This window comes from Scardinius erythrophthalmus (genome assembly GCF_964197995.2).
Source record: "Scardinius erythrophthalmus genome assembly, chromosome: 6".
NCBI classification, from domain to species: domain Eukaryota; kingdom Metazoa; phylum Chordata; class Actinopteri; order Cypriniformes; family Leuciscidae; genus Scardinius; species Scardinius erythrophthalmus.
The window spans coordinates 48,586,824-48,658,912 of record NC_138226.1 but is presented as its reverse complement, the minus strand read 5'-3'; the positions used below and the strand labels follow the sequence as shown (position 1 = coordinate 48,658,912).

Below are 72,089 nucleotides of genomic sequence, written 5' to 3'. Positions count from 1 at the left end.
TCCAAAACAAACCAGAAAAGAGACTCAAAGTGCTAAATACTGGAATTATCCCTTAACCCTCTGGAGTCTGGGCTGTTTTTGGGGCCCTTGAGATGTTCTGACATGCCCTGACATTTGTGCTTTTTTCAGTTGCTTATAAACATATTAATGGCAAAGGTGTAAATTCACTCTATAAAGCACAAACAGGGCTACAATAATATGTGAGCCACGCAAATGTACATGTTTTCATTTTTGAGAGAATAATGTTTATGCATGGATATTGAAAAAACTAAAAACTAAAATTTCTGAAATAAGGCCTCAAAACACATAGTAAATATGTGTCAATAAGACTTTTGACTAATTGATGTCCTCGCCTAGAATTTTTTCTTCAAAATTATGTGAAAATAGTCTTGCTTTATTGTTCACATAAAACCATACATTGATTTAAATTGATGTAAAACAGGTTTTGCTTGGAAAGCCATTATGCGAGGGGGGCATGAACGAGGAGTGGTTTACACCTGAATTACCACCCACTCTGCATAATGAGCCATTCACACAGGTGTGAAACTGGCTGAGCCACAATGCAAGGACAAAGGATATTTAGAAGAAGACTTATATTGACCATTTAAGATTTTGCTTACATCTATCTTGTAAATATGTTTTGCTATTTTATTAAAAAGGTTACAATTAACAATAATTACAATTTCAACAATATTTCAAGTGTACTCTTTCTTTGTAAAAAAAAAAAAAAAAAAGATTATAGGCCTACATTTTATCTATGTATTCATTACAGCTAACATCTTAGTTGATGACTTTATTTTTGACAAAAATAGTAGGCTATTTTATATATATAAATTGCTAAACAAAAGCTTATTTGACAAAGCAGTATATTCTACAGTAAAAACTGTACCCAAATATAGAATAGAAGAATAGAATAGAATGAGGCATTTATATAGCGCTTTCATATGTACTACTGTACACCCAAAGCGCTTTACAATCATATCAGGGGTCTCTCCTCAACCACCACCAGTGTGTAGCATCCACTTGGATGATGCGACGGCAGCCACAGAACAACGGCGCCAGTGCGCTCACCACACACCAGCTATAGGTGGAGAGAGGAGAGAGAGTGATGGAGCCAATTCAATGTAAGGGGATTATTAGGAGGCCATGATTGGTAAGGGCCAATGTGTGGAATGTGGCCAGGACACCGGGGTTACACCCCTACTCTTTACGAGAAATGCCATGGGATTTTTAATGACCACAGAGAGTCAGGACCTCGGTTTTACGTCTCATCCGAAGGACGGTGCTCTTTGACAGTATAGTGTCCCCGTCACTACACTGGGGCGTTAGGACCCACACAGACCACAGGGTGAGCACCCCCTGCTGGCCTCACTAACACCTCTTCCAGCAGCAACCTGGTTTTTCTCAGGAGGTCTCCCATCCAGGTACTAACCAGGCTCAGCCCTGCTTAGCTTCAGTGGGCAACCAGTCTTGGGCTACAGGGTGATATGGCTGCTGGCAATATACAAAACAAAATGTTGTCTTTCATATTTCGCCTGACTGTAACGTTGTTTTCATGAAATATTAGGGCATATAAATGTTAATTTGCAGTTTTGTTGCTTATACAAATAGCCTACATTTTATTTCAACATATTTCAGTTGATTTTTACCCATCTCAGTATAGCAATACGGTTTGCTAAAAAAATCATCATTCGTTGACGATAGGCTTTTGACTCTCGATCTTTGCAGTAGGCTAGTGAACGCACCGGATAAATGCACATTTATTAGGCTATAGTTTTTTTGTTTTGGATGGTTTTGTTTAGAAACAGCTTTCTGTAAATATATTTCACATTTTTTAGACATGTGAGGCGAGTAGGCTCATGATTCATGATGATCTCCAGTTCAAGCACCTTATGTTGCTAGCCCATATTTACTTTAAATCCAGGAAAGTTGTTAATGAAAAAATGATTAAAATTAAGATACAATTGATACAAAACGAAATTCGTTTTAAAGAAAGAATTTGTACTTTCTGTTTTGAGGTCTCTGTGAAAGTTTTAGAGCGCTCGCGTCCATAATGGAGAACTGTCACGTAATATTGTTTTTTTGCCAGCTGTGGTAAACAGCGCGCATCTATGCCATTCATTCATTCATAAACAGAAACCCAAGAAGGAAAAACTTACTAGTATTCCTCAGCTCGTATTCCTCGTATTCCTCATTATTCCTCACAGCGCTGTGTTGTAAACAAGTAATGTTCTGAATAAACTTGTGTTTTGGTTGTCTCGTGCTGATACAGGGGGCGTTCACAGGATTGCGCGGATTACCTCAGCCATTTGCGTTTGAATAGCACGCGCTCTCCGTGGGCGGAGTCACATTACATTTGAATTAGCTCTAATGAGGTCGACTGGAATCGCTCTCTTTTAATACAGATTTCACAAGATGAGAATATTTTTTATATATATACATTACTTCATTAAAAAGAAGAGAATTCAAGGTTCATGCCTGTGTGTCTGAATGCCTGTTTGACTGAGTATTCGCTGAGTTATTTTTCATTTTCGGACGCGTTTCAGAATGGACTACACTGGCAGATAGAAGGCAGAACTCGCATCACGTGTATTTTTCTTTATTTGGCAAAAAGCACAACACTTTGTTTTTATTGTGAGTATACACAAAAATAATACACATTTAACAGAATCGATTGATGTATGAAACTTGCTTGTAATATCAAAGTCCACAGAGCAAAATTAATTTCTTTTGAACTGAACTGAAAAAAAGCGAGCTGGTATCGCCGGCGATACCGCCGACCTCAGGGGGTTAAAGGGATAGCTCACTTTGAAACTAAATTTTGGTATGTTTTAGCTTACCTCAAGGCCATCCAAGATGTAGGTGTCTTTTTTTCCGCAGTAGTTTAAATTTTTATATTTTTAGGTCAAACCATTCTTGTCTGATAGTCCTATAAATGCAGGTCTGTGGTCACTGTCTCAAAGAGCATGCACAGAGTCCAAATTAAACAATTTCCCATCGTCCAAATTAAACAATTTCCCATCGTTCAAATTAAACAATTCCCCATCGTCCAAATGAAACAATTCCCCATCATAAGTACACATTGATGGCCTAAGACACGAAACGAGCGGTTTGTGTGAGAAAACGAACAGTATTTCTATCGTTTTTAACTCTTGTACACAGCCACGTCCAAGTGATCTGATGGCATAGATATATATATATATATACTAGAATATATGTCGCCTTGCCTACGGCATTCGTTCCAATGAACTGCCGTAGCCAAGGCGACATCTAGTGTATATATCTATGCACCAGTCTGCGCACACGTCACACACCAGGATGCGCTCCTGCCCTCAGATCACTTGGACATGGCTGTGTATAAGAGGTAAAAAACGATATAAATACTGGTCGTTTTCTCACACAAACCGCTCGTTTCGTGTCTTAGGCCATCAATGTGTACTTACGATGGGGAATTGTTTAATTTGGACGATGTTTTAATTTGGACTCTGTGCTTGTGTTTTGAGACAGTGACCATAGACCTGCATGATATGACTGACAGACAAGAACGGTTTGACCTAAAAATATCAAAATTGAAACTACTGCGGAAACAAAGACACCTACATCTTGGATGCCCTTGAGGTAAGCTAAAACATACCAAAATTTAATCTTAGTCAAGACATTGTTAAAATAGTCCAAGTGACTGGCTCAACCTTAAGTTCATCAAGCGACAACAATCAATTTTGTGTGCAAAAATAACAACTTTATTCAACTATTAATTTTTTTATGTGTGGGCCTCTGAGTGAGTTCACAAAAGTGCCGCACTACATCGAGACCCATCTGCGTCATCTTCTCAGTTCTCGCTGCTCTTGTGAACTCTAGGGCTGGGACGATACAACTATCTCCCGATTCGATACTATCACGATACTTGGGTGCTGATACTACTGGTATTATGATTTTGTCTTTTCGTAGTGATTTTTTACTGCACGAATCGTAACTACCACAATGTTAACAGAAAATAAACAAATTTAATAAAAGGCTGATTTGACGTTTACTTGACTGACAGGACAGCGGTTTCTGTGTTTGCCTAGCAACAAAAAACGCAGTTCACTGCTCGCTCTGTGTGATTGGGGCAGTGCTGTGCGCCTCGCGTTTTCGAACCGGAAAAACGCGTTAGGTGTGATTGGGGCTTTACTCTATTTTGATCGCTATCATAAACATCAGTGTTTATATTTGAAATTTTAACTTTTATCCTAGTACTTCTATGATAATTTTAACTATTGTATCACAGAAATAAGGATACTATGAGGTTGAAAAGACTGTTTGTGAAGCTGTTTCATGACGACTCTGAGTCAGCACAGCTTTAAATGTTGCGATTTGATTTTGTCAAAGGTTTAATAGACAGACAAAATGGAAGCAGATTGCGTGGGTGTTTGAATCGAGATCACATTTTTTTTAAAGATGAATCGTGCAGCTCTATTGTCTTATCTCTCTCCCAGTATATGAGTAGCGCGAGGGCTTTTCAATGCATTCAATCTCACGTCGCTTTTACGCATCCACTTGAAAAAGGGATATTACGTTACTCGACACTCAAAATTTAACAACACATTTCATCCTTTGTTGGAACGAAAGTGACTTACTTCGGTCAACCTCATCTATAAGCAAGGACAAAAATAAAGCAATTTAATTTGAATTAATATCGATTCTGTAATAAAAAAAAATTTTTAAGATCGTTTAAAAAAAAAAAAAACAACGCGATACCTAGGTGAATCGATTTTTTTCTCCCAGCACTAGTGAAGTCACTCAGAGGCCCATACGGAAGAAAATTAATAGTTGAATAAAGTCTTTATTTTGTTTGTTTTTTGTGTACAAAAATTGTTGTCGTCGCTTGATAAACTCGCCAGAATAAAATTGCCTAGAAGCCTATGGAGGAGTAGCCAGCTCTCATATTTCATCAAAAATATCTTAATTTGTGTTCTGAAGATGAACGGGAGCCTTACGTGGTTGGAATAACATGAGGGTGAGTAATTACAGACAGATTTTTTTGGTGAACTAACCCTTAAACACCGTTTTCATTTCATTTAAATGTTTATATGAAAATATTTGTTGTTTTTTTAAGCTATAATGTAGCGTTTAAAATGTATGATAATCATATGAAATTTTCTGCTTTGTGATGTGCTGTAAAAGTGTGCACTTATAATTCACATGGTTGTGTTAATAAAAAAATAAAGTTGGACGAATAGTGCAGAATTTTTTTTCTAACCTTAAAATAACATTTTAACTTGAAAGAAAGTGGACATTTTATCGTTCTTTGAATGTTGTATTGATAATAACATTTTGGGGGAAAGAACGTTGCAGGAACGTTATGCTTACCTTAAGATGATGTTCCAGCAACGTTATGCCAATGTTCCAGCAATGTTATGCTAACCTTAAGATAACGTTGCATGAACGTAATGCTAACCTTAAGATGATGTTCCAGCAACGTTATGCCAATGTTCCAGCAATGTTATGCTAACCTTAAGATAACGTTGCATGAACGTAATGCTAACCTTAAGATAATGTTCCATGAACGTTATGCTAACATTAAGAATGTTCCAGCAATGTTGTGATAACGTTCCGGCAACGTTATGCTAACCTTAAGATAACGTTCCAGCAACGTTATGCAAACCTTAAGATAATGTTCCTGCAATGTTGTGCTAACGTTCCAGCAATGTTATGCTAACCTTAAGATAATGTTCCAGAAACATTTTGCAAACCTTAAGACAATGTTCCAGCAACGTTATGCTAACGTTCCGGCAACGTTATGCTAACCTTAAAATAACGTTCCAGCAACATTATGCTAACGTTCCAGCAATGTTTTTTCTAACATTAAAATACCATTCCAGCAACGTTTCGCAAACTGGACATTTCAACATTTTTAGAACGTTTCAAGTCAACGTTCCCACAACGTTCTTAGCAAACCTTAAGACAATGTTCCAGCAACGTTATGCTAACGTTCTGGCAACGTTATGCTAACCTTAAGATAACGTTCCAGCAACATTATGATAACATTCCGGCAATGTTTTTTCTAACATTAAGATACCATTCCAGCAACGTTTCGCAAACTGGACATTTCAACATTTTTAGACCGTTTCAAGTCAACGTTCCCACAACGTTCTTAGGACATATTTTTGTTAGCTGGGTAGGTACTCAAGATTAACATGACATTAGGTGAAACTGTGCATGTTATGTACCCTTTAAGGGCGTTCAAGTTTTCCCTGGTGTCTGCGCAAGCAATACTTGGGCGAACAATATGCTAATGTTTCGTCTTGACGTCACAACGAAACGGCTTATGACTCATTTGAAAAACAATTCATTTCTTTGACTCAGAGTCGATTCTTACATTTGAAAGACAATAACTTTTTATATGGTGCACTTTCAGATGTAAAACTTTGCAGGATGTTTTCATAGAGCTATGTTACACACTACATATGAAAGGTCATTTTCAAAAATGCATAATAGGGGCCCTTTAAAATTGGGCAATTCCAGCGTTATGGATGTGTCATTTGCAGTAAAAACTTAAATTATAAATTCTCAGAAAACGCATTTAATACCAATATATTGAAACGTCTGTTGATATCTCCATAGGCTACTCCCTTAATAAAGGGGTCCAGACATTAAAAAAATATCAGTCTACACATGTATTTTTATATTTAAAATGAGGGAAATAGACATGCATGCATGGGTGACACAAAAAATCTTTAACTTTTGTGTGGCAAAATATTCTGTGAATTACACTGTGCAAACCAAAAGTAGGCTAATACTACCCACCAGATGAAGAAGTGTCAGCTCTCCACAGAACATAAAATATTTATTTTATTTTATTTTTCGTGTTCGCATTTATGAGGAAAAAACAATGTTACGCACGTGTCAGTTCTCCGTTACGGATGTGAGTGCTCTGAAAGCGGCATTAAAAGACTGCTTTAAAACTTTCACAGAGACCTCAAACAGAAAGCACAAAGCCTTTCTTTAAAGTGAATTTCGTTTTGTATTAATTATATCTTAATTTTAACAAATGTTTCATTTCCAATCCAATTGCCTGAATTTAATAAATAAGAAGTATATATAGCAGACAATATAATCACAACAGAGGAGCCAGCGTGTGAACTGGAACTCATCTCATAAATGAACCTAAACTCAGCGTATAAGGTACTTGCCTCAAAGACATGTCTACTTTAAACAGAACAATTCAAAACGAAAGAAAACAGACTACTCTCTGCTTATGTAATCCGTATGAAATGTGCATTTCTCTCTGGCGCGCTCACCACTGCGAAGATCGCGGGTCAGCATCGTCAACTTCATCTTTGCAGCTGACACTGACACAGAAAACACTTGTTTATTAATAAACAATTAAAATATCTCCTTGCTATATTTGACATATTCATAATCATTACTTTTGCCGGTTCTTTTAGGTGCTTTATTGGCAGCGCCACCCTTACATGTTACATGAACGTGTTATCACCACACCGCAATCTGCATTCCAACACTTATAAAATGCACTTATATTCACTTATATTCAACACACTTATATTTATATTCCTACACTTATATTCAATGTGGAAGTAATCCAAGTATTCAGAATACGTTACTCAGATTGAGTAATGTAACGGAATATGTTACAAATGACATTTTGGGGCATGCATTCTGTAACAAAATACGTTTTGAAAGTATCCTTCCCAACACTTGATGTCATGGCGCGAATAAAAAGTCAAGGATTCAATAGCAAGTGAATACTGGTGTTTATTAACACAATAGAAGATGAAGTGCAGGTAGAGATATAAGGCAACGTAGAAACTCAGGCTCGGCAACGCAGGACTCAGTGGGCAGACAGCAACGGACGAACCGCAGACAATACTCAGAACAGGTAGACGAATCTTGGAACAGGAATACAGGAACTAGATCCTCGGAACAGGCAGACGAATCTCAGAACAGAAACTGGAGCAAGGAAGAGAAGACTGTGAGCTGAGCCTGAGAACCTCCACAACCATCTGACAAAGACAAGACGAGGTGACAAACAATATATAGGACATTCTCATTCAAAACAGCTGGCGCTGATCAGCTCATCAGCGATAACGAGCCAAGCTGATGAGCCGCGCCCATTCATACAACACGCACACACATAGCAAGGCGAGTCAATGAATCCGTGAACCGTGACAGTACCCCCCCTCCTAGGAACGCCGCCTGGCGTTCCCAGACACCCTTACCTGTCGATTGTAATCATCGATAAGGGAGTGATCCAGGATGTCCCTAGCCGGAACCCAACTTCTCTCCTCCGGACCGTAACCTTCCCAGTCCACCAAGTACTGGAATCCGCGTCCCCTCCACCTTGAGTCCAGTATACGATTGACCGAATAAGTAGGTTCCCCATCTACGAGACGCGGCGGGGGAGGAACCGGAACTGGCGGGTTAATCGCTGATCGAAACACAGGCTTAATCTTGGATACATGGAAAACGGGATGAATTCTCCTGTACGCTGGAGGAAGGTTGAGGCGGACTGCCACCGGACTAATGATCTTGGTGACAGTGAACGGGCCAATGAATTTGGGAGCAAGCTTATTAGAAACGGAGCGGAGAGGAATGTTCCTGGTTGAAAGCCACACTTTTTGACCAACGACGTATACGGGAGGCTTGGACCGGTGGCGATCGGCTTTAGCCTTGGTGCGCGCCCCCACCTGGAGTAGAGTCTCACGGGCTCTAGTCCATGTGCGGTGACACCTCTGGACGAAGTCGTGAGCGGAGGGGACCGCGACCTCGGATTCCAGACTGGGAAAAATTGGTGGCTGGTAACCTACACTACATTCAAACGGAGATAGGCCCGTGGACGACACTGGTAACGTATTGTGCGCGTACTCCACCATTGAAAGTTGCTGACTCCAGGAGGAAGGATTCTTGGAGACCAAACATCGTAACACCCTTTCCAAATCTTGGTTGGCTCTCTCGGTTTGACCATTGCTCTGGGGGTGAAACCCTGAGGACAGACTGACAGTCGCTCCCAGTAACTTACAAAACTCTCGCCAAAATTTGGACACAAACTGGGGTCCTCTGTCAGAAACCACGTCTATCGGGAGGCCATGTAAGCGAAAGACGTGATCTACAACGGTCAACGCTGTCTCCTTGGCTGAGGGTAATTTGGGCAAGGGAATAAAATGAGCCGCCTTCGAGAACCGGTCCACCACAGTCAAAACGACCGTATTGCCCTGAGAGGGTGGGAGGGCGGTGATAAAATCTAGCGCTATGTGGGACCAGGGTCTCGAAGGGACAGGCAGCGGTTGAAGTAACCCATCTGGGGGTCGATTGGAAGTCTTACCAGTGGCACAAACCGAGCAAGCCAAAACAAAACTGTGAATGTCACGAGCCATCAGTGGCCACCAGAACCGTTGCTTGACTAAAAAACTAGTGCGATTAACTCCTGGGTGGCAAGCTACATTGGAACAATGACCCCACTGAATGACGTCGGACCGTAATCCCTCCGGCACAAACAAACGATTCGGTGGGCAACCGGGCGGAGGCGTTACCCCTTCTAAGGCCAATTTGACCTTCGACTCGACCTCCCATGTGAGTGTGGAGACAAATAGGGTCTCAGGTAAAATGCACTCGGGAGTAGACGGGCGATCGGAATGGTCAAAAATACGCGATAAAGAATCGGGTTTGATGTTTTTGGAACCCGGGCGGTACGAGAGAGAAAAATCAAAACGACCGAAAAAAAGTGCCCACCGAGCCTGCCTGGAGTTCAATCTTTTGGCGGTTCTGATATATTCCAGGTTCTTATGATCGGTCCAGACGATAAAAGGTACCCCCGATCCCTCTAACCAGTGACGCCATTCTTCCAATGCTAACTTAACTGCCAACAACTCTCTGTTACCAATGTCGTAGTTACGTTCGGCAGGCGATAAACGACGGGACAAAAACGCGCAGGGATGCATCTTGTCGTCTGTGGGAGAACGCTGGGATAGCACTGCTCCTACCCCCACCTCTGACGCATCGACCTCCACCACAAACTGACGTGACGGATCAGGGGCTATAAGGATGGGGGCTGAAACGAAGCGGCCTTTCAGTTTAGCAAACACAGCCTCAGCTGTGTCTGACCACCTGAACGCCGTTCTGGGGGAGGTCAAGGCAGTCAGAGGCGCGGCTAGTTGGCTGAAATTGCGAATAAAACGCCGGTAGAAATTGGCAAACCCCAGAAACCTCTGTAGGGCCTTACGGGAATCTGGACTTGGCCACTCTACCACAGCCTTAACCTTCTCAGGATCCATTCGCATTCCCTCAGACGAAATGATGTACCCTAGGAAAGGAACAGACTGTGCATGAAAAGCGCATTTCTCCGCCTTGACAAAAAGCCCATTCTCTAGCAACCTCTGAAGCACTCGTCTGACGTGTTGAACGTGTTCCTGGAGAGACGAAGAAACAATCAATATGTCATCCAGGTAAACATATATGAACTGGTCTACTATGTCTCTCAACACGTCGTTGATGAGTGCTTGGAAGACCGCTGGGGAGTTGGAAAGCCCGAACGGCATAACCAAATATTCAAAGTGCCCCCTGGGGGTGTTGAACGCGGTCTTCCATTCATCCCCCTTCCTGATGCGAACCAAATGATATGCATTACGTAAATCCAATTTTGTGAAGATAGATGCTCCCTGCAACCTCTCGAAAGCTGAAGACATCAACGGCAAAGGATAAGTATTCTTTACCGTGATGTTATTCAACCCCCGGTAATCAATACAAGGTCGCAGTGAACCATCCTTCTTCCCCACAAAAAAGAATCCCGCCCCCGCTGGAGAAGAGGAAGGGCGGATGAATCCAGTTGCTAGAGAATCAGAAATATATTTCTCCATAGCCTCCCTTTCTGGAACAGAAAGCGAATATAACTTGCCCTTAGGCGGAGACGTACCTGGCAGTAGATCTATAGCACAGTCATAGGGACGATGCGGAGGAAGAGAAGCAGCCCGAGACTTACTGAACACCTCCTTCAGGTCGAGATACTCTGGTGGCACGTTAGACAGATTCACTGGCTCCTCCTGCAACACAGAACAAGAAACAGACGGAACAGCAGACGAAAGACATGAGGCATAACACTGATTACTCCAAGTGGACACGGAGTTCTGACCCCACTCTATCCTGGGTCCGTGTTTCACCAACCACGGATGACCCAGGACAATGGGAGCGTGAGGTGACTGAGTGAGGTATAGTGAGGTCTTCTCAGTGTGGTTACCCGAGGTGATAAGTGTGATGGGTCCAGTGGTGTGAGTGATGCCCGGAAGTTCCTGTCCATTTAATGCGTGAATGGTGATACTGTGCTCCAGCGGTGTGATGGGGATGTGAAGTTTCTGTGCCAAGGAAAAGTCCATAAGATTCCCCTCCGCTCCTGAATCCACCAGCGCCTGGCCGTTGAAGGTGTGGTCTGCCCACTGGAGTCTCACCGGGAGGAGGGTGGCGTTCGAGGGTCTGGTCAAGGATATCCCGCCCGACAGTAGCCTCCGTCCTACCGCCGGGCTTGGCCTTTTAAAGGACAGTTGGAGATGAAATGGCCGGCCTCCCCACAGTAGAGACACAGACCTCTCGAGCGGCGATGTTCTCTCTCCTCCCGGGAGAGCCGAGCTCGACCTACCTGCATGGGTTCAGGATCGTTCGAGGGGCTGACCGTGTTCACTCCCCTGAAACTGGGAAACTCAGCGAAATCCTCCACTGGAGTCCGTAAAGACCGATTAGCTCTCTGTTGTAATCGTGCATCGACTCGTAACGCCAGTTCAATCAGTTCATCAAGAGTCTTGGGTAAATCCAACGTGTAGATCTCCTTTTGAACACGATCAGCCAACCCATGCAGGAACAAGTCCCACTGCGCCTCCTCGTTCCATTTGCACTCGGCGGCCAACGTCCGGAACTGGATGGAATAGTCGGAAACCGAGTTGTTGTTCTGTCGGAGATCGGCAAGTTGGCGAGCCGCCTCGCGTCCGGCGACCGCGCGATCGAACACGCGGCTCATCTCTTGCTCGAGTGCTTGGAACGAGGAGCAGCACGGGTGTTGATTCTTCCACACCGCTGTTCCCCACAGAGCCGCGCGTCCAGACAGCAGTGTCATCACTAGTGCCACTTTACTCTCCTCAGAGGAAAACGTCACAGGCTGAAGAGAGAAGTAAATCGAACATTTGGTTAGAAAGGTTCGGCACATATTCGATTCTCCAGAATACCTCTCGGGGGTGGGGATGCGCGGCTCTGGTCGGTTGATGTTGAGATGTTCCGGGGGAACAGGCGGGGGCGGTGCTGGCGCAGCGGGACCTCTCAGACGTTGCAATTGAGAGGTGAGCTCGGACACCTGCGTTACCAGAGCCTGTATCGCCCGACCCGAGGCACCGATCTGTTCATCCTGACGGTCCATGCGGGCGTGATTACCGGCGTACATCTGCTCCAATGTGGCTGCACTCGCTGAATCCATGATCTGGTCAGATGGTTCTGTCATCGCGCGAATAAAAATTCAAGGATTCAATAGCAAGTGAATACTGGTGTTTATTAACACAATAGAAGATGAAGTGCAGGTAGAGATATAAGGCAACGTAGAAACTCAGGCTCGGCAACGCAGGACTCAGTGGGCAGACAGCAACGGACGAACCGCAGACAATACTCAGAACAGGTAGACGAATCTTGGAACAGGAATACAGGAACTAGATCCTCGGAACAGGCAGACGAATCTCAGAACAGAAACTGGAGCAAGGAAGAGAAGACTGTGAGCTGAGCCTGAGAACCTCCACAACCATCTGACAAAGACAAGACGAGGTGACAAACAATATATAGGACATTCTCATTCAAAACAGCTGGCGCTGATCAGCTCATCAGCGATAACGAGCCATGCTGATGAGCCGCGCCCATTCATACAACACGCACACACATAGCAAGGCGAGTCAATGAATCCGTGAACCGTGACACTTGATCATTATAAGCTATCATAATTTCATTTTGGTTTTTGGCCATATAAATATCTGCACAAAATTGCTTTTTCTTCTTTTTTCTCAGTTTGGGCCTCTGAATAAAATAGAGCTGCTTTTTCCTCCTAGACTCTGAGCTCTATGTTCTGCTATGTATGAGCCTTAAAATCCTGATGTCAAATATGATCCTCAACAAAAAATTCTTGTTAATGTACTTTTATCTGGCTGTTGGGCATTTCATATTGTTTTATATTGAGAAATTGTGTGAGTGAGAATGTGTTGAGTTTTTAACAGGAGCAAGAGGGGAGAAATCTCTCCCGTCAGCATGTTGGGACAGCAATGTTCAGGAATGGCATTTCAGTTTTATAATCAAGTCATGTATTATCATGTTTCCACAGACATGGCTCTCAAAAGTGCAGGAGAAACGTTATTTCTAATTCAGCAAAATAAACTAATTTGCCTATATTGTTATTTTTTCACAACAATACAAAATGTAATAAACAAAAGTCTTAAAAGAAATCAAGTGTCTTATTTTATGCGCATAAGATTTGTGTATACGGTTTTATTGAAAATTTTGGAATTCAACATAGCATTTAAAAATACAACAACCGTTCTTGTTTTGTTTTTCTTGCCATGGTTAAAAAAGGAATATGTGGGGATAGGTAATTTATTTACAATTTTAAAACAGTAGTTCTGCACACTGCTTTTACTATGACTAGAGTGAGTTTTATTGAATACCATGTGGTCATCCAACCTTGGAACCTGATGAAGGTTTAATAAAGCTAATAGCAAGACAGGATTAGAGGATAAGACAGACCTCATTAACAATTAAAATAATACAGTTGATTTGTGACTGAAATCAGTTCAAGAAATGTGTCATAAAAACTTGTCATTCAGAGATCTGTAAGTGACGTCGTAAAAACATTCATTTAGAACCCTGTTAAGACGTCACTTGGACGTCAATAGTGAACGTTAAAAAGACGTCTGAAAAAGACGCATCAAAACCTTTCATTCTGGCTCCTTACTGGACTTCTTCTGAACGTTTACTTTTTATGTAAATTGGACGTCCATAGTTAACGTTAAAAAGACGTCTAAAAAAGACATTGCAAAAACTTTCATTCTTGCTCCTCAGTGGACGTCTTATGAACATTCGACAAAGACATTAGAATGACGTCTTTTGGACGTGTCTTTGCTCTTTGCAGCCGACACTGATTTAGAAAATAGTTTATTAATAAAAACAATTAAAATGCCTCATTATTTTTTTCAGACACATTTATTGTCATTAGCCTAAATAATCTCTCTGTTCCAGAGACATGACTCTTCTCATTCAGTACTGCGGGAAAAATATAATTTCCGGGTTCAAATTTTGCCTTAGAAAAACTGTAAAATCAACATTTGTTTACATATTAATTTGTGAATATTTTAATTAAATGTTTAATAAAGGGGCAAAAAGTCATGAACAAAAATCTGAAAATATGTCAATATCATTTTTTTTGGGGGGGGGCAGCTTTTGGTGTGTACAGTTCAAATTAAAATTTTGGTGTTCAATTGTGCGTTTTAAAAATACAACAACCGGTCATTTTCTGTTTTTCAGTTACGAGTTATAAAAGGAAAAACGAATGGACGCAAAAGTACACGGACCCTGTTTAAGCAAATGGAAACAAGCTTATAATGCCAAGGTCTGATATTCGTATTGCCCTCTGCAACGTATGACCAATAATGATAAAATATTTTATTAAATACATTTTCTTGTAAAGCACTGGAAGTCACTTCTTGAAAGTGCTGGAAAACTGCTTACATTTCACTCTTAAAAATATGTAGTGTGAACTTTGCATAGGCCTATAGTAGGGCTGGGCGATATGGAGCAAAAAATATATCTCGATATACGATATATATCTCGATATCTTTACAGGAAAAATAACCCCCCAAAAACTACTGCAAAAACAAATATGCCAAATACCACAGTCTTTTTTTATTGAAGTGCAAATTGGTAGGCTGTTCATGTAGGAACAAAGTGCTTCTGCAACATAAAAAAAAAAAGAAAAAAATCCCTGTATACAAAAATAATAATTTAACTGTAAAATAAAGGAAGAAATAATACATATTGCACTATTTTTAATAAACCTGTATAGAAATATCATTACTAATTTTGGCAAATAAATAAAAAAAATGCCATATATCCCCCAAAAACTGCACAACTGTAGAGTAAAACATTAATTAAAAAAAAGTGATAAAAATGCATCTAAAAATTGACATGATTGTTACAAAATCACACTGTCTGGGGCCTCTGGGGAACTCAGAACAACTGCTAGCATAAAGTTTAAGGTAAAAATAACTGCCATTAAATTATAGTATCTGACTACTATGCAATTAGATAAACTGTTCATTCATTACATCACTTTACCTCTGTCTTTATCCACCTTTATCTTCTTCTCTTCTTTTCGGCAATGTATATAGCAGAATAGGTAACTTAGGCTAATGCTAATTTATAATGTGTCATGTAAATTCGGCCATCCGTCACAATCAGGAAACTTTGAACGTGTCTAGAGCTGGCGCGAGCTGCCAGGCCCGTTTCTAGGGGAGCATGTTAAGTGTGAGTGTTTTAAGCGCCCTCAAACAAAAGCAATGCGGCGAGAGGCGACGCTACACAAAAAAATACCAACAACAACTGATCGCGCGCGCGCGCTGTTTCTGACGCACTTCAAGCACTCGCTGGGCGGGGAAAGATTGATGTGCCTGACCGAACTCGGGGGACTTGAATGAGACAACACGCGAGGGCGGGGGCGAGCACAGCACAGAGAAGGCAAACAAGCAAATTGGCGATATCAGAATTAAATATAAACAATATATCGATATATACGATATGTCAAAGTCCATATCGAGTTTAAAAAATATCTCGATATATCGTAAATATCGAGATATCGCCCAACCCTAGCCTATAGCAGAGAAATTTGCATATAGAGAAAACAGGAACAGAGCCAAATACCTTTCACATGAATGAAGCATTGCACTGATGGGTCTGTTGAGGCTTGTGTGTGTTTGTCCAGCCCTCTGAAGAGCTTTATATAAGACAGAAATCTGTCAGAGACATCATCTCTCAGACTCGATCCAGGAGAAGCTGCTCTTCTGACTCCGGCTACAGTCCAACAGGTTAGTTTGTTTCTAATACTGAGCACTTGTGGACTCGTAGTTCATTTGAACACCTGTATTCTGGAGCCAATGTTATTATACATTACAGACACATCAGAAAGTTTCTATAGAAAGTTCTTTAGAATTTTCCCTAAAGAAAGAGTGATTGGGGATTACAAATACAATCTAAAAGTGAGGGGGACTGAATGTCAAGCATGTTTTTTTTTTTTTGTTTTTTTTTTTTAGACCTTTGTTGACAGGTTTTTGCTTAATTGGCTTATGTGTTATTTATTTAAAGGAGACATATCATGCTTTTAAATCGTTCCTTTTTACATGATCTGATCGTCTCTGTTCGATTGCTCCTGTCTGCCTCGCTGCCTGCTGTGAGTGTGTTTGTTTGATTCGGTGCGATAAGCTCCGTCTTAGCCATATATTTCTTTGTTTTGAACCATCATTTTACTACCATTTCTAGTTGTTTATACTACTACATTTTACCCAACATCTCAGATTGACCTGACATCGCTAGCTTTTGTTATTAGTACTACTAGCACAAAACGCTAGTAATTCGCTGGCCTGTTAACGCGCCACCCGTGCGCTCAGCTATTTTATTTATTTATTTTTCTCTCGCGCGTCCGCGCCTTTGAGTTCATAAAAAGCTCAGGTGAGTAAGAATCACTCAACAAACACGGTGAGTAATGTCTTGTCCTGTTATTGTCACTTGCACTTCATGTCACATGTTTAGTATAGGCTTCTCTGTCGACAATATAGGATTTATATGTGATAAATGTAAGGAGACAGTTAGGTTGACAGAGAAGATTTCAGAATTAGAAACACGCATCCAAACTTTAATTGAGGATAGTAAGAGTGCTAGTGCTTTAGATGTTTTGGATGCGCATAGAATAGTGCACACTTTACATGAGTCGGTTCTGGCTGAAGTAGAGCCTGTGCAGCCGGGCAAATGGGTGACAGTGAGGGATCGCTCTAGTCGCGGATCAAAAAACCACTCTTCCGTTCCGATTACCATAACAAATCGATTTGCCCCGCTCAGTGAAACACCCACTGAGAATGATTGTGCCCTAGTTATTGGCGATTCTATTACACGGAACGTGAAAATAGAGACACCAACCACCATAGTCACATGTTTGCCGGGAGCCAGAGCGCCTGACATCAAAGCAAATTTAAAAGTGCTGGCTATTGCTAATCGTAAATTCTCTAAGATCATTATTCATGTCGGCACTAATGATGTTCGACTCCGCCAGTCGGAGATCACCAAAATTAATATTAAAGAGGTGTGTGAACTTGCAAGTACGATGTCAAGGACTGTAATTTGCTCTGGCCCCCTTCCTGTTCGCAGGAGTGATGAGATAGTTAGTAGATTGTGTTCGCTTAACGGTTGGCTGTCTAAGTGGTGTCCGCTTAATAATATAGAATTCATAGACAATTGGAAAAGTTTTTGGGGCAAACCTGACCTGTTGAAAAGAGATGGTATTCATCCCTCCTGGGATGGTGTCGCTCTTCTCTCTAGTAATATGGCTCATAGTCTTAGAGCTCAAACATGACAATCTGGGGCTCAGGTCAGGAAGCAGACAGACTGGCTTAACCGACCGTCTGCTAGCGGCATCGCGTCACCAAGGTCAGATAAATCCCATCACATAGAGCCTCTTTCACCTAGCTATCATCATATAGAGACTGTGTCTGTTCCCCGAATTTGGAAATCCAAAAAACGTTTAAACCCAACTAAGGTTAAAAATTTAATTGATGTTCAACAAATAAAAATACATCTACAGTGGAACGGGTCCAAGATGGTGTATCGTGTAAGGCGTGTATTCAGTCCGTCTTGTTTTTAGTCTTTGTCTTAATGTTTCTGTTCTGATTTTAAAGTTTTGAAAGTTTTATTAGTATACTATCACATTCCAGACGCAAAACTCTCATCAATTGTTTTTACTCTGGGACTAATATTATAGGCTATTATATAACGTTAGCCCTGTTTGCGTCTTACTTTTTCGCTGGGTCGTGGAGGGGATTCAGCTCCTGGACACCTGTTGTTGCCGACATCTAAAAAGGAACAACTGCATCGCTGACGTGTTCTTCAGATGTGCCCTGACTATGGCGGGATTTCCAGCATGATGAGCTTGTCGTGAGTAATCTTCCTGATTCCGTTGGACCTGCTTGCTATAGCCCCTGACATCGGCTCCAGCATGGGCAGCTGATTTAGCGGATCTGCGGCTGTATAGAGGTAAACATTGGCAGGCTGGCTTTGGTGGCTAACCCTGCCCCCAAACGCTTTCGGATCCTCGCTGTTTTTCTGGAATTTCTGCAATTTGGACCACATATACTTAGCGGGACTCTTGGATTACTTACTGGATTACACATTGTTTCGCCAAAACAGTACTGTGTCAGGAGAAACACGCTTGCATTGTGTTGGTGTTGACGCGGGACCCTGTGCGCATGCGCGTCGCTTGGCCGGTGATCGCGCTGGTTCGGTTGACTGTTTTCTGCTGCCTACAATACCAGCATGTCTCGTTCATTATTGCTTTGGATCTTTACCATTGCACTATTTCATTGTAAATCTTCCATTCATTATGAACCAAGATCATCTGTTTTTTCAATTCCCCTCTTCTCTTTAACCTCATCTGATTTAACTGGTTCTTCTAGAGATACAATTACCTTTATTGTTACACAATGCTTAAGTTCACCTCCTTCTCATACCCAGACATTGATATCATTGTTCGTTCCCAAATCTCTGTATTCATTGTATTATGTTCATAATCCTATTCCTTTATTTTATTTTCCTAAGTGCACTAAACGGCCTGTTTTCATAGCCATCAGCCGGGCTCTTATTCTCCTCCTTCTATTTTCCTCAGGTGACGTCCAGTTAAATCCTGGCCCTGTAACCTCTGTTGAAAACTTAACGCCCCATACACTTTCATTTGATGACTTCTGTAATCGTAAAAGCTTTGGTTTCATGCATATTAATATTAGAAGCCTCCTCCCTAAAATTGACTTAGTCACTGCACTAACACACTCAGCTAACCCTGACATTTTAGCTGTGTCTGAATCTTGGCTTAAGAAATCCATAAAAAATTCTGAAATATCTATCCCAAACTACAATATCTTCCGTCAAGACAGAACTGCAAAAGGGGGCGGAGTTGGATTCTATTGCAGAGATAATCTACAATGCTCCATTGTTCTATCTAGGTCTGCCCCCAAAATGTTTGAGATCTTAATTTTAAAAATCCACTTTTCCAAAGATAAGTCACTTACAGTAGCTGTTTGTTATAGACCTCCCTCAGCTCCCAGTTGCGCCATAGATACATTATGTGAATTGATTGCCCCATACTTATCTTCTGAGTTCTTACTACTAGGAGATTTAAATTTGGACATGTTAAACATCTCAAAAAATATACAGTCTAAGCTGGATGCACTCAACCTTACACAATTGATTAATGAACCCACTAGATACAATCTAAAATCTGTAAATAAAAGTACTTTAATTGATATAGCTCTGACTAATATGCCTTCAAAATATACTCCAGCGGTCTTCAGCCAGGATCTAAGTGATCACTGTCTTATCGCATGTGTTCGTAATGGGTCCGCAGTTAAAAGACCTCCCCTCATCACTATCAAACGCTCTCTAAAGCACTTCAGCGAACAAGCCTTTTTAATAGATCTTGCCCAGGTATCCTGGAAGGACATTGACCTGATACCATACGTGGAAGATGCCTGGTTCTTTTTTAAGGATGCTTTTATTTCTATCCTGAATAAGCATGCTCCATTTAAAAAGTTCAGAACTAAAAACAGATATAGTCCTTGGTTTACTCCAGAATTGACCGCCCTTAGTAAGCACAAAAACATCCTATGGCGGACTGCACTTGCCTCAACTAATCCTTATGATATGCAGCTTTTTAAGGAAACAAGAAATCGGTACACTCAGGCAGTGAGGGAAGCTAAGGCTAGCTTCTATAAACATAAATTTGCTTCTTGCAGTACCAATTCTAAAAAGTTTTGGGACACAGTTAAATCAATGGAGAACAAGAACACCTCTGCCCAATTGCCCACGGCTTTAAAGCTAGGAGACATCATCACCACAAACAAGTCGACTATAATAGAGGGATTCAATAAGCACTTCACTACGATTGGCCATGCATTCCATCTGGCTGCATCCACCCGGCCCAACTACACAGCACCTACATTAGCACCTAGCTCTAACCTCCCACAATTCTCTTTTGCTGAAATTCAAACTGAAGACGTCTTGAGAGAGCTACAAAACCTCAACCCATATAAATCAGCTGGACTTGACAATCTGGACCCCTTCTTTTTGAAGATGTCAGCTGCAATCATTGCCTCACCCATAACCAGCCTTTTTAATCTCTCATGTGCTTCTTCAGAAATACCTAAAGACTGGAAAGTTGCTGCAGTTGTCCCCCTATTCAAAGGGGGTGACACTACAGACCCAAACTGTTACCGACCCATCTCCATCCTGCCCTGCCTTTCAAAAGTCTTTGAAAGTCAAGTCAACAAACAGATAATAGGTCATCTTGAGTCACATCATTTCCTCTCTGATATGCAATCTGGCTTCAGAGCTGGTCATGGGTGCACTTCAGCAACACTAAAGGTCCTAAACGATGTTATAACAGCTCTTGACCAAAAACAACATTGTGCTGCTGTTTTTATTGACTTGGCCAAAGCTTTTGATTCTGTCAACCACAGTATTCTTATTGGAAAACTTAAGGCCTTGGGTCTCTCAAACAAGTGCCTTTCCTGGTTTTCTAATTATTTCATTGACAGATTTCAGTGTGTTAAGTCTGAGGGCCTGCTGTCTGAGCCTTTGGCTGTATCTATGGGGGTGCCCCAAGGCTCGATTCTTGGCCCGTTGTTATTCTCTGTTTACATTAATGATGTCGCTCGTGCTGCGGGCAACTCTTTTATTCATCTCTACGCAGACGACACCGTTCTGTACACTTCAGGCTCAACATTGGAAAACGTTTTAGAAAAACTTCAAAAGAGTTTTGAAGACATTCAACTAGCCTTCTGTGATCTTCAATTGTCTCTAAACTCTAGTAAAACAAAATGCATGATTTTTAATCGGACACATTCTGTATCTTCGTGCCCAATAAACATCACTACCCTGAATGGGTCTAAGCTGGAATATGTGGAGAAATACAAATACCTAGGGGTCTGGCTAGATCCCTCGCTTTCCTTTCAAAACCACATAAACCATCTCCAGTCAAAGATCAAGTCCAGGATCGGGTTTCTATTTCGAAACAAAGCTTCATTTACTCTTCCTGCAAAACAGGCCCTTGTGAAAATGACCATCATCCCAATGCTTGATTTTAGTGATGTCATCTACAGAACTGCTCCTAATTCTTTACTTAAGAAATTAGACGTTGTTTACCACAGTGCTATTCGCTTTATTACTAAAGCCCCATACAACACCCACCATTGCACTCTTTACTCACTAGTTGGATGGCCTTCGTTACACAACCGGCGCTTATATCACTGGTATCAGTTCATTTACAAGTCTATACTAGGCAAGACACCGTCTTACCTAAGTACTTTAATAACAATATCAGTGCCTGTACTTAATCTGCGTTCGAGTAAATATATTTCTCTAGACCCTGCAAAAGCCCGCACCTCTTTTGGCCGCTCTTCTTTTAAATTTTCTGCTGCTAATGACTGGAACACTTTACAAAAGTCTCTCAAATTAGAATCTATTGTTTCGATCACTACTTTTAAAGTTTTACTCTTAAATTTACTGACGGACCATTGTACATGCTGATGCTCTTTGCGAACAAATTTTTATGTATTTTTGCACATAATCAACTAAATGGCTGTTATTGCATCTATTTGCACATTATCAATTTATCCTTGTTAGACTATATTATTATCCTACTGCCATTTCTCTTGCATTGATATTCTATATTTTTTTTTAAACTATCAAGTTTTTCAATTTTTATTTTTATATAATATCCAGTACTTTTTAACTGAATTCGATTGTCTTCTATATTTATGCCTGTGTATTTGAATGTTGGTATGTCATGTGTAATTTTATGTCGCCTTGTTCCCTGCGCCTTATCTTGGCCAGGTCGCGGTTGCAAATGAGAACCTGTTCTCAACCGATTAACCTGGTTAAATAAAGGTAAAATAAATAAATAAAAAAAATAAAAAAAAAACAGCTATAATACAGATGAGCAAATGCTAAAGCTTGGGTTGCTGAATATTCGATCGCTTACTTCAAAAGCACTCATTGTTAATGATATGATTTCAGATAATTACCTAGATGTGCTGTGTTTGACAGAAACCTGGCTAAAACCAAACGATTACATTACTTTAAATGAATCAACCCCGCAAGATTACTGTTATAAACATGAGCCTCGTCTGAAACGCAAAGGGGGTGGTGTTGCTGTAATCTATAGTAATAGTTTCAAAACCACTAAGAAATCAAGTTTTAAATATAATTCTTTCGAAGCATTGGTGCTTAATGTAAAAATATATAGTGTAAACGATAAATCACGTTTGAGATTTGTGCTGGCTACTGTATACAGGCCACCAGGGCACCATACAGACTTTATCAAAGAATTTGCGGACTTTCTATCAGAATTAATATTGACTGCAGATAAAGTACTAATTGTTGGTGATTTTAATATACACATCGATAATGAAAAAGATGCATTGGGATTGGCATTTAAAGACATTGTAAATTCAATTGGAGTTAGACAACACGTGTCAGGACCTACTCATCGTCGTAATCATACTCTAGATCTAATATTATCACACGGAATAGATGTTGATGCCGTTGAAATTCTGCAGCAGAGCGATGACATCTCAGATCATTATCTAGTCTCGTGTAATTTGCATTTAGCCAAGGCTGCAAAGCCGACTCCGTGTTACAAATATGTGAGACCTATCACTTCTGCTACTAAAGATTGCTTTATTAATAATCTTCCTAATCAGTTTCATCATCTCAGCATCTCAGATAGCTTAGAACAGTGGTTCCCAAACCTGTCCTGGAGTACCCCCAACACTGCACGTTTTCAATGTCTCCCAAATCAAACACACCTGATTCAACTTATCAGCTCATTAACCCATGTGATAATGAGCTGATGAGTTGAATCAGGTGTGTTTGATTAGGGAGACAAAGAAAACTTGCAGTGTTGGGGGTACTCCAGGACAGGTTTGGGAACCACTGGCTTAGAAGAACTAGATATTACAACAGAAACGTTTAACTCTCTCTTTTCCAGCACTTTAGACAGAGTTGCTCCGTTGCGCTTAAAGAAGATTAAAGAAAATAGTCCAACGCCGTGGTACAACGAGCACACTCGGGCCCTTAAGAGAGCAGCCAGAAAAATGGAGCGCAACTGGAAGAAAACAAAACTAGAGGTATTTCGCATTTCATGGAAAGAGAGCTCAATTACTTACAGAGAGGCTTTAAAAGCTGCTAGATCTGCTTATTTTTCAACCCTATTAGAAGAAAATAAACATAATCCTAGGTATTTATTTGAAACGGTGGCTAAACTAACAAAAAATAAAGCTTCAAGCACCGAAGTTTCCAAGCAACACAGCAGTAATGACTTTATGAACTTCTTCACTGATAAGATTGATAATATCAGGGACAAAATTATAACTATGCAACCGTCTACTACAGTATCGCATCAGGCAGTGCATTGTAGTCTCCCTGAGGAAAAATTTGATTCATTCGTTGCTATAGGAGAGGAAGAATTTACTAAACTCATTAAATCATCTAAATCTACAACATGTATGTTAGACCCTATACCGACTAAGCTACTGAAAGAAATACTTCCAGAGGTCCTAGATCCTCTTCTTAATATCATTAATTCATCTTTGTCTCTAGGATACGTACCAAAAAACTTTAAGCTGGCTTTGATTAAACCGCTTGTTAAAAAAACGCAACTTGATCCTTCAGAATTAGTCAATTACAGGCCGATCTCGAATCTACCCTTTCTGTCAAAGATATTAGAAAAGGCAGTATCCTCACAACTGTGTTCCTTTCTTGAAAGAAATGATATCTGCGAGGATTTCCAGTCCGGATTTAGACCGTACCATAGTACCGAAACAGCTCTCGTTAGAGTCACAAATGATTTGCTCTTATCATCCGATCGTGGTTGTATCTCTCTATTAGTGTTACTCGATCTTAGTGCTGCATTTGACACCATCGACCACAACGTTCTTTTAAATAGATTAGAACATTATGTTGGCATTACAGGAAATGCACTAGCATGGTTTAAATCATACTTATCTGACCGTTATCAGTTTGTAGCAGTAAATGATGAGATGTCTCATCGATCACAGGTTAAGTATGGCGTACCACAAGGCTCAGTATTAGGACCGCTGCTGTTCACTCTGTACATGCTACCATTAGGAGATATCATTAGGAAACATGGAATTAGCTTTCACTGTTATGCTGACGATACTCAGCTCTATATTTCTTCAAAACCTAACGAAACTTATCAATTCACAAAATTAACGGAATGCATAGCGGATATAAAAAATTGGATGACTTGTAATTTCCTACTTCTAAATTCTGAAAAAACAGAGTTTCTAATTATTGGACAAAAAACTTCCTCACGTAATAATCTAGAATACTGTCTAACACTTGATGGCTGCTCTGTTAAGTCTTCGTCGTTGGTTAGGAACCTGGGTGTGCTCTTTGATACCAATCTTTCATTTGAAAGTCACGTGTCTAGTATCTGTAAAACTGCATTTTTCCATCTTAAAAATATATCTAAATTACGTCATATGCTCTCATTGACAAATGCGGAACAATTAGTTCATGCGTTTATGACCTCAAGGCTAGATTATTGTAATGCCCTACTGGGTGGTTGCCCTGCACGCTTAATAAACAAACTACAGCTGGTTCAAAACGCAGCAGCTCGAGTTCTTACCAGAACCAGGAAGTATGACCATATTAGCCCAGTTCTGTCAAAACTGCACTGGCTCCCTGTTAAACATCGCATAAATTTTAAAATATTGCTGATTACTTACAAAGCACTGAATGGTTTAGCTCCGCAGTACTTGAGCGAGCTCTTAACGCATTATAGTCCGTCACGTCTATTACGATCTCAAAATTCCGGCCAGTTGATTATACCTAGAATATCAAAATCGACTGCTGGCGGTAGATCCTTTTCCTATTTAGCACCAAAACTCTGGAACAGTCTTCCTACCATTGTCCGGGAAGCAGACACACTCTGTCAGTTCAAAGCTAGATTAAAGACACATCTCTTTGACCTAGCTTTCACATAATACATTATAGACTTCTATAATTTAATGTTATGCTGCATAGATTAGGTCAGCCGGAACCGGGAACACTTCCCAAAAATCCTGATGTACTCGTTACATCATGAGAAGAATGGCATCTACGCTAATTTTAGTGTCTGTGTTTATCCCAAGGTTTTTCCTGCAGCCTGCCGGATCCAGGCCGTATCCAGATCTGACGAAGGACCTTCACCTGGACCGATGACAACGCAGTGCTGAAGTGCCAACTAGTCTCTCCCTATGGAGGATCCCACTACCACTATACAGATAAGGCGTTGTCGGGAAAATTCGTCTTGCGGTCCTACCCCAAAGCAACAAATAAAATAAAATTCCTTATCAAAATTTATAAGGAAAGACAAGTATTTTGTTTAGGCTTGGCTTGTAGGGAATTCCAAACCTGCGTATATTCTAACGCACATAACTATAGAACCCATTCTAAATGCGCATGTGACTGCCATCAGCGTTTCTCACAGGTTCGCGTTTAAAGTCTGTGTAGAGAGAATGGTGTCGTCTTAGCGGCCCCTAATTTAATAACAAATGATCATTGCGACGGAACCAAATCAATTAAAACTAACTTTAGATGGAAATAACTTAACTCTGCTGTAAAGCCGAAACAATCTCTGTTACCTTAAATTATACGCTTATCTCTGTAAAGCTGCTTTGAGACAATCTACATTGTTAAAAGCGCTATATAAATGAAGATGACTTGACTTGACATATAAATCATACATTTGTAGTCTATATAAAGCGGAACTGCAATGCTTGGGTCTGAATTCCTCATTATTATAGCTCCACAGGCCCCTTTTCTACCCCTTTTCTGACGTGCGTCTGAGATCAACTCGTTTTGGTGCGGTCTCTTTAAATACAATTGAAACACTTCATACCCCGCCTCCTCTCCAGAATGCAGAGGTGACACTCGGTTCAACTCCACCCCGTTCGGCCATTTTTGTAGTTTGATAGCAGAGATACGATTATCTAGTGGCACAGAAACTTTTTATTCACACGTTATTAACAAAATGTCAACAACGGAAGACTTGTCCAGCCAGCCTTACATGTTCGAGCCAGAGTCGGAGCCGGAGCGAGATGAAAATGAAGACGACGAGCCTGCAGAACAACGTCTTCATATGGATGTATCGCAATGGTGTGTTACTGTATTTACACATGAAACTTTGGTCTTCCGACCTTTTACCACCGTGTCGATTTATTTTGATTAATATGTGCGAGGGAGAGAAAGCAAGACAGCGTCTAGTTTGGAGATGGTGTCTTGTTTACACTTTCGCCTGGCTCCGAAGAGAGAGATCGCGCGACCGGGGCTCTCTCTCTCTGCTCGTTCTTTCAGTTAAAGCCCATGTTGCAGGTTAACCACCACTGTCGATTAATGGGTACATAAATCACTCAAGATATGTATATCATTTTTAAAATGTCCCAAAAATGGCCTTAAAGACCTGTTTTTTACGTTTTTGATATTAACGTTTTTTTTACGCAATTCGGTGATGACGTCACGTTGGGGAGAGCTAGCCTCAGCCTAGTATTATGGTGCGTTCAAGCCATCTCGTATAGATCGTATTTACGAGTTGAACGCTCTTGAATGCCACCACATTGTGAAGCGTGTAGCAAGCGATTTGCAAAGATTAATATAAATATTAATTATAGGCTAAAGGTTAATAAAACGTTACACTCACTTCTTCTTCTGGAGGTGCAGCAGGAACACGAATAGTTGGTACAGATAAATTTTTTTCAGGAGCAGCTTCTTAGCAAAACCAGCTTTACTGACCCTCGTTTGTAAAGCAGTCTGGTGTGAAATGATTCGCGCAAACATTGACGTTGATCGTGGGGAATATTCTCTTCGAAAACAAACTCAGCCACTGCGTCTTCAGTGGTTCGGATTTAGGAATGCCGCAAATACTTAATAATTAAATGCATGGTCCGAGGAGAATGAGTGGAGAGTTGGTGAAGTGTCCTGGTGAGTTGCTATCATTTAGCAACGCAGCAATGAGCACTGGAGCTAGTCTACGAGCAGCAATGCACAATAACGACACGTTTTTTTTTTTTTACTGTCCTTGAATAGCACAGAGTGAAAAATCAACGTTTTCTTTATATCTAGTGGCAGTGATCATGACGTTAGTTCAGATAAGTAGCGGTAATCTTTGTCGTAGTAACTTACTGGTAAACTTTGTCCTTGTCATCTAGAAATAAAAGGCATCATGCTAGCTATATGGGTGTTTCTAAGCGTTTATCTCTTCCTCCGGTGAAAATGTTGTTGCAAACGTAGCCGCCGCGTGTCTGTCGCTGTGTTTTTATGTGGGCGCCGGCGGTGCCGTCCCATGGAAACTGCGTTGGAAAGCTTGTGCTGTTACGTTAGGGAAGCGAGTGCGTTTTGGTCGCTGGTCGAGGAGCTCACCCTGCGACCAGATGTGACGTGCCTCATTCAGCATCCAGAGTTTTTACACCAGCACAAACACATTAGTTCACCATTGTCAATCTACCTATATATTTCTATATATTTATCTATCTAGCTGCTAGCTAGCTATGCTAACGTTATGCTATCTGGCTGTCTGCCTATCTCACTATATAGTAGCCTATCTATCTATCTATTTATCGGTCTGTCTGTCTATATCTATGTATTTATCTATAATCTGCGCTAACATTATCTGAATACTCTCGTCTGCTACTCGTCTTTCTAGTCACTCTTACGCTGCGTTCCAGGCAGGTTTTTGAGCACGTAAATCACGACTTCAAACCACAACTTTGTAGCGTTTCAGGCAACCTGTAACCCGTGTTTTTCCAACCTTATACCCGTGAAAGTGCACTGGAACGGCAGTCAAACCCGTGACTTCCCACCCGTGAACTCGTACTAGGTCGATGTACTCCCAGTTACGAGTTGGAAAAACACGGGTTACAGGTTGCCTGGAACGCGGCATTAATGCGGGCCGCGGGCTTTGGTAAATTCTCTCCCCAACGTGACGTAATGCAATGCATTGTGGGGGAAAGGAGAATCGTTGCAAACTGCTGTAAGATAGTACCTACTTTTTCGTATTATATTCCGCTTTGTGATACCCAACAACATAAAATACAATGGATAACAGTTTAAATGTTTATTACCAACAAGTAAACTGCACAAATTCGATGAAAAAAAAACCTGCAACACGGCCTTTAAACATGCACCCTGTCACAAGCGCGGCAGTTCATCTACATTAGACGGTGTAATGAAGTGTGTGGGTTACTACTTCCAACAACCGAACATTTTAACTTACCCTCTCGTAACTTCTGCATCTTTTAGCTTGGACTACAAAATTGCAGCGAGAAATAAAAATGGCGGATTGCTCGAAGTGTTGGGCTGGAAGTCAATGTCCTTATTTGGCAGTTCCGCTGCAAATACTGTGACGTAATAGTTCACAAAACGTCATAGATAACAGAAAAATCGGAACAGGTTGAAAAATAAGGCCAAAACAGAATATAAAGATATCAACGAAGCACCTGAAGAGAATAATTTCATCTTTTCTGTACTTCTAAACACTCCAAATATACAACAAAATGCATTTAAGGGCTAAAAAAAGTGGATTTAGCATGATAGCCTATGTCCCCTTTAAAGAAAGAAAGATATGTTCTTGCACACTATTGTACTATATTGTTTACATATTTCAATTTTTTTTTTTTTTTTTTTTTGTGTAGGCTAAGTCAAACTCCAAGCTTTTAAAAGTACTTTCTGGTTAGGCTTTTTCAAGACAACTTTATCTACAAACGTTTTTATCTAATTGTAAAGTGTTACCAAATTATATACAGTATGGTAGACATCATGTAGGCTACACGTTACAATGCTGCATGATTCAAGTGGCTATTAATGCATTAAAATACAAATTCAGCATTAACAATCACCATCTTTATTCTAATTTGAAGGGCTTTGATAACATATCTGTGAAAATAAAAGACATTACGAATTAGAAAAGAAAGACTGAAAATAAGCGCATGTTTGCGCGTAGCAAACATTTTCAATTTCCAACAAAACTTGTTAATTATTCAACTGAGTCCATACATCTGTAATAGTGTTGTCACGGTACCAAAATTTCAGTATTCGGTACCGATACCAGTGAAAATCCACGGTTCTCGGTACCAATTTCGGTACCAAAGCTTAATTTAGATGAAATTTACATAATTATATTAAAGTGTATATCACAGTTACAAAGATGGAAACTGTAGTATTAAAAACACTTTACAATAAGATTCCATTTGTTAGATAACATTAGATAAAATGACCTAACAAAAAAACAATAGCCTAGTTATATACTGTCGCAATTATTCTCCTTTAGGGGTTAATTTAAAAATAAATTTTTAAAATCAAAAGTTAACATTATTTCTGTTAACATTATTTAATGCACAATGAATGAAGTGAACAAACATGACCAATCAAGTGTTTGTATTAAATAACATTCACAAACATTAATTAATGTTGTAAAAATATATTGTTCACTCAATGTGTTATGTTAGATAACGCATTAAGTGATGTTAATGAATGGTATCTTATTGTAGCATTACCAAACTATACAGGAGATAAAATATGTTTTATTTGACTTGACTATACTTTTATTTAATCCAAAACTGTATTCATATTTAACTTTAAAAGGGCTTTTTAAACCTGCTAAGAGTTATCCAGCCAAGAATAAGACTAGAACTGCTTTTCTGACGGACTGATATTAATGACGGCTTTTTATTTCTCATCTCCATAAATATATCTAGTAGTAAAGCTAATGCAAGGGCTAGAAATAAATTAATAGGCCTATGTCACACTTCCTCGTCGTCATGGAGAGCGCAGTTCGCACAAGCGTTTGTACTCCCGTGGCGTCTGTCGTTGCTATGCATCCATGAACGCGCATGGAAAAGCGAGCGCTCCGCTTCTATTATGAGCGCGCTTGCCGCGCGCCATTTGAATTAACGTATCTGTACGCGCAAAAACATCAGCACCACATCAGCAGCAGCACCGCCGATCGCCATCAGCGCTTTTATGAAGAGGACGCAACTGCACGCGCTTCAGGCATGCACGCGCATCAAGTACCGGGTTTGAGAAAACCTAGTACCGTGACGTTTAAAAAAAAAATAGTACCGACTTGGTACCGAAGTACCGGGTCTTTTGACAACACTAATCTGTAATAATAAGCAGAGTTATTCATCACTGTGCAACAATTCGGATACCACACGACAACTTGACTTGACAACAGTGCTTGACTTTTTCGTGAAAAAGTAGTGTAGAGTTTTTTGCCATTTTGAACTCATTGCGACCTCTATGAAAATGATGGATACAGCGCCGGTGCGAGCATGGGCGTGTCTTGATGCACGAGTGACTGATTACCATGGAAACGTGAAAGTCTGGATGCAGGGTTCTCAAGTTTTATCAAAAGCTTGGAGTGAGATCACATGCAGTTAGGGGAGAAGCCCTAATGGAGAGTAATACACAATAACACAATAACCATAACGCGTTGTTCATTATAATCGTGGGATTATTAATTAAATTTATAATGTTGTACATAGAAAACATGGTAATGTACCTGAGTGTAAACAGCCGCATTCATTATCATCATCATGACTAGTCGAAATGGTATAATGTTTTATTGTGTTGTGGGACATTGTGAACAAATTACATATTAGAGTAAGGTGTGTGTGTGTGTGTGTGTGTGTGTGTGTGTGTACACAAGAGTACACACTCCAGCTTATGAAATGTGTTTTGTGTTGTAAGTGTTTGTTGCACATTTTGATGCCTTGATAACAGGGGTAGGGGGCTCCCACTTGAGTGATAAATGTTGAGCTGAGCTGCAGACCACACCCCTTCAGCCTAGGTGCTTTGGTACTGGGTGTGGCTCCCAGCTGCAGACAGCTAGTTAGCCAGGTGACGTTTCCTGAGTCAGCCGGAAGGGGCGCCACGTGGGACTGGAGGAAGGACGGAGTAGGAAATGATGGAGGTAGAGGGTGCGGGTGTGAGTGGAAATAAACGGAAGAAAAAGAAATCATTGGAAATATCAGATGATTATTCTGAGGTAAAAGATAGGGAAAAAGTAAAAGAGTTTAATGTGTTTATCACACTGGTGCAGGAGGGAGTGAATTTTGATGGATGGAGTCCAATACAACTTTCGAAAGCTATACATAAGGAAATAGGGGATGTAAATAGTGTGAAAAAATTAAGGAATGGATCATTATTGATAAAGTGTAAGGAAGAGGTGCAACAAAAGAAGGCAGTAAGGGCAAATGCATTAAATGGACAGAAAGTAAAAGGGGAGAAAGTTCAAAGCCGAATCAGAGGAGTAATAACAGGAATCCCTGAGAAGGAATCAATGGAAGGAATGTGTACAAATATAAAGAATGTAAAGGTGAGTGAGGCAAAAAGATTAAAAACAAAAAGAGATGGTGTAGTATGTGATAGTCTCTCAGTACTGCTTACCTTTGAAGAAGAAAGACTTCCTGAGAAAGTTTTTATAGGGTACATGAGCTACGATGTTAGGATGTACATACCACCCCCTTTGAGGTGTTTCAACTGCCAACGATATGGGCATGTGGCAGCAGCATGTAAAGGAAAAATAAGATGCAGTAAATGTGGCGGTGAACACAAATATGATGAATGTGAGGAAGGGGCAAGGAAAAAATTTTGCAATTGTGGTGGAGAGCACAGTGCTGCATATGGTGGGTGTGAAGTGTACAAGCGAATGCAAGAAGTTCAGAAGGTTAAAGTGAATCAGGAAATCACGTATGCTGAAGCAGCCAGAAGAGTACCAAAGATACCGCAAAATGCAGTGAACAAGAGTAAAGACAATGACGGATGTGTAAAGTGTAACAGGATTCAGGAAGAAACATTGATAGTGAGCAAAATAGGCTTTGTGCTTTTCATGGCAGAAATCATTAACTGCTCAGCCCAGACGACTAGCAGGACTGAAAGGATTAAGATTATAGTAAAAACTGCTGAGAAGTACTTGGATGTAAAAGGGTTACAGTGGGAAAATATTAGAGAAACCCTTGAGGAAACTCAACAATCACAGTCATGGGTTGGATCCTCTTAATGGTGTTAATAATACTCCAATGGAATGCCAGGAGCTTAATTGCGAATGGCCAGGAGTTTAAGAAGTATGTGGAAGATGTTAAGGAAAAACCCAATATTATATGTGTCCAAGAAACGTGGTTAATTCCCAGGCTAGATTTTATCATAAAAGGGTATAATGCAGTAAGAAGGGATAGAGAGAATGGGAAAGGTGGAGGGATCATGACTTTTATACAGAAAGGGCTGCAATACAAGGAAATTAAGAAAGGAGAGGAATTGGAATATGTCACTGTGGAAGTGTGGGCAAAAGAGGGTAATATTAAAATTATAAATTTTTACAACCCATGTAATCAGTTAAAAAGTAGCCAGCTTGAGGAAATTTGGAAAGATTTGGAGGGCAGAGTTATTTGGTGTGGGGATTTTAATGCACATAGCACTTTATGGGGTGATAAAGATGATGCAAATGGGAATGTGTTGGAAGAATTTATAGAAGAGAAGGAACTAGTATGTCTTAATGATGGAACTTGGACAAGGATAGATGTATCTAAGGGAAAAGAGTCAGCAATAGATTTAACCTTGGGCACGAGAAATGTGGCAGACAAATGTGAATGGGAGGTGTTAAGAGGAAATACAGTGGGAAGCGATCACTACCCTATAAAGGTACACATAGGTGTGGAGATGGAGAAAGAGAAAGAAGTGAAAGTAGAGAAGTGGTTTGTGGAGAAAGCTGATTGGAATAAGTTTGAAGAGCTAAGTGAGGAATGGCTATCATGTGTTGATGGTAGTGAAAGTATTGAAGTGTTAACTAGAGAAATAAGGTCAAGCATTATAGCAGCAGCGGATGCCACTATTCCAAAATCCAAACCTAAATGACTGAATAAAATAGTACCATGGTGGTCAAGAGAGTGCAAGGAAGCTGTTAAAGAAAGAAATAAGGCATTTAGATTACTTAAGAGGACACACAATTTCCAACATTTGATAGAATACAAGAGAACGCAAGCAATGGTAAGACAAAATGTCAGGAAAGCAAAAAGGGAGTACTGGAGGACGTTTTGTGATTCTTTAGGACGAACTACTCCAATAGAGAAGGTTTGGGGGATGATTAGGAAAATGAAAGGAAACGGTGGGGAGTATGGATATCCTGTGATAATTGATGGAGATGACAGTATAACTTCTAGTAAGGAGAAAGCAGAAGTTATAGGAAAAACACTAGCTAAAGTACACAGTTCAGAAAACCTTAGTTATGAAGAGAGAAAAGGGAGAGAAGAAACTGTGTCTAAATATCAAAGGGTGTTTGAGAATGGGAATGGGGAAAATGATAGTTTGAATGAGAAATTCACAAAAGGAGAATTGAATAGAGCACTGAAGAAGTTAGGAAAGTCAGCTCCAGGAAAAGACACTATATGCTACTCAATGTTAGAGAATCTGAGTGATAGTGGTAAGGATGTCCTGTTGAAGTTGTATAATAAGATATGGATGGAGGGAGTTATCCCTAAAGAGTGGAAGGAATCTATCATTGTACCAATTAAGAAGCCAGGGAAAGACCCTCATAGTCCAAGCAGTTATAGACCTATAGCATTGACATCGCAGATGGGTAAGACAATGGAGAAAATGATAAATGATAGACTGATGTATTGGGTGGAGTCAAAAGGATTGTTGCAATGCTACCAGAGTGGCTTTAGAAGGGGAAGGGGTACTATGGATCCAGTGGTATGCCTGGAGGAAGCCATTAGAAAGGCTCAAGTGAATAAAGAGACTGTAGTGGCAGTGTTTTTTGACATAGAGAAAGCCTATGACATGATGTGGACAGAAGGACTATTAATTAAATTAAATCAGATGGGAGTTAGGGGACGGATGTATCAGTGGGTCAGAGACTTCTTATCTGAAAGAACAGTGAGAGTTAAAATTGATGGGGAAATAAGTGAGCGTTTTAGAGTAGAAAATGGAACCCCTCAAGGAAGCATTGTGAGTCCTTTATTATTTGTAATTATGATAGACCAGATATTTAAAGACTTGCAAGGCCTAGATGGAGTAGCGTTATTTGCGGATGATGGTGCAATGTGGAAGAAGGGAAGGAACATTGAGTTTATTGTGCGTAAGATGCAAGATGCTGTGAATGCAGTTCAGCAATGGGGAGTGAAATGGGGGTTTAGAATCTCAATAGAGAAGACAAAGGTTATGTTCTTTACAAGGAAAAAAATTTGCAGAGAATTAAAAATAATGGTGTCAGGTAAAGAGTTGGAGAGGGTTGAGATCTTTAAATATCTGGGAGTCTGGTTTGATAAGAGGTTAACATGGGCATGTCACATCCAAAAGATGGTAGAAAAATGTAAAAGGATACTAAATGTCATGAGGTGTCTATGCGGGATAGATTGGGGTGCTACAAGGTCAGCATTGAAAACCATCTATACAGGGCTAATGAGATCAGTGTTTGACTACGGCTGTATAGCATATGGATCAGCCTCCAAGACAAGCTTGAGCAAACTTGATGGTATGCAAAATCAAGCAATGAGGATAGTTAGTGGTGCAATAAAAACTTCTCCAGTAGCTGCAATTCAAGTAGAGGTGGGTGAGATGCCACTGCATTTGAGGAGAGACCAGCTAGCACTGGTATACTGGGCAAATATCAGGGGTCATAAAGAGAACCACATGTCTCAGACAGTATTAAGAGAATGTCAGGAAAAAGAAAGTATGAAAGTTAAAAGTTATGGATGGGTTATAAAAGATAAGGTGAATAACATGGGAATTGGGTCACTGAACATCAGCCCTACAGTGGCATATCCAGGAGTGCCTCCTTGGATGTTGGAAGAATTGAGGGTTGATTTAGGACTGTTGGAGGAAAGAAAGAAAGATGGAGTGGATAAGTATGGGGTAAGAAATTATATAACAGGAAAATACAAAGAGTGTGTAAAGGTTTTTACAGATGCGTCTAAAAATATTGAAAAGAGAGTAGGGGTAGCTTATGTAATCCCTGAGATGGGAATAGCAAAGGCAAAAAGGATAAATGATGACCTATCAGTGTATACTGCTGAACTGGTTGCCATATGGTTAGCACTCGTGTGGATAGAGTCTAACAATTGTCTGCAGGCAGTGATTGCCTCTGATTCAAGTTCAGCAATGTTTAGTGTTCAGAATTATCGGTCTGATTCAAGGGAAGATATTTTAATCGAAATTTTACAGCTGGCAAGTGGAATACAAGCATCAGGAAGGAGGGTGACATTCTTATGGGTTCCAGCCCATATAGGAGTAGAGGGTAACGAACTGGCCGATGAGCATGCAAAGAGAGCAACAGACAAAAGCAATATAGATGTAGATGTAAAGTACAGTAAAGCAGAAATAAAAAGTATAGTAAAGGCGAAAACGATTAAAAAGTGGCAACATATTTGGGATAATGGGTACACAGGAAGACATCTTTATAGGATACAAGGGAAAGTGGGAAAAGACACACAAATAACCAGATCAAGACAGGAAGAAATTATACTAACAAGGATGAGGTTGGGTCATACAAAGTTGAATAGTACAATGTTCTTAATAAAAAAGCATGGAGATGGAAATTGTGAGTATTGCCAGAACAATATACCTGAAACAGTAGAGCATGTAATATTGCACTGTCATAAATACAATGAGGCAAGGCAGAGGCTTGTTAATGAGTTGAAAACAAAGAAAATGTCTTTAGAAATTAAAACACTATTGAAAAGAAGCTCAAGGGAAAATTTTGATTTATTATTTCTTTTTTTGAAAAGTACAGGCCTGTTAAAAAGGATATAAGTGTTTTTTTTTTGTTTGGGTTTTTTTTGTTGTTTTTTTGTTTTGTTTTTAGTTTAACGTGCTGGTATTTAGTTTGGGAATAGCTAGTAACTCCCGTGCCTACTCCAGTCCAGTGGTGGCGGTAATGCACAAGAAATAGTTGCAAACCGCCAATCAAGAAGAAGAAGAAGAAGAAGAAGAAGAAGAAGCTAGTTAGCCACCAGGTGGGAAGAATCTGGTGATTAGGGGAATTCACTCACAGCATGGTAAGCAGACTGGGAAGATGTGTGGAGAAACTGGGCCTGGAAATGATACTGCAGGACTAAAGCTTGTTTGTACAAGGAAGGAGTCGGTGAGCATTCGTTTGTGCAGTGTGGTGGATTTTAACATTTAAGTGAATCATATAGTTATACTTGGGGAAAAATGTGTGTATTTAAAAAAGAAAAAAAAAATCATGTGCTTGAATTGTAAGCTAAAATGTTATACATTTAACATCATGAAGGTTTAAAAGTACAGTTAAAAGAAATGTATTGTAAAGATTTTAAAAGGGTAAAAGTCGAAAGTGTGGGATTGTGTATTGTGTTAACGCTGCTAGAGTTTAAGGTTAAACTCATTTGAGTAGTGTTTTAAAAGTGTCTTCAATTTATTTGGGTGCTTTAGATATGAGGTTTCTTTTTTTACTTATTGTCAAGATTAATTTCTAGTGTTTAAAATTAAGTATTTGATCGTTTGTTATGATGTCTTATTATGGTTATTTGGGTTTATTGTATTTTTTATTGACCCACTTGTGTTTGTGTTTAAGGTTTTTTACCTGCTTTTGACCACGACAACTATCAAATAAAAGAAAGAAAAGAAAGAATTGATTCCTGGTCATTGAGTAAAATCCAGTCCAAACCTTCAGAGGCAAGCATACCCTTTCAAGTGGGGGAAACTGCAGGGTTGAACCTCACAAAAGTGAGGGCACTTGACAATAAAAGATCTTTTTGCTTTTTCCCTGACATCTTTGAAAAATACAAATGCAATGATTAATGTTTTGACAGGATATAAAATATTACCCAGAGCACTCTGCTTTAATACATGCATGTAGCCTTAACGTAACTAGAAATACTATTAATATAGTATAATATATAATTTAAAATAAAATGAAGAAATGCATCTTCATTCCTTCCTTCCCATACCCACTAACAATTCCCTTAGTTTCAGAAAACGTAAGCTAGCCAAACTGAGCCAAAGCTTCTGGCCTGGGGCTCGTTCTTCGTAGGTCGCTAACTTAGTTAGCTGGATTTGATTGTTGGCGATTTGGCATGATCTTGGATCGTTTGGTTCTTCGAAGCTCATCCTGGACTTGCTGTCATAGCAACAGATGCGCAAGCTCAAACCTGCTCGGGAGCAGAGGCTTATTTCATGTTAACAGGATTAGATCGCGGCTTCATAAGCGGAGCTGATACGGGAAGTCCAGCGCAGCGCGATAGTGCACTTTCTGAGATGTTTTTTTTTTTTTTTTTTTTTTTTGTGACTCGTGAGATTGTCGTTTACATTATTAAATTGTTGGAAACGCACATTTATTTTCGACTTGTTGTCGGAGTCTGGCTTTAAATACAGCACAAACTGTTTGCATTGCCCTAAGATTATTTGCGAGTGGCTCTTTCCTTTACACTATTGGAGATGCGGAGAACTTGATGGAAAGTGCTGTCTGTCGTGTCATTCGGAGTTTACCTGGCGCTTTTAGCTTTAAAAAACAGTTTTAGTTTTTGTTTTTTGGTATTTCCAAGCCACTTAAGACCCAATGTTGTAAAGCAGTTTTTTTAAAGCAATTTCTTTAGGCTATCATAATTTTTTATGAAGATCATACAATCATGACCATGCCGATTACAGTATGTCACTCAGGCTTCACTAACGTGATTGGTACCATAGACTAGGCTAGACTATAGGCTGCCATCAAGGCCTCAATGAAGGGGATTATGTGAACAGAAAGGGGGTTCACAATGTAAATGTGCAGCCCAGTTACTATTGGGATTCTTAATATTCCAGATTAATAATATTATATCAAATAAAAAAAAGGCAGTTGACTAAAATCTTCCATAATCACAAATGTGAAAGCAAAAAGGCCAGGATCTGTGCATGACTTAAGAATTTTCAGAGATTCACATTCCTGCACATTATTTGAAAGTGGTGAGGAAAGTTCCACAATTAAATATCAAGCTCACTGTATTACATACACTTATTGATCCTAACAGAACTGCATTTTTTCATAGGTGATTATGACATGTTCCTGCAGACAGGTGTTTTATGACCCCATTCCCTGACCCAAACCAGTTACAGTGCAGCTCTAGCCAGGACAAGGGCACACAATGAAATGAACTTCAGCTAACTAAAGGGAAGATTTCAGTGTCTGAGAAGTCTGAGGGTTGCACACCTGACAGGGCCTGTGACATTGCTGCATGTGCCATATTACACAACATTGCCAAAAAAAAAATAATTTAATTAAATGTTTAATAAAAGACAAATATGCTTAGTTCCTTGAGTTTTATTTAAATTGTTCTTTGTAAAGGCGAGCATACACTGTGCGATGTCTGTGCGATTTCAGCAAGGAACCTACTCACACTGAACGAGTAGATCGCATGCGATGTAAAGCCAAAGCTCAGGATTTATGTGCTCACACTGTACGGTCCGAACGTCGAGCTGCGACTTGACTGCTCACACTATACGTGTGAAATATGCGCGAATCAGCGCGATAAATCCTCGTGCCGGGTTGCGCCTATGGACGATATCATGTAGCCTATCCAGAGATATTGTCAAAACAAGCATCAGCTATCAATATCAAGAAGATTTAGCATTTCCAATTTCTATATTAAATTATTAGTAGGCTTGTATTATTATTATTATTATTATTATTATTATTATTATTATTATTATTATTATTATTAGGGAAGGCTACTTTTATTATTAAACTGATAGGCTATTATAATTACATAGCCACGCAACAATTTCATAGCGCATCACCGCATAACTAACGCGCTGTGAGGATAATAAAATATTAGCCTACATAGAAGCTTTACTTCTCCTCATTAAAAATTGTCTAAAACATTTAGGTCGATTACAATGAATTATACATATAATTAATTATTAACAGTCTATAATATGTCCGAACACTGCAATAATTCATCAATGAAAATTAAAAACAGCTTTATTTCCAAACATTTTTTTAACAATAAAAGAGGCAAAGTGTAGGACATCGCAGGTGGCTTGGAAGAAGTGGGTAATGGTTAATCCATTTTGCAACACGAACTGGAGGTAAGCAACAGTGATAGCTTTGAACTACAGAACTTAAAGATCTCCCTTTTTTCGTTAGGGTTAGGTTTTTTTTTTTTTTTTTTGCTGCAGATGAAACTGTTTTCGCGCAGGCGCAGTGAGGGAAAAAACACTGAGTTTAGGGCAATCGGTTCATAGCTCTGCTTCAACTGTGCGATATAGTCACGAGGAGCGACCAAAATTTCTAACATGCCTGAAATTCATCCGACCATCCGATTGCCGGTCGTGAGAGGTTAATCGCCTCTCGTTTCCCCCTGTACACTGCACGAACACTGCACGACAAACGACGCACGACAAAGCTGAAAATCGGCCCGACCCGAAAAAGAGTCGCACGAGTCAGAACGAAAATCGCACAGTGTATGCCCGCCTTAAAGAAAAGCCAGTGGTCAAGTGCCTGCAACAAGAGATATTAGACACATGCCTCATGCAACAAATAAAAAGGAAAAGTTGGCTCTACACTGTCCACCTGTAGGCCTATGTCTCCTCTGTCTGTGCAGACTCTTCTGTAGGCCTTTCTGTAGATGTGGAATCCTGAACTTATATTGCAGCCATAAAGCATACAAGTATAAATGAAGTAAAGTTATTTATGCACTTGCAGGTAGGCTAGTTCCTCCATATGACAGGTATCTGAGAGGGTTTATTCACTGTCCAGTGCAATGGAAACAAATGGACATTACAAAGTCTTATACTTTCTTTCCTTTGGAAAGTTAGAAAATGTCCACTTACTGCACATATTTCAGCCACCACTTTCTTGGGAACAGATACAAGTGTGTATTATGTAAAAGTGCACAAAAGAGGAAAACACAATGTCATTACAATGAACTACACTGGGGAAAATGTGATCAATAACTCATGGCAAAATATTTTTACATTAACATAAGTTTATCAGTTTTCACTTTCACAAGTCAAAGCAATTCATCACTTTTAATGCGGCCTTCATTTAAGGCAGCAATATGTACAATTATTTTACAGTGTAGGCTACTAAGATCTTTTCTTTTTTTCAGCCTTTTTCTTGGTTGCTTTTATAAACAGACAACAATTTATTCAACAGTGCCTTTTATAGAAGAGAAGAGACTATAATATAACTAAAAATTACCATTAGGCTATGTAGAATATTTTTGTACTTCACTTTTATTTGTTCCCATGTTCTAGTGTGGTGACTCTGACATTACAATGAACAAAGTAGCCTAATTATGCAATTATTAAAATACAAATAAGGCTAAGTGATAAAAACATCTAACATGGCCACTTCTAACTGATTTAAATTGTCTGCTACTTTTTGCCAGCCCTCTCTCCTGGCTTTTGCAGACTTTGAGGTGTTCCCTGGCGTTTTGATTAAACATTAAAATTCCGAATAAACTTCGACTATTAGTTCTTGCTCTGCCGAGGAGAAAAACTGTGCGCGCTCTTTGGCCACGCTGAGCAGCCAATAGCAGCGTTGCTGATCAATGTTTCTACTATCGATACATATCCCCTTTTAAACCAGCGCATGAACGCGCAGTTATCTCAGATAACTCAATCCAGCGATACTAATCATAAACAACAGGTGAGTTCGAAGAACCCAATTAGCCGGATCATGATTAGCACGATGATATCATCTTGGATGTGTCATTTGATCTCGGATGTAATAAGCAACGTATGAAGAACGAGCCCCTGGTTGCAAAGTAGTTGTAGAGTTTTTGACTGCATCAATAATAATGTTACGATGGGCTATATATTAAATGTTCTAGCCTAAAAATGTTAGACAAGCTTTCTTCTAACTTACCTTCTCCATCACGACGTGTGTTCGCGCGATGTTGTTGGTTACCTAGTAACGAACGTACGGTGGCCGAGAATTTTCCGTCAACTTCCGTTCGCACATCTATGTTGCCTTGTAACGAACGCAATCTGGCCGAGATACGTGCTGGCGGCAGGAAACTTCACTTTGTGTGCCCGCGCCTCGTATACAACGTTATAAAGCTTGCAGGACAACTTGGTTGGCATTGCCTTTTCAGCGTGAGAAATACACAGTGTGGCGTGTGAGCGAGTGAAATTGGTTGAATTGCGTGAGTCTCACGGCCAATGCGTGAGACTTGAGAACCCTGCTGGATGCATACACATTGGCCCACGATAATGTCTCCTGCATCCCCCTCGTAATCTACGCCCATGCACTCACAACTGCAGTTGAGTTCACTTCAAGTTCAATGTCGGTAGCAGCCGGGCTATCGTCAGACCCGCTCCAGTCCAAAGTACACCACACTAACCGACCGCTAATCATTAACGTGTGCAATATATGTACGCAATAAAGGGATAAAACTTGATACATATCAAATTTTTATAAATGAAGACAAAAATAGCATTACATGTGATAGTCAAAGTTTTACTCTTTATTGTGTGCATTTATTGCAGTATATTGAAAAATATAAGCACTAGTTTCCTTACATATATGGAAATGTATAATATATCACATTATATTTAGGGGCCAAGCACCGAAGGTGCGTAGGCACCTATTGTATCTGTTCCCTTTCTTATTATTCTTCCTCTGCCATGGAAGTCTATGGCAGCCCATAGAACCATTTGTGGGAAAGTTGTAATGGTTTGACATTCTGATAGAGGACAGTCCCAACATTCAATACACCAATTTTGGTGTGTTTAACTAATTCCCTCTAGTGCCACCACCTGTCCAAAGTTTCACTCATATGTATGCTAATTACATTTGAACGTAAGGCCAATCAACAAAATTATTTTTCCTCTGATTCCTGAGCTCATGACAATTTGATTGCAGCCTTTGACGTCATTTGCCGTCATAGAAATATGGCCGTAATTTTGAAATGTCCAAAAAAACTACTTTTTTGAACTCTTCCTAGACGGTTTGTCCGATTTGCATTAAAATTTAACCAGATCAGCTTTAGGCAGTGGTGACAAAAAAAAATGGAATTCAAGTTGATTTTTCAAACCGTTCTCTAAACGCATGAACAGACGTAACGCTGGTGCGTATTTTTTCCCGTACCCATGTTAGCAGGTCAGAGCTTTCACACACTGCACACGGTTGCAGTCCGTCGATCCGTTCCAGGAGCGGTGCGTATACAGCAGTGCAGAGATCGTTTCCGCGCCGAGTCTATTTCTGCTGTGCTGCAAACGCTGAATTAAAGTGACAGCGCATGTTTCATGGTCAAAATGAACACAGATTGACCTGAAAATGTAGTAATTTCATCTGAAAATGTAGTAAAAAATCATCTTTTGGAAACTGAACTTAATGCCTTAATTTAAAAAATTAGGAAAAATCCTACCTTTAAGGACACCAATTTTCTTTGTGAATGAATAATGTATCGTAAATAAATAAATGTTCTTCCTTAAAATACAGGGTGCATAAGTGAGTACACCCCTATGTTAAATTCCCATAGAGGCAGGCAGATTTTTATTTTTAAGTATTTTTTTTTTTTTTTTTTAGGATACTATGCATCCTGATAAAGTTCCCTTGGCCTTTGGAATTAAAATAGCCCCACATCATCACATAGCCTTCACCATACCTAGAGATGGGCATGGTTTTATTTCAGTTAGCCTAATAGCTAGTTTGATTTGCATTGAGAGATGATCTTATGGAAAGTACTCCATGCCAATCTCTAGGTATGGTGAAGGCTATGTGATGATGTGGGGCTATTTTAATTCCAGAGGCCAAGGGAACTTTATCAGGATGCATAGTATCCTGGATCCATGAAGTAACTGGCCTTTAAAAATAAAAATCTGCCTGCCTCTATGGGAATTTAACATAGGGGTGTCCAAACTTATGCACCCTGTATTTTAAGGAAGAACATTTATTTATGATACATTATTCATTCACAAAGAAAATTGGTGTCCTTAAAGGTTGGATTTTTCCTAATTTTTTAAATTAAGGCATTAAGTTAAATTTCCAAAAGATGATTTTTTATTCCTCTTTTTAGTCAACTTTAGCATGGGTGTATTCACTTATGCATTGCACTGTATGTGTGAAACAGACGTTAAGCTGTATCTTTACAACGCTTTATCGTATTCAGACATAACTTGGTACATGTCATCACAAGCATGATCTGAGGCTACTGAAGGAGCCTGAGAAGTTTCGGAAAATCCTTGCTAAGTCCAACGATACCAAACATGCTAGGATTTGCCTTACGGTTTGTGTAGCGTTGTGATTTAGCGCTTAAACAGCTTTTGCCAATATCTTCGAAACTGTTTAACAAATCGAGACGAAACCACCGTCAGAAGTTTGGAAACATAGGTCGATAGCTTAACGCCAATGCCCAAATGCGAAAACATTGATAGTAAGGGGTAGTAAAATTCAATCAAAGTCATGTGTCAGTCATTTTTTACGTGTTTTTTCATATAAATGTCTATAACTCTGAAGCGAATTGAGATATTTTCACCAAAATTTACACAGATGTATGGACTCACTCTGAGGACACATAAAAAAAAATGGTGGGACTGAGCCTCTTGGTGGCGCTATAATAGAATAAAACATGAAATTCTCATTGACTTCAATACAGTATTGTGATATAATATACTATACTATACTATATTTTATAAACTCATCAACGTAACATTGCGAAATTTCGTATGAGTCATCGGTACCATGCTTTGAAGGTACTCAAAAAGTTTCAGGGCAGTGTCACCTTGTGAAAAGTTATAACAAAATTTCCAAAAAGGCTAATAACTCTTGAATACATCTGGCTATTGAAGTGCCACTGGTCTTAAAGGGGGGGGGTGAAATGCTATTTCATGCATACTGAGTTTTTTACACTGGTAAAGAGTTGGATTCCCATGTTAAACATGGACAATGTTTCAAAAACTAAGTTGTACGTTTGAAGGAGTATTTTTGTTCCAAAACTACTCCTTCCGGTTTGTCACAAGTTTCGGAAAGTTTTTTTCGAGTATGGCTCTGTCTTACGTAAGATAGAGCGGAATTTCCTTATATGGGTCCTAAGGGCACTTCTCCGGTAAGATCGCGGGCGCGCGCGCACTCGTAAAACAGAGCAAGAGAGCGAAAGCAGTTCGCCATCAGCGCCCTGCCCGGCTTTTGGGAAGTCAGTGTCACCAAAGAAGTGTGTTTTTGGTTGCCAGGGCAAGACAACCCTGCACAGATTCCCAAAGAACCCAGCGTTAAGGAACCCGTGGATGGAGTTTGTTTTCCTGAGCATAAACGGAGTTGTGATAGACTGTTGTTCCCTGCATTTCGACGATGATTGTTTAATAAACAAAGCCCAGATCGGCGGATTTGCAGATCGTCTATTGCTTAAGGATCGAGCAGTCACAATGATAAAGGTTCGCGGTCGTGCGTGGGAACGGTGAGTAAAACTGTTGAACAAATGTCTCTGTGTGTTGTTAGCTCGGCGCGTTAGCACAGCTTTAGCTTCGCCCACACGGCCCGCCCCCAGCCGCTCGTTTTTTTTCCGGAAAGACTCGGTACAGCCAATCTTTCAATTAAAAATCTAATAAAACAAAAGACTTTTTGGAGATATGAAAGATGCAACACTACTCTATAGGTACTCAAGATTAACAGGAGATTGAGTGAAAATGAGCATTTAACCCCCCCTTTAATAGATTCCCTGGGTCAAGCCGAGAACATAGATACCAAGTTTTCCTTATTTGGCCGAACTTCCTGTCCGCCATCTTGATTTTCATTCAATATCTACTTTTTCAAACTCCTCCTAGACCTTTTGTCCAATTATCACCAAAATCAAATCGTATCATCTCCAGACCATGCCGACTAAAAGTTATGGATTTCGTGTCGATAGACGAAACCGTTTTCGTATAGCGCAGCAGCAAAGTTGAGGCATGATGCCGAAAGCACTATTCAGGCTTTATCTCTGCAATGCCTTGACATATTGACACCAAACTTTATATGTGTCATTGTCACTTTACTCTGACCACATCACATAAGTTTAGTAACTGCGCCACCTATTGGTCGAAAGTGATAATTAAATCATATTTTTAATTAAAGTTCATATGATTTTTTCAGCCATTTCGTCTAAAATCCTCTTTAAATGTCTTTAATTGCTCATTGTTGCAGTTGGTCTGACACTTTCAGCCATGTTGGCATGTCTTTTCGTCTTGTTCTTCTTGGACCCGGTAATTGCTGCTTGCAGCTATATTCGAACTTTAAACTTCTATCCAAGTATTTCTTTGATAATTTTACCTATTGCATCACAGAAATAATGATACTATGAGGTTGAAAAGTCTGTTTGTGTTTTGTTTTGTGAAGCTGTTTTATGACATCTCTTGATGACAGATTTGAATGTTGCGATATGTTGCTGTATGGAAACCTCTTCAATTATAATAATCTACTGTTAGCATGGACCATACAGCAGCAACAACAATAATAGTTACATTAATATTATTAATAACACATGAAGCAAAATAGGCTATCTAGGCGATTTAATTACACGTTAAGCATTGTCGAATACACTCAAATGAGATCGATATGTACAAATTGCTGCACATTCGTTGAATTCTGAATTTTACACACATAAGTTGAAAGCAATTTGTTTGTGGATAGTAAAACATGTCTGCAACATTTATCAAGTTCACGGATAATTGTGGGTGCATTTATTAATCATAATAAAGTATAGGCTACTACAAAAAAAAATCAGATTAGTCCAGAATATGAACGCAACACGTTTAATTTCACGTTAAGCATTTTCCTCCCATAGAAAAACATTATAAGAATGCTAAAATTTGGCTTAATGTATATTACAATGTCCTCCTTATTATGTCGAAATAACATGTTATTATTAATGTCGAAATCAACAATCAAATATTTCAGTATGGTGGCTAAATCAGGCTTTGGGACATTTTTACTAGAGTAAAATGGGTGCTCAGTCTATATTATTGTATTATTGTAGTCTAAAGCAGGGACGGACTGGGGCTAAAAAACAGCCCTGGACTTTCTCCCAAATAGGCCCATCTTCCGGCCATTCGCCTCTAGCCGGGACAGACACTAGCCAGGATGTCCTGATACTATGCCACAATACTGTAGCCTATCAGATAGGTATTCACAGCAAGTAACATCTCAAAACCAATGATGATAATTGGGGTTGTGTTTATTAATGAAGCCTCAGCCTTCAAATAAAAACAAAAAATGTACAATGCCATAAAAAAAAAATAATGAAATGTCACTGGCTACAGAAACCCCAAATTACACAAACTTGTAATTATAAAACATATAGTTAGGCTACTATATACCAGGGGTCTCCAACCTTTTTGTGTGCGAGGGCTACCTCAAGGGATAAAATAATCTAGAAGGATTTTTTATTTGTTATACTCCAATATTTATTATACATAACATGGTGAAGCTTTTTTACTTTTCACCATCATATGGGAAAAAATAAAATATCTTGATATTCTGGTTCAGACTTAAAAGCGTTTAAAAAAAATCCTGAAAATGTATTGATTTTTTTGTTGATTTTCTATAAACCTATTGTACGTGTTATCAAAAACAGTAGCCCAAACATTTAGTATAAAAATAAATGAAAAAAATAAATAAATAAAAATAAACTGCCATAACTTCTAAACAAAAACATGACTGCATTACATTTAATACATTTATACATGACTGTATTAATATAACAGCATTTTTTATATGAATACAGGCACATTTCTGCCAAAAAAGTTTGTTTTACTAAAGTTAATTCATAGGTTTTGGTGTGAAATGTCTAACTGGTTTGTTCTCGGAACAATGTTTCACCTGTTTTTTTTTTTTTTGTTTGTTTGTTTTTTTGTCAATATATCAGCGCCGTTTCATCTGGCTTTTTACAAGCTTAAATCACATAGTCATTTGTGGGTTTATAATAGAGATAGATAATTCTGCGCTGAATTTAAATGCTTCTCAGTGGATCGCGCAGCTCTGTGTAATAGCCTAATATTCGCGTGATCGAGATCAGCTTTGTCCGCGATCGCTGTTTTTTGGGCCGAGCTGATAATGCGCTGCTCAGATCAAACACGTTTTGTTCCGCTTTTTGAGCGTTTGCCATTTGATGTTTCTCATACGCAACGCAAATGACAGCGTACAATCAAAGAGAGTTGGGTAATTTTGTAGAGGCAAAAGTTCAAATTGAAACGTTTAGTTGAAAAGGTCGCAAAATTATGCCATTTATTCGAAGTCTGGAACCCCGACGGCAAGTTAGGGCTATTTATAGAATGTGTTTAGCGGGCAACTCACAGGCACCACGTTGGAGACCACTGCTATTCAAATATAATGTAAGCAAATTTAAAAGTGCAGCCTTATAAAACTAACTTTCTGTCAGTGATATAGGCCGACTCTTCTTTCCTCAGTTGTTGTTTTTTACACGAAGCATAAGTGATCATATGAGTGCCCCTGCTGTTGGCTGTTAATACTGCTTTATAAGACTTTTTTTTTGTTTTTTGTTTTTTTTTTTTGTGCCAACGGCCCTCGGTTGGACGGCCGTTCTGGACTTTTCCAGAACGCACAGATTGTCAATCCGTCCCTGGTCTAAAGCCCTATTTGGACAGTAAGTCAGGGGCGGTTTCTTCATTAGGGCGATAGGGCGATTGGGCGACGCACCACCAAAGTGTCAAAGGGACTTTTTCAATCACATTCACAATCGCATTCAACCACAGAGTTACGCTAGCCGTCACTGTAATCTGCCTCTGTAATCAGAGAATGTCTAGTCCAATCAGCGCCATGTCACGTTCTGTGGAGTACCGCCTCTTTTTGGGCGATTTCACTCTGGCTGAGAATCGCCCAGAGTGTTCCCATAGACTTACATTCAAAGATGTTTTTTTTCGAACTGCAGGCACTGCAGTGCATTCTCTATGGGTTCCGGGAGGGCTCACACTAACGTGCTTACGTCATCATACGTACCCTTAACTTGTGCAGCGATTGGTGGGAACAAACATACACTATTAAAAATCTTTAAGATTAAGTGACAAATAATATTTGAAAACAATTTTGAATTTGAACAACAAGAAAATATGAAACACTACTTTAATATCTTTATCAAATGTGATTAAAAAAAAATAAAATAAAAAAGAGAGCGAGAGCGAGAGAGACTGTTGGGACATCTCGCGAGTTGAGGCCAGTTGAACTTGAACAACGTCATTGTTGCGAACGCAGTTAATTCTATTGTGTCATTAAAAGAAATACCATTCAGCCGTCGTAGTTATCAGGATAAATTGGTTCAGCATCGCTAGACGAGGTGTTTGAGGAGCACTTGAAAACTGCCACCGTCTTTAAAGGTACATCAAATAGTGAATAGTGTAAATAGTGAGTATGTGCAGGGTTCGTACAGGTGCTTGACATCCTTGAAAGTGCTTGAATTTGGATGTGTTTAAGGTTTGAAAAGTGCTTAAATTTTGGATAAAATGCTTGAAAATGTAACTATATTTCTGTCACAACAAATATTTATCTGACGGAATATTTCGTTTAATAAATGTAGCCCTTCAGATTCAGAGCGATTTGCGCTACGCTGGCCAGAGCAAGTAACGTTAGCGTAAATAGTGAGTTATGTGATTTCAGTTGTTTCTTATTGAATTGAAATTGGAGTAAACATTTTTGGAAATTCGCATCCTGGCTGGGCTTTGTTTGAATTGATTTGGACTTGCTGCTGAATTGTTAACACTCATATAGAAACAAACAAGGAGATTTATTGTAAGAGTCACTTTATTTTTCATTAATATTAAAGTAGTGAAGTTGCCTTTACATGCTTAAGCTGTTCATTTATCCATTGCATGGGTGGACCGAATCCTTATCAATCATCCAAACATTTGCCCCCCCTGAGAGATTTTGCAGGAGCCGCCACTGCAGTAAGTGTTTCTCACGGGGTCGTAATTAGGTAATTTAGGTCCAAAAAGAGGACGTATGGTCACCCTACTGTTTTTTTGACAAACACCAAGGTCATGTGGTAATTTAATTAACGTCCAAATCCACATCTCTTTTTTTTTAGTTTACAAAAAGAGATTAATTCAAAATTCACTTTTTATTCCTTTTGAATGTAAAAAAAAAAAAAAAAAAAAAAAAGCTAGGTGAATCGATTTTTTTTCTCTCAGCCCTAGTGGAGATTGAATGTTTGGTTTATTCTGTGTTGCAGGTTCAGGCACGATGAGCGGCATTATTCCCAAGAGCAAAGCAAAAGGCACTGACATCTGTGCAAACTTCCACCGCGATTATATAATCCGCTCTGATCTCGGCTGCTTTATGGAGACAGGTGATGTAAACGAAAATGCTGGAACCTCTATTTTCAGTCTGCACCCTGCCTGCAAAGATGGAGACCACTACATTCGTGATATTATCTACTTTTACGTCATCAAGGGCAATTCCTACCGCAGAGTCACCAGCCTGGAGACAGACAGCGGTGCCAAAGTTTTCAGCCTTCATCCCAACTTCCGGGGCGGAGACCACTACCTTGCAACCTTGGACTTTTACAGTGTCAAAAACTATTTTTACATCATCTTCCAAGAAAAGGGCACTTATCGAAGAACAAAAAACTTGAATGAAGACTCCGAAGGTGTAGAATACAAGCTCCATCCCAACCTCAGAAACGGCCTCTATTACTGGGGCAAATTTATGCCTGGCTGCATCTCATTCCTCAAGCCAGCCTCAGAGTGGGGATACGAGTACTACACCAGTAGAGACTTAAGCCAAGACGAGTGCGTTAATGTCTATTCTGTTCATCCTGCTATTCTTAACTTCCTTCCTGGTGGGCTGTCAGTAACTAAAGGCCCAGTCTGTGGCACGTGGGAAAAGATTAAATATTTATTTAATGACAAAAAATCACCATCAAAATATGAAAACAGAATCAATAAAAAGGTTGGATACAATAAGGAGAAGATGTCCCAGATCACACACAACTGGAAGATAGCCGCGTCAGTCACAGCTGAAACTGGAGATCTTGCCAAGCTAATTGCGAATGTTCAGTTCTTCTTTTCTACAGAATATGGAGGTTCACACGTCAGCACTGAAAAAGAAACCTGGAACGAACTGACTGAAGTGGAAGAAACACTCTCATTTGAGCTGGAGCCGAAAGAGTCTGTATATCTGTGGCAGTACAGACTGGGTCTCGGTCAAGAACCAGTGTTGTTCTGCCGGGATATAAAGATAACAAATGATCCAAACCCTCCGACTGAAGTCCCTCTGCCACCCGCTCAATCATGAAAACATACCAGGATGGTTTAACTCCAAGGATAACCAAGTGCTTCAGTTAAATACCTTAATTATAACTTCTCAAGCAACTATTTAGATATCTGCATGCATTGCTTAAAACAAGGCTGTAATTGTTTATTATAGATTATTGATTTAGATTATTTAGTTACAGATGATGTAACTACAAATTACACCACTATTCAACAACTATCTTTATGATTAAAAGAAACTTATAGAGAATACTACCTTAAAATCTCACACATGTAACCTAACCTCAAATCTTTCAGTATGGTGGCTAAATCAGGCTTTGGGACATTTTTACTAGAGTAAAATGTGTGCTCAGTCTATATTACTGTAGATGTAGTCTAAAGCCCTATTCGGACAGTAAGTGTTTCTCATGGGGTCGTATGGAGTGTGTGTGTGTGTGTGTGTGTGGTGTGGGCGGCGGGGGGTGAATGCAACAACAAATACTTGACAAATGCATCCACAACCTTGCAACTATGTTATTGTACCTTAATATATAAAGTAATACATCCTTTCCATTCACATTTTGGCCCGCTATTTTTAGGGAAAAATATTTTAGCTTTTAACACCTTTTACATAACACTGTTTCTTTTCAGGGCCATAGTTTAAAATAAAATAAAATCTACAGCACTATTTAAGTACAAATGTATTTCTGTCCTCCTGATGCTCCTGATTAAGATGCAGTTTAACCAATCTTTGCGTTACGCACATGACCCACTGGCGGGACCTAAAGCTAAGCAAAAACGGCGACTAAAAAAGCAAAAGCCGAATCCCGGACATTTTGGCCAATTTAGAAAAATTCCGGCCAGACGCATTTTTTTAGGTCTAAAAAGAGGACGTATGGTCACCCTACTGTTTTTGACAAACACTAAGGTCGTGTCCACTGCAGAGCACCGTACAATAACTGTTCGTATGCATGTTAAAGATCTAGCGTAGGCTATTACTGTATTACTGAAATGCTGGAAAGCATTTACAAGAACAATATTTCATCACCGCTCAAAAAGAAGAAAAGCACATAAACATTTGAAATGGTTTGTTATTATGGCAGCAATTATATAGACTACCTTAAAAAATAAACTTGGGTTTACCTCATGTAATTTTGTATTTAGGCCCTACTTGGCATCTGACAGACAATCATGCGACTGACCACGTGAGCTGTGAGTTCCCGGGTTCAAAGGATCACAAAACTCGCTCTTCCATCGTCAATAAATCGCCATCCGCATGCATGAGTTTATCACTGAGGTGACATGCACATTTATTTTTATGGACGTCCACATGAGAAACAATAACTGTCCGGATAGGGCTATAGTGTATCTGAAGTCGGCTGAAGTGTTTGATTCACCAGTCGTAAAATGCGATGAATTTTGAACTCATGCATTTGGTGTAAACATGTAATCAAAAGCTTTTTGTTTTTCACATATTTCACTTTATAGAATGCAATTTTGGTTTTAATATGTTAAATAAAGCTGGATACTGCTTTTAAAGTCTTGGTGTTTTATTTTTTTTATTTTTTTCTACCAAAGAAAACATTGTTGTGGTGTATGTTTGACAAATCTCTACTCCCAGTTATAACTCTATATTTACAGTAGGCATAATTGTTATTGTGTATGCAGCATGAGTCAAATACTGTTCGTGAAGATTAATACGTACATAGTCAGATTAATGAATGAAATACAACTGTTCACGAACAGAAGATTGTATACTGTTCACGAACAGAAGATTGTATTTGACTCATGCTGCATACACATATGCAATAACAATTATGACTACTGTAAATATAGTTATAACTCCGATTAGAGTTGTTTGCATAAAATGCACTGTGAACATTCACATGTTTGCCCTGTGATAGGCTGCCTACAATTTATCTCCATAATATATACCATACTATTTTCTCTGCGCATATATTTTTTACTTACATCAATCATTATCACATATTTTACATTTACATTTTTAACTGTAGGTACCACAAACAATTTAATATGGGCAAGTTTGTGTATATTTTACACGTAGTACAATACTGTAGCCTGTGCTGCATTTAAACACCAGACAGAGACAGATAATGATTTATTAAACAGGTGGTCTTTACTCATCTCACTTGCACAAAATAAATGCTGTAATAGAAAGCATAAAAACGCACAGGTGAAATACACTTAAAATTATATGCATTTAAAAATTTGGTCGGGTTGAAGTCATCCCTCCGGATCTTCTGTATCCACTCAGCCCGTCTCGCGGCGTCAACGGGGAATGCATGAAAGCTGACTTCTCTGTTATAACGTGACGACATGGTACATAACGGCACACAACAATGAAGTGGTGAGGCTGTCACCCTCTGAAAGGCAAGTCACCTTGAATCCTAAAAACACTCATTGTGAAAAATATCGCTGTGTTGATGGAACTTGGTCGCTGTTGTCTCTCGCTATCGCGGTCTCCCGCCAGGCGCGCTGGAAGCTGTTTCATGGAGGGGGGGCTGGGGGCTGGGTTGGAAAATATGTGACGTCATATTATGTTGTGGCCAACGACAAGACATGAAATTTCTCTGTACTGTATATGTGTTGTAGCCATTAAAGAAAACATTTAGTTTCATATTTATGTTTAAATATAAAAGGCTAATGTTATTTTTTAATTTAATCAATGTTGATTATGAAAGTGAGCATATATGCAGCATGAGAAAGATAAAGATACATCATGAGATGTGCAATATATCTGGAGACATGGAATGGGTAAGACATGATTTTTACTACTTCATTGAGTTTTGTTTTGTAGAAAAACTATTTTTAAAAGATTTTCGTTTTGTATAAATTGTATCTTAATTTTGATCAATGTTTTAAATGTTTTCAAGGCTATTTAATAAGACGCAAATATATAGCAGACAATGTAATAAGCCGCCGACACGATCACTTGCATTGCACGTGAACTGGAGGGCGCCGAAACTCAGCTTGTGCATCACAGATTTTAGAAATATAGGCTATCTATTATAGAAAGCTTGAAAAGTCTACTTTTAAACGAAAATATTCAAAACGAAAAGAAATAGGCTATTCTCTGATTATATAATCCTTATGGAATGTGTATTTCACATGCATTTCTCTCTGGCGTTCATGGTCTGCATCGCCAACTCCATCTTTGCAGCATCACAGAAAACACCAGTTTATTAATAAACAATTAAATGTCTCCTTGCTATTTTTGACACATTTATAATTTTGCCGGTTCTTTGTGGCAATCTTTATGCGTGTGGCCGTGCGCTTGAGTGCGGCTATATTATGGCTGCACGCTCATTATCCTGTGTAGCCTATATAGACTATTTAAATAATAAAATTAATATAAAGGGGCGATTTGTACACTAATGGCTTAAATGAACAACTACTAGTCGACTAGAAAAAAAAGTTTAGTCGGAGGCAGCCCTTATTCCACGTGTTTTTGAACCATTCTGGGTTGAGCGAGCGACCCTGAGCGGAATGAGCGAGCGGAATATTCAGAAATGCTCTCTCCGCTCACGTGCTCTGAACGTAAAAGCATGACAAATTAAAACTTTATTTCATTTTCTCCGTAGCTTGAATACTCACTTCATTAGGCATAAGAGAGTTAGTTAACGCTGTCCATTTGTTTATTTTATTTCACGTTTTTAGAGTACAATATTATGTTAGTTCACATCCCCCCACTTGGGGGTGCTGATGCTATGACGAGGGGGCTGTAGCCCCCGCAGCACCCCCCTTCCCGCGCTACTGTCTCCCGCTCTCGCTGTCAAATCACCGGAAGTACTGGCCCACACACTCAAGTTCGAAACGTCAACGGTCGCCATTTTGTGCACGGAGCGAATACTATACATAGTTCCCACATGACGTCACAACATACGGGCATTTGCCGACCCGGCGCCATTTCTGAGGGCAGAACACAACATTCTACAATGCAGAACATGAGAAGAAGAAGCTGAAACGGAAATTTTGTGATTAAAAAGTAAAAATGGTAATCTCCTGCTGGGTCAATGGATGTTCCAATCGTGCCGGAGGTTCAGTTAAAATAGTTTTTTAGCATTTGCCGACCCGGCGCCATTTCTGTGGGCAGAACAATAGTAGAAGAAGCTGAAGCGAGTTAATTTCGTGATAAAAAAGTGAAAATGGTGATCTCCTGCTGGGTGAATGGATGTTTAAATCGTGTCGGAGGTTCAGTTAAATTTGGATTTTACAGTATACCCGTCATTAGACTTCATGAATGTGAGAAGACTAAGCTTTTGTCAGAACAACGACGGAGGTTATGGCTGGCGAGGATAAACAGGAAAGAAACTCCCTCAAAACACGCAAGAATTTGTTGTTTTTTATTGCGAGTGTACACAAATATAAGTTAACACATTGCAGTTTGAATTATGTCCTGTATGAACAAAATGACGAGATTTTAAAAACATTCAAAAACAACATTGTTTCCACTGTTCGATCGCGCCCGCGACTCTCTCACTCTCTCTCACACACACACACACACACACACACACATACATTCCAGCACGGCAATCTCAGATTATGTCCCTAAAGAACCCGCGTATAAAGTAGTTCCGCATTAACTTACATTAATTAATTTGCACGCGAGTTTTATTTATTTTCATACGTTATATTCATATTCATGCACATATTTCCAGGCTCGGAATTGCTCACATGTATTAAAACTCCTAGCCAATACCAGATAATGGCACACATGATAATACTGTATCTAAGGCAAAGCTGCATGATCAGTGCTCAGTGCTTCCTTTGTTAGCGCATACGGATCCACACCATTTATGACTGAAATTTTCGCATTGTACCTCTCTCTGTCTTGTGTTAATAGAGTCTCTTTATAATCTCTGTCACTTTGTCTCTTCATGATTTTCGTAGCATTATAAATGCAAAGAAATATTCGAAATTTGCTTGTAAAACTCATAGACAGTATGGTAAAACAATGTAAACACAGCAGCTTTTGCCCTCAAAGATGGCGCCTCCGGGGAGGTCACGTGACATTAATCGGCCTGTGGGAACTATGTATAGGCTACCACACCGGGTGTGTGAGAGGGAAATCTAGTTCAAAGAGGTTTCCCTGAAATTTTTAGTATGGATTTTTCCATACCAAAACTCTATTTTTATTTTTTTCTTACCCAATTGGCAGATAATTTTAGTTGCTTTGTGCAAAAACTCAATTAAAGGTATAGCGGAGGATTTTCTTTTTCCGGGTGGGTCGTGTAAACTATTGGTCCACCTAAGTGTCAATCATTCTGGTGATATGTTTACGTAAGGCCGTCGTACGTGCTCGTCCCTTAGTTTCCGCTTTCTGCGCATGCGCACTTTCAGGTGTTTATGTGTGGTGAGCTAGAGCTCAGCCATTCATTGAAGCTCGCCGTTTCACCGGGTCCTTTGAAAATGTCTGAGGGTCGCAAGAGAAAAAATTTGTACGAACTGTATGAGAAGAAGAGAAAGGCCTCAGAAGAGAGAAACAAGATCAGAGTGTTTTTGGGAGATTGTTTCACACGCTGGCGTGCGCTGAAAACACCGGTTGGGCTTCCCACTGATGCCTCAGTCGCGAAGTTTCTACTCGACAGGTAAAGTTTGGCATGCTATTTGGAGAAAAAGTGCAAATCTTCTTTTGGAAAGTAATCTTGTATGAGCGATGCCGACAGCAACTTGTAAACAGAGCGTGCACGAGGAGAACCTCGCACACGTTTAATAGGCGGTAGCAGGTAATGTGTTGCGCATGTGCATTTTTACAAAAAGTGGAGAGGGCGGTTCTTATCTAAAATTCGGAAAGATCCTCCGCTATACCTTTAATTTTATTATTTTTCTGATCAGAAAACAATATATAATTTCTTATGTCATTTTATTTATCTAGTAAATGTTTCTTGATTTAAGGATTTTTTGATATTTGGACTGGACACAAGACAGAAATACTAAGTAAGAAAAGCCCTTTTTGGAGTGAAATCATTGCAGATTCAGCTGTTAGACCTCTATAACTGAGCAGTAAAGAGGAAAGCACTGACCCCTCTCATCCTCTGTATCACTCTTTACTGCCATCAGGTCGTCGGTTTAGAGCACCTTTGGCCAAAAAGAAAGCTTTCAGGAATTATTCCCACTGCAGTTTCTATCTATTAGTATATTGCATTTTACTTTCTGTTTATTTATTTACATAGCCATAAGGTGTTTTTTCTTTTTTTTTGGATGAATTGTGTGATTTATATTGTGTAACAGATAGCGTACAACTAGCGAACTCCAGAAAGCTGTCGTCATAACTTTAGTGATTTTACTGGTGATTGCGCTTCTCAATATTTTTTCTATAAACAACAAACAGCAAGAATTTTTTTAATGAACATTATGTTCACATTTACATACACTTATCCAGCGAAACATTATGATTTGATTTTGTGCGTAGTTCCTTTTAACCTAATTTGAAGTAATATACACTAAAAATGTATATTCAGATTATTTACAAACAGTAGAGAAATTAGCATGTCAGTACGCTACAACATATCACGTTACCAATAACACGAATCAAGTCTGCTTATAACAAAAATATATAGCAATAATCTTAATCTATTAATTCTTAAACACTTTAAATCACTATTTAGTATAAACAATTGCACTTTACAGTCATATATTTCCAAGTTTTAAACGATGGAATCAATAGCCTAGGAACTGCATGCACGTCGTTCTTGACTGCGTTCACTGAGAGAAACCAAAAGTAAATCGATTAACTCTTTACATGCAGCAATATAGCACGGCCTGAAACGCAGTACTCGTTCCCGTATCTCAGGGAACCGAGGTTACGCAAGTAACCGAGTACGTTCCCTTTCGATACTTTACTCGTGCTGTATCGCTAGACGCTGTTATGGGGAACCAATACGATCATGCCGTGCTATGGCTGCGGAACGACTATAATGTTATACTTGGCCTTAAAGGGATAGTTCACATTGAAATTAAATTTTGGTATGTTTTAGCTTACCTCAAGGGCATCCAAGATGTAGGTGTCTTTGTTTCCGCTGTAGTTTCAATTGTGATATTTTTAGGTCAAACTGTTCATGCTTGTAAGTCATATAATGCAGGTCTATGGTCACTGTCTCAAAGAGCATGCACAGAGAAGTCTAAATTAAACAATTCCCCATCGTAAGTACACATTGATGGCTTAAGACACGAAACGAGCGGTTTGTGTGAGAAAACGAACAGTATTTATATCATTTTTACCTCTTGTAAACAAACACGTCCAAGTGATCTGAGGGCGCGCGCGCTTCCGGCACTTTCTTCTTCTTCTTGTTTTTTTTTACGGCGGATCGCAAACAAATATGTGCATTACCGCCACCTATTTCAGAAATGGACCATTGACACTTTCCTATACTTCTTTAACCTATCAACCGACATAAATTCCCCTTATTTACCCGCATAAAGGCTTCATAGAATTTGACCATTTCCCCCCCATGACAGGAAAAAAAACCCTCATTTAATTCCGGCGCTTGCGCAGTGCGCACACGTCACACACCAGGAAGCGCGCGCGCCTTCAGATCACTTGGACGCTTGGATGTGTTTTTTTTTCCTGTCATGGGAGCTGAGAGTGGACGGAGGAGCTGAACACGCAGCGCCATGCTCTGTGCATGCTGCATGCGGTTTGACCTAAAAATATCAAATTGAAACTACTGCGGAAACAAAGACACCTACATCTTGGATGCCCTTGAGGTAAGCTAAAACATACCAAAATTTAATTTCAAAGTGAACTATCCCTTTAAGCCCTTAGCAGAGCCCAGAGGAACCAAGACATAATAGGGAAAAATCATTTCGCTAGGGGCTCACACGTAAGTTGGAAGGTATTATAGCAATAGGCGATAGCCATAGAGTTACCCCACATAGTGGTGGAAGTTCATGGTGGTTTGGGCTCGGCTGAGGACAAATCCACTAGACAGAAAGGACTTGTGCATTCAGAGCAAGGACTTCTAAATTGTAGAACCTGGTAAATGTGGATGGCGAGGACCAGCCGGCCGCCGCACAGAAATCACCAATGGACACTCCACTGGACCAGGCCCAACACAAGGCCATGCCTCTGGTGGAATGAGCTCTTACTCCGATGGGGCATTGTAGTAGAGGTCTACACGGGTCCAAAAATTCGTGCCCAAACCCGAAGAGACCCGTGATGTGTTACACCGAACCAACCCGAACCCGTCTATTATTTCAAGCTGGACCTGGACCCGTGCAGATCCGAGAAATGCCATAAATGTACTACCCGGACCTGACCTGGACCTGTCTATTATTTGAAAGCTGGACCGGAACCCGGCGGGAAGACATAGACCCGACTGGACCCGATTGTCACATATTCCACACAAGTTGTGAAAAATCGAACTTTTTGTCTAACCTAATTTTAATACTGAGAATTTGAATAATTGTAATGTGATGATCAGATGCAGATATCTAAATCAAAGAATATCATAGGTTCGGGCGGTTGGTGGTTGGATTATTTATTTTTAACAGCGGATTCGGGTGACTCAAAGTGCACTAGATTAATGAATTTATCTTTAAAATGTACAAAATATTCTTCCAGGGGGGCATGGCCTCAGACCCCCCTGGAGGTACCGAGGTCCACCCACAAAAATACTGTGGGAAACACAGGTTATATGATGATATATGAAAAATAGTAATTAAATTATATTATTATTAAAATACATGATCAGGGCCCGTATTCATAAAGATTCTAAGAATCCTTCAGAAAACTCTTAACTTAGCTTGAAAACTTTTATGTAGGAGTTTTAGCTTAAGAGCGATTCAGGAACGATCTGAGAGCAACTCTGAGTAAGGAAAAGACAAAAAAAAGACTTCATCTTGGTGAGGAGGCGGGGCTGACCCCGTTGCTATGTATGACACAATCTTTTGAAGACTGTGATTGCTTTGGTCACTCAGAAACAAGTATTAACGGTTTAAGGAGGGCACAGAAAGCTCAATGATTCAGCTGGTGGAACTACAAAAATGGTAATTTTAATAAACCAACAGCCAAGTAACACAATATAAAGACACAAATTTATTTAACATAGGCAAGGCCATTTCTCATTTTTCCATCTGGCATTCTATGAACTGAAAAAAAAAAACCACACAAATTGGCCTAAATTTATTTTAAATAACAGAGATTAAATGTTTTCCCCTTTCAGTAGCACAGAGCCTTCAGCAGAGGAATGGGCACCGTCGACATCGCAGCTGGGCGACCCTCAGCCCGAAGCGCCTCATTCCCTGCCTTCTGCTCCAACACCATCCCTAATAAACAAAACACTGGTTATAGAGATGGATGTCCTAAAGCAGCAGAAAACAGTACTCCATCTACAGGAGGAGTACTACAAACTAAAAATTGAGCTACTCAAAAATTAAACTAATAACAAATAATATATTTTTGTGTCTTCATAATATCTTTCTAATGAAAATGTTGGCTAAGGTGTGTCTGTTTAGGCACGATATTTATATTACATTCACTGTAACTTACATGAAATGGAAATTAGTAAACTGGGCTCTGTAAGGATTCCCACTTTGGGACAGATCCCTCCCTTGTGGAGGGTATTCTTCATCATCCTCTTCATCAGCCCGATTGTCTGTGGGAGGGTCTGCAATTTGTCCAGCTTTACAGATGTTATGAAGCACTGCACAGGCTGTAATCACTTTGCAGACCTTTCCTGGCGCCAGTCGCACCTCTCCATGCAAAATGTGAAAGCGCCTCTTTAGTTGACCAATACCCCGCTCAACTACGGCTCGTGTTTTCTTGGGAGCTCTGCGAGTTCATGAAAATGAACAGAATTCAGTTGATATTTTCAAAACATAATGGTAGGTTATTTATGGGAAGTAGAGTAGCCTACATACTGTATACTACTGCAACACATTTGTTGTTCTCTAAATTTGAAGTCCACACACATTAATTGTATGTTGCCACTGTTACCTGTTGTAATTTAGCGGTGACCCCTGGTCAGGATGGAGGTAAGCTGTGAGGAGCCATGGTTTAAATTGCCAGCAAGTGGCAATTTGCTGGAATACGACATTCTGAAAGTGCTGTAATTGTGTGTGTGATCACTCTGCTTACTGATGCCCTACACACTTAATAAACAAACTACAGCTGGTCCAAAACGCAGCAGCTCGAGTTCTTACCAGAACCAGGAAGTATGACCATATTAGCCCGGTTCTGTCAAAACTGCACTGGCTCCCTATTAAACATCGCATACATTTTAAAATATTGCTGATTACTCACAAAGCACTAAATGGTTTAGCTCCGCAGTACTTGAGCGAGCTCTTAACGCATTATAGTCCTTCACGTCTATTGCGATCTCAAAATTCCGGCCAGTTGATAATACCTAGAATATCAAAATCGACTGCTGGCGGTAGATCCTTCTCCTATTTAGCACCAAAACTCTGGAACAGTCTTCCTACCATTGTCCGGGAAGCAGACACACTCTGTCAGTTCAAAGCCAGATTAAAGACACATCTCTTTGACCTAGCATTCACATAATACATTATAGACTTCTATAATTTAATGTTAGGCTGCATAGATTAGGTCAGCCGGAACCGGGAACACTTCCCAAAAATCCTGATGTACTCGTTACATCATGAGAAGAATGGCATCTACGCTAATTTTAGTGTCTTTGTTTATCCCGAGGTTTTCCTGCAGCCTGCCGGATCCAGGCCGTATCCAGATCTGATGAAGGACCTGCGCCTGGACCCGATGACAACACAGTGCTGAAGTGCCAACTAGTCTCTCCCTATGGAGGATCCCTCTACCACTATACAGATAAGGCGTTGTCGGGAAAATTCGTTTCGCGTTCCTACCCCAAAGCAACAAAATAAAATAAAATTCTTTATCAAAATTTATAAGGAAAGACAAGTACTTTGTTTAGGCTTAGCTTGTAGGGAATTCCAAACCTGCGTATATTCAAACGCACATAACTATAGAACCCATTCTAAATGCGCATGTGAACGCCATCAGCGTTTCTCACAGGTTCACGTTTAAAGTCTGTGTAGAGAGAATGGTGTCGTCTTAGCGGCCCCTAATTTAATAACAAATGATCGTTGCGACGGAAGCAAATCAATCAAAACTAACTTTAGATGGAAAATAACTTAACTCTGCTATAAAGCCAAAACAATCTCTGTTACCTTAAATTATACGCTTATCTCTGTAAAGCTGCTTTGAAACAATCTACATTGTTAAAAGCGCTATATAAATGAAGATGACTTGACTTGACTTAAAGGTTGTGACACGCTATGGCATTTCTGAGCTGTGTCGGAGATGTTAGTGTGTCTCTAATAAGATCTGTCACAAACATGATCCCTGCACGATCTAATCTATGGCGTCTCATTAACTCACTGTCATCCATTGTCTGCAACACATTTCTTCTCCCTCTTCGTCTTTCTGCCATTTTCTCCTCTGCTTCAGCCTCTTAAAAGTCCTCGTCCATGCTCCTAACAATTTTGACCTTAAGACCACTTTTAAGGGTTAAGATGCTTTCTGAATTACTTTTTTCTTTCCTAGGATTTTTTCTTTAATTTTTCAGAGTAAATGCCCACATTTCTAAGAATTTTCTTAGAATTTTGTCACTAGGAGCCCAGGATTTTACTACCTCCGCCTAGTTTTGAGACAGGAAAAAACCTGGGCTAGTGCAATTTCGTCCACTGTCCATCTGGATATCGTCTGCTTGGTGACCGGATGCCCTTTGGTGTGGCCTTTGAAGCATACAGAAAGCTTTTCCACGTGTCTAAAAGAGGCAGGACGCTCTATGTATATTCTCAAAGCTCTAACAGGGCAGAGTAAATGCAGCTCTCTAAAGACAGAGTAAATCGGTCTTTACAAAAATGAAAATCACACTCATTTTTGTGAGAGCCATCCCTCATTTTTTTCCGCATGTAATAAAATAGCAGTCAGTTTGTTTTTAACTTCTATTGGATTGAATTTCAGGAGCTGGTAGTACTCACATTTCTTGTAGTTGTCACAAGGCTTCTTTAATACACTGATCTCTCCCCCATACCACAACTGCGCCACCCTTGTCCGCTCTTTTTATTACAAGATCATAGTTATTTGAAAGCCAGTCCAAAGTGTCTACTTCTAATTTTGGAGGCAAACATATTGTCAATTTCATAAGTTAACTCATCTCATACTCATACTCATCTTGTTCTCATTCAACACAATGCAGAAGTTATTTAAATTAGCACATACCAAAATCTCGAAATCAAAATTCAAACGGTCTCCCAGGGAAAATGAGTATACATTTTCAATGATTTTTAATAACAGGTGTAGCAAGGTTTGTTCGCAAGGTGATCGTTTAACAATTATAAATAATTGAACACAAAATGAAAGTAAAGCGGCAGGCCCTCACAGACGACTGCTGCCACATATAATAAAACATAAACAAAACACAACATAAATTCCAGGCCTGGGGCCTGTTTCAGAAAGGAGGTTAAGTGAAAACTCTGAGTATGTTCACCCTGAAATGAGGGAAACTCTGGGTTTTCTGTTTCAGAATGGGAGGTATGTTAAACCTGAGAAATCAGAGTAAATCAAGCCCGTTTCTGAAAAAGAGGTAACTTATACTCAGAGTCAGTTACCACGGTAACTTGAATAAGTTTAGTGACGGTAACCATGGAAACTGAAAAAAGGCGGGAAACTGAGCAAAGGAACTGGGTAGGGTTGCACCAGCCGTTCGTAAGTTCTTTCTTAAATTGGAACGTAAAGGCCACACTAGAGGCTTAGTAACTACTAGCTAGTTTATAATTGTGGCGAGGGGGGCGTGGTTTTGCGAAGTCTGTAGCAGGAGAGAAAGGAGGGGGCCGATCGGTGAGTAAGTAGGTCAAGTCCAAAATGATGAACACCTGTGTCTGATTGCAGTGATTGGTGTGGAGAGACCGGATATAAGCCAGCATGCGGGAGGAGATGAGAGAGAGAGTTGGACTGGAACCTCACCTGTACGCTGTGTTTTGTGGAAGCTGTGATTGTTATTTGTCCCGTTTTGTTATTGCTGTGCGTGGCACGGTGAATGCGCTACGTGCGCCCTTTTTGTTTATTTGTTTCTTTTGTTAAATAAAAGTGAGTGTTTCAGTCACGCCGACCCCTGTCTTCTTCCTTCCTTGCAATATAATATTGAACCCCGTTACACTGGTGCCGAAATCCGGGAAGGAAGAAGATCGCCGCCGCCATGCAGGCTCCGCCAGGAACGCCATTTGCGGACATCATCCAATCGCTCGCTGGTCTTCACCAGGAACAACATCAGCATCTGCTGGCCATAAAGGAGGAGCAGGACAAAAGGTTCGAGGCGCTCCTCCGAGGCCAGCATGAAGACCGCGAGCTGTTCCGGAGCTGGATAGACCGGGAGGTTAGGGCCGTCCCCCCATCGTACAAAGACTCGTCCTCGCCGATACCTCTCAACAAGATGGGGCCCCAGGATGACCCAGAGGCATTTCTGGAGCTGTTTGAGAGGTCGGCTGAGGACCGGGGATGGCCCTCGACGGACTGGCCAATGCGGCTGATACCCCTGCTGTCCGGAGAGGCGCAGGTGGCCGCGCACCAACTGCCAGTCCAGAATCTCCTGGTCTATCAGGATCTCAAGCGGGCCATTCTCCAGCGGGTTGGCCGGACTCCGGAACAACATCGCCAGAGGTTCAGGACGCTGAACCTCGAGGAGTCTGGTCGACCCTTCATCATGGCCCAACAGCTCCGGGACTCGTGCCGCAAGTGGCTGATGGCCGACGGAAGCGACGTCGAGGAAATCATCGATCGTGTGGTGCTGGAGCAGTTCGTGGCGCGGTTGCCAGCGCAGACCGCGCAGTGGGTCCAGTGCCACCGCCCGACGTCGCTGAACCAGGCCATCCAGCTGGCGGAGGACCAAATGGTGGCGTGCCCGGGGGTCGGCGAACCCCTACCATCTGCTTCTCTCTCTCTCTCTCTCTCTAACCCCCCTCCTAAGCCCTCTCCCCTTCCCAGGTACCGGGGGAATCTGCCACCGAGACCAGCTCCAAGGTGGAGGACAGGGGGTGCCGCAGAACCGGTATCTTCCCCCAGGCCTCTTCCCCGGGGAGGGGGCCCATCGAGGGGGGGATTCTCTCCCCAGGCTGCGCTGCCTCTCTCTCCACGCCAATCCCTTGACCCGCTTCCTGCCACTGGAGCGGCGGGGAGGCCCGGGCCGGCTTGTTGGCGCTGCGGGGACCCGAGTCATTTTATCGACCGGTGTCCGGTGATGGAGGTGGGGACGCTGATCCGGGTCCCCGACGCGCCGCAAGCTGCCCCCGATCAAGCTGGCCTGTACCAAATACCCGTGAGTATAAAGGGGGGTACTTTTCAGGCTCTGGTGGATTCAGGCTGTAACCAAACCTCTATCCACCAAAGCCTGATTCAACCTAAGGCATTAGATAATGGCCGCATGGTTAAGGTACGGTGTGTGCACGGGGAAGTGGTGAATTATCCGGTAATGCCTGTGGATATTCAATTTAGGGGACAAAAGCATAGTGTGGAGGTGGCGATTAACCCGCACCTCCGGCATCCGCTGATTTTGGGGACAGATTGGCCAGCGTTTAATGAGTTATTGGGTCATTTATGTGCGGATGCTTCTTGGGTAAAAAAAGATAAGAGGAAGGTGGCGATTGCTCAGTTGGGAGAAGCTGATCCGGAACCTCTGGGTACTGGTTCAGGGGAACAGAGCACACTGGAGAGAACCATCCTCACAGAGCGCGATGATTTTCCCCTGGAACAGTCCCAGGATGACACGCTGAAACATGCCTTTGATCAGGTTCGCTCTATCGACGGCCAGCTTCTCCACACGGACCAACCGCTCACTTATCCGTATTTTACAATCATAAAAGATAAGTTGTATCGGGTAACCCAAGATGCCCAATCAAAGCAGGATACAACTCAGTTGTTGGTACCTAAAAGCCGTCGGGAAATGCTTTTCCAGACGGCTCATTCTAATCCAATGGCCGGGCATTTAGGACAAACCGCGACACTAAACCGTCTCATGGCCCGATTCTTTTGGCCGGGCATTCACGAGAATGTACGCAAGTGGTGTGCGTCTTGTCGTGAATGTCAGTTGGTGAATCCACCGGCCACCCCAAAAGCACCATTGTGCCCTATTCCGTTGATGCAGGTCCCCTTCGAACGAATTGGTATGGACCTCATCGGGCCATTAGAACGGTCAGCACGGGGACATCGCTTTGCTTTAGTCCTGGTGGACTACGCAACGCGATATCCTGAAGCAGTTCCGCTTCGCAATATTTCCGCAAATAGTGTGGCGAGCGCTCTGTTTCAGCTAATCTCCCGGGTGGGAATCCCGAAAGAGATTCTCACCGATCAAGGCACGGCGTTTATGTCACGAACGATACGCGAACTTTACGGATTATTGGGCATTAAATCGATCCGGACCAGTGTCTATCACCCACAAACAGACGGGCTGGTCGAACGATTTAACCGCACTTTGAAATCCATGATTCGAAAGTTCGTACAAGAAGACGCCAAAAATTGGGATCGGTGGTTAGAACCCCTCTTGTTCGCTGTACGGGAGGTCCCGCAAGCCTCCACGGGGTTTTCCCCCTTCGAGCTTCTCTATGGGCGTCAGCCCCGCGGGGTGTTAGATGTCCTTAGGGAAACTTGGGAGGACGGCCCTTCAGCTAGTAAAAATGAAATTCAGTATGTCCTGGACCTGAGAACAAAACTCCACACTTTGGGGCGGCTGTCACGGGAGAATTTGTTACAGGCTCAGGACAAGCAAAGTCGGCTGTACAACAGGGGGGCTAGACTGCGTCAATTCACACCGGGAGAGAAAGTGCTTGTATTACTTCCTACCTCTAGCTCAAAATTACTCGCAAAGTGGCAAGGACCTTTTGAGGTTACACGGCGAATTGGGGATCTTAACTATGAGGTAATACGAACAGATAGGGGCGGGGCACATCAAATTTACCACCTCAACCTGCTTAAAAAATGGTCTGAGGTGGAATCAGTGATGCTGGCGATGGTAGTGAGTGGAGAGGAGGATCTCGGTCCAGAGGCGAATGTCAAAACGAAATCTCTCGCCCTGGCCGCTGGGGGAGACCACCTCTCGCCATCCCAGCTCACTGATGTGCATAATTTACAAGCAGATTTTGCTGATGTGTTCTCGCCCCTGCCTGGTCGGACGGACCTCATTCAACACCACGTTGAGACAGAGCCGGGCGTGGTGATTCGCAGCCGGCCGTATCGACTGCCAGAGCACAAAAAGAAAGTTGTGCAAAGCGAATTAGAGGCGATGCTGGAGTTGGGAGTAATAGAAGAATCTAACAGTGACTGGGCGAGCCCGATAGTTTTAGTTCCTAAAACGGACGGCTCGATCCGGTTCTGTGTAGATTACAGGAAGGTGAATGCTGTGTCGAAGTTCGACGCTTATCCAATGCCAAGGGTTGACGAATTGCTTGATCGGCTGGGTACTGCTCGATTTTATTCGACATTGGACTTAACCAAGGGATATTGGCAGATCCCCTTATCTCCATTATCCAAAGAAAAAACAGCTTTCACCACGCCGTTTGGGTTACACCAATTTGTCACTCTTCCTTTCGGGTTGTTCGGGGCTCCGGCAACGTTTCAGCGTCTGATGGACAGGATTCTCCGACCGCACGCTGCATATGCCGCTGCCTACTTGGATGATATCATCATCTATAGTGGTGACTGGCAGCGTCATATGCAGCAGGTGCGGGCTGTCCTGAAGACGCTGAGACGAGCTGGGCTCACGGCCAACCCGAAGAAGTGTGCAATTGGGCGGGTGGAAGTAAGATATCTGGGCTTCCACTTGGGTCATGGACAAGTGCGTCCCCAAATTGATAAGACAGCAGCGGTTGCGACTTGTCCGAGACCCAAGACCAAAAAGGAGGTTAGACAGTTCCTGGGGCTGGCGGGTTATTACAGAAGGTTTGTGCCTAATTATTCGGACCTCGCCAGCCCACTGACTGATCTAACTAAAAAGGAGGTACCAGATACGGTCCAATGGACGGAGCAGTGTCAGCGGGCTTTTACCCAGATAAAGGCTGCTTTATGTGGCGGACCGCTCTTACATGCCCCTGACTTTTCTCTCCCTTTCATCCTACAGACCGACGCGTCGGACAGGGGGATGGGCGCGGTCCTGTCCCAGGAGGTAGAGGGTGAGGAGCGGCCGGTGCTGTACATCAGTCGGAAGCTCTCTAAGAGAGAGACGGTGTACAGCACCATAGAGAAGGAGTGTTTGGCCATCAGATGGGCCGTTCTCACCCTCCGCTATTACCTCTTGGGACGGGAGTTCACCCTCTGTTCGGACCACGCTCCCCTGCAGTGGCTCCACCGCATGAAGGATACCAACGCGCGGATCACTCGTTGGTATCTCGCTTTACAGCCTTTTAAGTTCAAGGTGATCCACAGGCCGGGTGTACAGATGGTTGTGGCTGACTTCCTCTCCAGGAGGAGGGGGGGGGAGGCTGCAGGCCGGATGGCTCCCCGGCCTGAGTCGGGCGGTGGGGGTATGTGGCGAGGGGGGCGTGGTTTTGCGAAGTCTGTAGCAGGAGAGAAAGGAGGGGGCCGATCGGTGAGTAAGTAGGTCAAGTGCAAAATGATGAACACCTGTGTCTGATTGCAGTGATTGGTGTGGAGAGACCGGATATAAGCCAGCATGCGGGAGGAGATGAGAGAGAGAGTTGGACTGGAACCTCACCTGTACGCTGTGTTTTGTGGAAGCTGTGATTGTTATTTGTCCCGTTTTGTTATTGCTGTGCGTGGCACGGTGAATGCGCTACGTGCGCCCTTTTTGTTTATTTGTTTCTTTTGTTAAATAAAAGTGAGTGTTTCAGTCACGCCGACCCCTGTCTTCTTCCTTCCTTGCAATATAATATTGAACCCCGTTACAATAATTAACTCTGAACTTTATTCCGTTGCACCATTTGTTCGTAAGGCAGAATGTAGCTAGTAGGTCGTAAAGTAATGCGTAGTCCATAATATGACGTTTAGCCTCGATGATCCAATAGCAGCCTTCAAATACGTGAGCAGATGTTGTGTTGAAATGCTGTGAATTTCAGTTTATCCTTCATTCTTTTGCCTCACGTTACTAACGGTAAAAATAAGTTTCCATTAAATACGATACTTGATCATGAATAGCATAAGTGTTTTTATATGTAAATAACATTCATAAACTGTATTTGAAAAGAAATGAATAAGGATCAATAAATAAATATTGATACAAAAAACATAAGAAATTACGTTTATTGATTATGACTGATATTTGACATGCACATGGACCGATGCACACAGCGGCGTGCTGTTTAGGATGGGTTTGTGTTAAAGATAGCCGCTAACAAGGTAATCTTTTCACATGATGTTCTCTCTCTTAAAATGTAAGCAGGTGTAAATGTCAGCATAATCATATATGTCTAAAGAATTGAAGTCTGTCAGGTAAAAGAAGAGCTTATTGATGCAGTTCAGTCTGTCTGATATTGTATTCCATCCGTTACTCCTGATCGGAGGCTGCCGTAAATATTTAGTTTATACGTAGAGTTACGCTTCAACTAAGTTTAATGGTGCAACGCAAAAATATTTAGAAGTGCGTAAGTCGTAACTTAGTGTCCATTTACGTCAAAACTAGGCTAAGTTATAACTTACGCACAGCTGGTGCAACCGGCCCCTGGTGAAACTCAGAAATGAACAAAACAGGTAAACTGAACGAAAACAAACATAACCCTGACACCAATCTTCCTCAGAGCAGCTTTCTTTCAGCAAGATTTAGCTTCTTACAGAATACTTTTTTTTTTATCTATTATTTTGAAGGTTTTGAAAGTTTCAAAAAAATATTATAAAAATATAATAAAAGGTAGAGTGACCATATTTTGATTACCGAAAACCAGGACACTCGGCCCGGCAATGAGATACTCAAATGATACTCAAAGTTTACTCAAAGATGCCTTATTAATTTCAATACATTTTAAAGTAGGCTATGCCTCCTTTGTATGGATAGAAAATTGTTATATTACAAAATACTATCTATAACCAAAAACACAAATTCAGATAGGCTTCTCAGAGGTTACTCAACATGTTTTATTATGACAGGTTTCAAAGTCTTAACTCTTTAGTTTTCTTCTTCCTCTTTATCCTGTTTTTCTTCCTCATCCTCCATGTTTGCCCATCTATATTTTGCTGTAGAGCTGATCTTTCCCAGCAGTTTTTTGTTGCTTAACACACAAGCATGAAAGTCTTTGCAAGAAGTGTCTTTGAAGTTGTATTGCACAAATAGAATCCCTTTCAATGACTCAACGGAGAGCTGGTTCCTCTCCTTTGTCCACTGCAGAGCATCAGTGAGAAAACCCTCTCAACATTTGCATTGTGAGAGGGCAGTGCAAAGACAAACTGTTAAATCTTCAGTAGTTCTGAGTAGCACTAGCATGCAATGCTTTTGGCCTTCTCAAAGTATTTGGTCCAGTTCTGGTGCACCTGCAGGCCAATGAACTCCTCATCACTGTTGTACCTTTCTATGAATTACTTCAGATTGGCGACCTGGTCAAAACACTTGACATCGTCAGTTGGCACCCCCTTCTCTCTTAGGTACTTGATGCAGGCCTCCACATCATTCCAATCTGGTGGCTCACTCATATCTATCCACATAAATGTTGAGAACTCTTCCATGGGAGTCATCCACTTCTCTAGATATTCCAGACAAGCACTGTACAGGCCTTGTACATCAGCACAGAACTCACCAAATCCATCTCTGCGATTTTCTGCCAGTAGTCCCTTAACTTTAAGGGACATGAAATTCTTGCTTTTACGTTCAAGAAGAATGTTGTGGATGCTGTTCAATATTTTCTTCACCTCCATGATGGAGTTGTTCTCCTTTTCCATTTGTTGAATGTAGGTGTGGAACACAGACATGAGTGAGTGCATGTGCCACAGGTAGATCTCACTGAAGTCGTTTTCAAAAAACTTCTTGATCACTATGGGTGGCTTTTGCTGTGACAGAAAGGATGCCTTTAAAGCTGGAAACATCTGTAGTATCCTTTCGATGCCTGGGAACAATGACAGCCACCTTGTCTTGCTGTGAGAAAGCATCCTCCTGTACTCAACAAAATCACAGTACTCCTTCAGGTTCTCAGTCCGCACATTGTAAATGTGGAAGTACTGGTAGATTTTAAACATGATATTCTCAAGGTCAACCTCTATTGTGTCTGCCCCATGATGAACACAATTATTCAATATGTGTGCTGGGCAACCCACACCAATCAGAGTCTTGTTCTGTAGCAACCTCTTCAAATTTGCAAACACATTGTTTCCCCCTTCATCATGTCGGATTCCACCAAATTTTGTGTTGCAATTGTCTCCAGTAAATGCAATGCATTTTTCAGACAAATTGTTTTTTGCCAGCGTTTCAGTGAGATAATTTGCAATGGTTTCTGCTTTCTCATTAGGTGTGTCTTTCACCTCAATTAATTTTGTTTGCACACCGCCCTTCTTCCAATCCAAGTACTGGATTATGATCGGGAATATTTTCACTGTCCATGGTTACTCCCATCTGTACAAATACCACAATACTGGATTTCTTTCAGTGCTTCACGTGTGACTTCAACAGTGTGGGGCGCTAAAACACCATTCACAATGGCTTCGGTCTTAGTGTGGGCACTATTAAAGTTTTTGGCTGTGTCAGAATCTGGGAATACCTTTTTTAGCAATGCTGCAGCGTTTATACGCCCGTATAAATCTAATTAATTATTATTCATAACGAATTATGATCAATAATTAATAATTAAATTATTTTCAGAATTTACTGTAGCAGAATCAATAGCATGATCATTTTATCGGTTCATCCAATGAACAGAAAGCATAAACGATTATTAACTCTAGGAAATATAATATCTTCCTGGCCAAGAAAGAATAATTCCCAGCTAACAATAAATTACGAAGTAAATTAAGGGTAACAGCATAGGTAACTTAAATCGAAGTTCAAGACAATAAATTTGATAAGCACATACACAAGCAATCTCTTTTCAAATACAAACAATGCTTTATTGATTATATACTAACAACTAATGTCTAACACAAACACACGCGCACGCATACACACACATTCATACAGGTTGCAGAAAGGAAGAGAGTAATAAAGAAAGAAATAAAGAAAGAATGAGTTAAAGGGGAAGAGGAAGAAAATTCCGAATCTCTATATGCACTTGTAAGACATGACCTGAACGAACCATTAATCATTAATTTAACCCTTCTATCGTTTCTTAGACAGGTTATTAAATTTATCAATACACCAGTTCAGCTCAAGAGTCTGGAGGTAGTCTACTTGGGTTTCCGTTTGAGGGTTCCCTTTTGTTGGGTAAAAAGGGTGTTTTTCGGGGTCCGTTGGTTGATCTCCTCGTGCTTGGATAGAGTTTAGGGAGAACCAGTCACGTGGTGGCTGGCGGATGGTTGATGCGTCTTTGCAGCTGAAAGCGTGCGTTGCAGTGAATCGTGGACCGAAACTTTGCAGCAAAACTTAACTTAAAACCGAGACTTTCAATCGGAAAAGAAAGAATAACACAAATAAAGAAAGAAAATGAGATACGGAAAAGAGCTAGATGACTGGAAA

The 72,089-nt window shown here is 40.6% G+C and overlaps 1 protein-coding gene across 1 annotated transcript; it reads left to right on the top strand.

The window, feature by feature from the left end:
* The first annotated feature begins 16,042 nt into the window (after positions 1 to 16,042).
* On the top strand, positions 16,043 to 51,321 carry LOC308692992 (uncharacterized protein). The gene is made up of 2 exons (XM_081369672.1): positions 16,043 to 16,088; positions 49,476 to 51,321. The coding sequence occupies exon 2, from the start codon at positions 49,487 to 49,489 to the stop codon at positions 50,537 to 50,539; it is 1,053 nt and encodes a 350-aa protein (XP_081225798.1). The 5' UTR covers positions 16,043 to 16,088; positions 49,476 to 49,486; the 3' UTR covers positions 50,540 to 51,321.
* Positions 51,322 to 72,089: the final 20,768 nt, after the last annotated feature.

What these genes read in the sequence shown, in the direction of transcription:
- LOC308692992 (XM_081369672.1), top strand. Translation starts at nt 49,487, where the DNA reads ATGAGCGGCATTATTCCCAAGAGCAAAGCAAAAGGCACTGACATCTGT.